The 72,089-nt window shown below is 35.2% G+C and overlaps 1 long non-coding RNA gene across 4 annotated transcripts; it reads right to left on the bottom strand.

The window, feature by feature from the left end:
- Positions 1–32,606: 32,606 nt before the first annotated feature.
- On the bottom strand, positions 32,607–69,019 carry LINC01673 (long intergenic non-protein coding RNA 1673). 4 transcript variants are annotated; one of them, NR_183538.1, is made up of 5 exons: positions 68,714–69,019; positions 58,872–58,972; positions 38,107–38,285; positions 35,491–35,647; positions 32,607–32,929 (listed from the first exon to the last, which is right to left on the bottom strand). It is a non-coding gene; the product is annotated as a long intergenic non-protein coding RNA 1673 (long non-coding RNA). The 4 variants fall into 4 exon arrangements; NR_183539.1 differs by lacking the exon at positions 38,107–38,285; NR_183537.1 differs by lacking the exons at positions 32,607–32,929; positions 35,491–35,647; positions 38,107–38,285 and adding exons at positions 53,638–54,281; positions 54,415–54,518.
- Between the last annotated feature and the right edge of the window lie 3,070 nt (positions 69,020–72,089).

The following is a 72,089-nucleotide window of genomic DNA, read 5'->3' as shown; positions in this document are numbered from 1 at the left end:
AAAATTTATGGAACCGCAAAAGACCCAGAATAGCCAAAGACAGTCTAAGCAAAAAGAACAAAACTGTAGGAATCACGTTACCTGTCTTTTAATTCTACTACAGAGCTATAATAACCAAAACAACATGGCACTGGCATAAAAACAGACACATAGACCTATATGGAACAGATTAGAGAACCCAGAAACAAATCCGCACACCTACAGGGAACTCATTTTTGACAAGTTCCCAAGAGCATGTACTGGAGAAAGGACAGCTTCTTCAATAAATTGTGCAGGGAAAACTGAATATCCATATGCAGATGAATGAAACTTGATCCCTATCTCTCACCATATACCATAATCCAATTAAAATGGATTAAAAACTTAAGTCTAAGACCTCAAACCATGAAATTGTTATAAGAAAACATTGAGGCAAATACAAGGGCAGAGACACAATAATCAAAGAAAACTTTAGGCCTATATCCCTGATGAACATCAATGCAAATATCCTCAATAAAATACTGGCAAACCGAATCCAGCATCATATCAAAAAGTTTATCCACCACAATCAAGTTGGCTTCATCCCTGGAATGCAAGGCTGATTCAACATATGCAAATCAATAAACATAATTCATCACATAAACAGAATCAATGACAAAAACCATATGATTATCTCAATAGATGCAGCTAAGGCCTTTGATTAAATTCAACATCGTTTCATGTTAAAAATTATCCAAATCAATGTGCAAAAATCTCAAGCATTCTTATACACAAACAATAGACAAGCAGAGAGCAAAGTAATGAATAAAATCTCATTCACAATTGCTACATAGAGACCAAAATACCTAGGAATACAGCTAACAAGGGATGTGAAGGACCTTTTCAAGGAGAACTACAAACCACTGCATCACACTACCTGACTTTATACTATACTACAAGGCTACAGTAACCAAAGCAGCATGATACTGGTACCAAAACAAACATATAGACAAATGGAACAGAACAGAGACCTCAGAAATAACACCACTCATCTACAACCATCTGATCTTTGACAAACCTGACAAAAACCAGCAATGAGGAAAGGATTCCCTATTTAATAAATGGTCCTGGGAAAAGTGGCTAGCTATATGCAGAAAACTGAAACTGGACCCCTTCCTTAAATGTTATACAAAAATTAACTCAAGATGGATTAAAGACTTAAATGTAAAACCCCAAACCCTAAAAACCCTAGAAGAAATCTTAGGCAATACCATTCAGGACATAGGCAAGGGCAAAGATTTCATGATGAAAATGCCAAAAGCAATTGCAACAAAAGCCAAAATTGACAAATGGGATCTAACCAAAGAGCTTCTTCACAGCAAAAGAAACTCTTAGAATGAACAGGTAACCTACAGAATGGGAGAAAAATTTTGCAATCTACCCATCTGACAAAGGTCTAATATCCATAAACTACAAGGAACTTAAACAAATTTACAACAAAAAACAAACAAACCCATCAAAAAGTGGACAAAGGATATGAACAGACACTTCTCAAAAGAAGACATTTATGCAGCCAACAAACATATTTTAAAAAGCTCAACATAATTTATCATTAGAGAAATGCCAAGGAAAACCTCAAGATACCATCCCACGCCAGTCAGAATGGTGATTTTTAAAAGTCAAGAAACAATAGACGCTGGTGAGGCTGTGGAGAAATTGGAACACTTTTCTACTGTTGATGGAAATGTAAATTAGTTCAACCATTGTGGAAGACAGCATGGTGATTCCTTAAGAATCTAGAGCCAGAAATACCATTTGACCCAGCAATCCCATTGCTGGGTATATACCCAAAGGAATGTAAATCATTCTACTATAAGGACACATGCACACATAAGTTTATTCCAGCACTATTTACAATAGCAAAGACTTGGAACCAAACCAAATGCCCATCAATGATAGACAGAATAAAGAAAACGTGGCACATATACACTATGGAATACTATGCAGCCATAAAAAGGAATGAGATCCTGTCCTCTGTGGGGACATGGATGAAGCTGGAAGCCATCAGCCTCAGCAAACTAACACAGAAACAGAAAACCAATTGCATGTTCTCACTCATAAGTGGGAGTTGAACAATAAGAACATAATGCACACAGGGAGAAGAACAACACACACCAGGGCCAGTCAGAGGTGGGGAGAGGGGAGGGAGAGCATTAGGACATATAGCTAATGCATGTGGGGCTTAAAACCTAGATGAAGCCATGAGGAAAAATGTACAAGAAGACATGAAGAAATGTACAAGGCATGAAGAAAAAAGTACAAGAAGGCATGAAGATAAATGAAGTACTCAAAGAATGGTGGAGATGTGTTATAAAGGCACAGAGCCCAGCTTGAAGGGGCTCCCACTGGCCAAATCTGGGGAAATTCATGGTATCTTAATTACACCCTCTTGAATGAAATAGGAATCTACAATACACTCTGAAATAAATAAATGTATAAATGGGAGCTTTCCATTCCTTTTCGAGGATGAATAATATTCCACTCTCTGTGGAGGGGCGGGTGGCGCGGGGGATGTGTTTTCAATTCTTTGAGGCGTATACTTAGAAGTAGAATTGCTGGATCATATGGTAATTCTCTGTTTAACTGACTGAGAGAGCATCATACTGTTTCCTACAGTGGTTGCATCATTTTACATTCCCATCACCAACGAACGAGGGTTCCGATTTCTCTATGTTCTTGCCAACACATTTTTTTTTGTTTCTTTCTTGTCTGAAATAGCCACACTTACTTGTTGAATCTTTTATAATCCCTAAAATTTTATGGAACATTTTTATGGAACAAGATAAATTAAATAGCCTATTTTGTCTGTGATTACTACCTTCTCTTGTTAATCATTTAGCAAGTTATTGAACTCATGCCATGAGCCAAGCACTTCTCTCTATCAGCTAAGAATATAACTAACAGTTTGTTGGCCTGGAGTCCATGAGAATCTGAGCCATCACCAATGCCTTTTTTACCAGGACCTACATATCTGTGTCAAATATTCACATCTGAATAATAAAAGATAAAACTCCATTTTAATGTATTCAGTAAGTATTTCTTGAGTGTGAGACCTCCTGTTTACTGTTTGGTCACAATGATGTATAAGAAGAAAATAGTCTCTACCTTCATGGTACTTACAGACTAATGGAGACACTGATCAAACAAATAAACATGTAACTAAAGCTATAATAGGTGCTAGGAAGAGTAGTTACCCAATAGTTTATAACTCTGTCTGATGAGTCTAACAAAGCTTTCCTAAAAATGTGACATTAGAATGAGAACTAAAGTAGGAATTTACCTTGGAGAAAAGAGAATGGGAGATAAAGAAAAGAGGTTTTTAGCACATGGGAACAGATAGCAGAGTTCTTCTGAATGAAAGAAATATGGTAAAAGAAAGCTAATTTAAGTGGGGCATGGAGTAATCCTAGGGCATAGTAAGTCCTCTGAGGTTAGGGCCCCAAATTATGCACGGCCTTGCAGGCCATATGGAAAGGTTCTGTTCCTTAACCATAAAACAATGTGACTCTATTAACGGATTTTCCGTGAAAGATAGCTATTAAAAGTGGAGATGTCAACTGAGCAGTTTGAGTAACATGCCTGGTGCTCGGAGGAGAGGTCTGAGAGGTGGATGTGAACTTGGAAATTACTAGTATGTGGTTTGTAATAAAAGCCATGTGTACAATTGAGCTTGCCAGACAGAGAACTTAGAAGAAGAAGAAAAGGGAGCCCAGGGCCAAGCCTTGAAAAACCTAGCTGTTAATGTTCTATGTTAGAAGGAGAATGAGATGGAAAATGAGTAGCCAGTAAGACAAATAACAAACAAACCAACAAAACAACAGCAAAAAACAAAGACAAACCCGCAAAAAGACAGAGAGGCTGAAAGTAAAAGGATGAGTGCTTTGAAAGGGCACAGCTAATAGTCCAATAATGTTGGATATTGATGGTATGAGAAGGGAGTGAACAACTGAAACCCTTCTTCCGGATTCAGTAGGTCACCAGTCATTGGTGAGCTCTAGGGAGAAGCCATGCGGAAGGGTACATATTTTATTATAATGAGGCAGGTAGGAGGTGAAACCATCAAGACTAGCACGTGGGACTTTTTTTTCAAGATACTTGGCAGCAAAGAGGTCAGGAAGGTAGGGCAGTGCCTGGAAGAGAGTGTGTGTGTGTTGGACAGAGAGACCATTTCATTTTCGTTTTAGATACAGAGACTTGGATATATTCAAATGCTGATGGAAAAGAATCTTGTACAAGGTAAAGGAGGGGGAAAAATCAAGACACGTACGACCTAGAGAAAGGATAGGTTCAGTGTACAGATAGAGGAAGGAGATGAGAACAGAATGGGTGCAGATGAAGGAGGGTTTACATCTGAATATTCATTTCATTTTTCTCTGTGTCTGTCTACATGACTGGAAATTGGCCACATTTTGAGGGCCTATTTCTTTATATGTAAATTAAAGAATGAGGGCTGAAAAATGTGTATTCCTTTTAATCCTAACATTCATTGAATTGCTTCTTATTTTCAATGCTGTCAATGTCAAAATCCATTTATATCCTACATACCGCTTGATTTTACATAAACTGTTGGTTTAGTCTCTTTTTTTAGCATAATGTGTAGTTTATAAAGATCCTGTGTGTGAACTGTAGTAACAAATAAGATATTTTGTTGATCTCACTAATAAAGGTCCTGGGTATAAGCAGTAGTTATATGGCATTTTAATTTTTTTTTTAAGACAGGTCTCACTCTGGTGGCCCAGGCTGGAGTGCAGTGGTTCGATCTCGGCTCACTGCAGCCTTGACCTCCCAGGCTCAAGTGATCCTCCGACCTCAGCCTCCCGAGTAGTTGGGAACACAGACGTGCACTACTGCACCTAGCTAACTTTTTTTCTACTTTTTGTAGAGACAAGATTTCACCATGTTCCCCAGGCTAGTCTCAAACTCCTGGGCTCAAGTGATTCGCCCACCTTGACCTGCCAAAGTGTGGCATTTCCACAACGACAAGTGCTAAAATTCTCAAGACAATGAAGGAAAAATTTCATGGAGGTTTTCTCATGATTCTAATTCTGGTTTTCTGATGTTCTAACTTCAGATCTTGCTTCTCCAAATTTTTGATATATTATGAACACCCAGGCCTTTCATTAAAGACTTTTAAGAGTCCCAAATCAAATCTTAATGATTAACTGTCTCACCTGACCTCAAGTTTCCTATGGCATATTTTTTTTAAAGTAATAGTAATAGTGGTTGAAGAACTTTGTAACGCAATTTAAGACTCTGGTTTCCATGTCTAAGAAAAAGATAAAATTATATCAAGAATGTTGACATTCATACATACATTTAAAGCCACTGTAAAAGACAGAAGTGATGTCAATGTGGACCAGTTATTGTTTCTTTCGTCCCCTTAGGGTGGTGGTGGTGTTTTTGAGTCCAATTTTGAACCACCTAAATGGAGACCCTGGAAGCATCACATTTTACCAAATGGCCTTATGGCTTCATTATGATGCCAGGATCAGTACTGCCTTTTATAGAGGGAGAAAAGTGCAGTCTTGTTTTAACAAAATAACAGGTAGCATTGGTGACTGTACTTTCCCCAAAGAAAAGGACTGATGACTGTGTCACTGCTTTCTGGCAAAGCAGCTCTTACTCTTGAAGCTCTCTTCGTGTTTCCTCTTTGAATTCCCCTTCTAATTATTCTTTCTCTCAGAATTAGAGACAAAAAAGTGTAGATTCATATTAGAAATAGACTGATACTTTATATATTTCACTTAGTGTTCATGATCCGTTAGACTTTAACATGGATGCTTAAATACAATTTTCTCAGCACCTGGTGAATAAATTTCATCAGATTATTTCCTATTAGAGATCCTCCTTCAAATTTGCCACATCTGTGTTATTTTTTTCCCTTTAGGAAAGAGCAGAAGAATGTGTTGAGAATTAACCCTGTCGTTTCAGTTTGTACATTCCTGTTATACCTCGAGATATTACTTTTTAATTTTAATTTTTATTTCCATGGTTTTGTGGGGTAAGGTGGTTTTTGGTTACATGGATAAGTTATTTAGTGGTGATTTCTGAGATTTTGGTGCACCTGTTACCCAAGCAGTGTACACTGTACCCAATGTGCAGTCTTTTATCCCTCACCCCCCTCCCACTCTTGTTCCCTGAGTCTGCAAAGACCATTACATCATTCTTATGCTTCTCCATCAGTGTCTGTCTCAACATCACGGTGTGCACGTCAAGACAGTACGAAAATGACTTTTTTATTTTATAACTTTTTAATGCTATCTTTCCCGCACTTGATGATGTTGAGACACTGATGGAGATGCCTGGGGCATTACAGGGAAATGTACCTCCAGTAATGCCACGTTTTCTTTTCGAGGTTACTTCTGAACAGCTTTAAAGAGGGCGCTGCCTGCCTCATAGTCTGCAGCCTCGTGGTGACCAGTTGGTCACCAGGGGGCAGGCTTGGATCACAAAAGTGTGTCACCGCTCATTTTTCTTCAAGAGAAAGAAGCGTATTGCTCTCGCTATAAAACTGTGGTGCAATTCATTTTTTACAAACCGGATGGTCGATAAAAATAAGTCATTTTGTATTATAACCATGAACTCAAGATATATCATTCATTTAAAAACTACGTTCTATATTTTTGTAAAATAAAAAAATACATTTTATCAATTCCAATTTTGTTTAATTTTACTCATTAAACATTGATACAGGTGAAGAAAATTTTTTTACAGATAGTTTTTGCCCTCTAATATTAACTGTACAAAGCAAAGTATTGTTGTAACAGTAGAAGAATAAACAGAAACTACTGACTAGCATATGGCAAAATTTGGGATCTCAGATCTTTTAAAAATTATTTTATCATTACAAAAGTAATATCTACTTTATTGTTGAAAACAGAAATTACTGAGCTACAAAAAGGAAAAAAATACTAAGCAGGCTTCATTCCAATATTCGAAGGGAACTATTCTAAGATGTTGGTGCATTTTGTTAAGATGTATTTTAGATCAAGATGCCTCTATTTATCAGTTTGTCTTTCTCAAACTTAGAATCAGGCATTGTGTAACCTGCTTCTACTTTTCACTTAATAGCTTATTGTTGACAAGTTTCCTGTCATTTAATACAATTCTACATTATAACCTGTAGCAGCTTTGCATGATATTGTATCAATGTGCATTATTTACATATTCAATACCTTATTTTAAGCTATTTAAAAAGTTATTTCTAATGTTTTGAGTAGCTCCTTTTAAGTGAAAATGAAACAACTTTTCCAAGACTTATGAAACATAATGCATACAGAGTTAACATTTTTCTTTTTAGACGGAGTCTCGCTCTGTCGCCAGGCTGGAGTTCGATGGCATGATCTCGGCTCACTGCAACCTCTGCCTCCTGGGTTCAAGTGATTCTCCTGCCTCAACCTCCCAAGTAGCTGGGACTGCAGGCACATGCCACCACGCCCAGCTTATTTTTGTATTTTTAGTAGAGACGGGGTTTCCCCATGTTGGCCAGGAAACTCTCCAACTCTTGACCTCTTGATCCACCCGCCTCGGCCTCCCAAAGTGCTGGGATTACAGGTGTAAGCCACCGTGCCTGGCCTAGAGTTAACATTTTTCATATTTAGAACCCTTTTTATACATTAAGGAGAACAATGCAGTTTACCTTCAAAGTAAAGATTAATATTATTTTGGTTACATGGATAAGTTATTTAGTGGTGATTTCTGAGATTTTGGTGCACCTGTTACCCAAGCAGCTGTTATCCAATCTTCAAAGTAAAGATTAATATTAGATAAGGATTCCACACTAATTTAATTTATAGCCTTTTGAAGAAAGATGAATTACAATTTAGAAATCATTTTCACACTTATTTTTGCTATTAATCCTATAACTCTCTTTCTTATGTCATTATGTAAAACCGCATTAAATAATCACTTACCAAAAGAAGTCATTTGAAATATGGTTCCTCACTATGACTAAGAATATAATACATTTATCTTATTCCCATTATTTAAGTCATCCTTATTTAATAGCACTTAGCAATACCTTAGTAGAATGCTTTTCCACATTTTTCACTTGCGTGGGCCAATTAAAACCATAATTCTTAGAATAACTCCTAAACACAAACAATTAAAGCTATTGAGGACTATTCAGGTCTTATAAACTGCAACCCTGCTTTCAAGGTGATGTTTGTGCTGATTTGCATTGTACAAATGATTGTAGAATTAACCAGTGCTTACAATCAGTGTGACATTGGGCAAATTGTTCAAAACATCTTAAACCCCATATTCCTTTTCTATAAAGCAGGATTAGACATATCTATCTTTGCAAAGTTACTGTAAATATTTGAAGTGTTTATTTATTACAAACCTGTGTTGCCTGGCCCGCATTAATGGGCTTTGAAAGTAGGGTAGGCATCTGCTGTGTTACAATGGGCTGCTCTGAAGTCTCATCCTCATTCATAGGAGACAAGATGAGCTCTTGCACTTGATATCAGCCCTCTTCCTCCCTGTAAGGATCAAAAGTAAACTCAGGCATTGCGGTGAAGATCATGCCTAGGTTGTCAATTTCAGTGATCATGAGGGGAGCCACAATATGAGTTAAGACATGGCTTTCTGGGCATTTTTGCCTTCATTAGCAGGGGTCAGGGAGGAGTGAGTGCTGGACCTTCATACATTGCTGGTGGGAATGTAAAATGAGTGGTCACATTGGAGTGCAGATTGGCAGTTCTGCAGAATGTTTAACACAGAGTTACCACATGACCCAGCAATTCCAGTCCTAGATATATGCCCCCTCACACACAAAATTAAAAACTTAAATCCACAAGAAAATCTGTGCACAAATGTCCATTTCACCATGGTTCATAATAGTGCAAAGGGCTATTCAGGAAACAACTTTGACCTATCAATGGAAAATGAAAGTATATTACATCCATAAAACTGATTATTATTTGGTAATTAGAAAATGAACTTCTGATACATGCTACAAACCTTGAAAACATGCTAAGTGAATGAAACCAATACAAATTACTAATGCTGTGTGATTCCATTTAATAAGATGTGTGCAGAAAGGGCAAATCTATAGGAACAAAAGATAGATTAGGGTTGGAAATGGGGAGATGGGGAAGGGCAATGGGAAGTGACTGTAAATAGGTTGAGGGTTTCTTTTTTGGGTGATTAAAATGTTCAAAAATTAGGTTGTGGTAATGGTTGCACAATTTTGTGAATATACAAAAACCCATTGAATTGTACACTTTAAATGGATGAATTGTACCATATATAAATTATACCTTGGTAAAGCTGTTTAAGAAAAAGAAGTGTGAGTTGGCCATGCCTTCCTATGCCCAACCCCACACTGAGGGTTTCACCAAAACCCTCCGGTACTGTTTTCAAGACTCAATCTTGTGTTTTCCTTAGGCCTCCCAATTCCCAAGCCACCCTTTACCTTCACACTGTAAGCATTATAACGCTCTGCATGTGTCCTGTTCCCTTCTCTTCCCTCACTCCTCTCCTGCTAATAATCTCTTTACCTTTTGAGGTGCAGGAAGCCTGTTCCCACCTTAGCATTTTCCCTACAGCCCTCAACTTGTGGCTTCTTCCTCTTCCACAGACCTAGTCGGTCTGGAGTTGATGTAGGTGTTCTCTGCTCCTCAATTCTATGTCCAGACCTCTCCCTTTTTGTTCCCTAAAGACTCTCAACCTTGACTCTTATGTCACCAGATGACATGAGTTCAGTACCTCTTCCGTCATTGTCATCCATCAAGGTTGTTCTTTTGGGTTTCTCAGTGATTTAGTTTGTGGCTTGTCTCTCTCCATCACTCTTAATTATTAGTGATCTGAGTAGCTACAAAAATGATCATTTCAACAAGTTTGCCTTCAAATTCTGTTTGTTTTTTTCTTGCAGTAACAACAACAAGCTCAACCATCCATTTTCATGATCATATCCAGACCTCACTGTTCAGTATATTAGCCATTTTTAGCTACATTTGCCTATTGTTCACTTTAAATGTGGCAATCAGAACTGAGACGTGCTGTAAGTATAAAATACACACTGGCTTCCAAAATAATAATGAATAATCATAATGATAATAATAATAATAGGAAATACCTTATTAAGTTTATTCTGATTGCAAATTGTAGTAGTAATATTTTATCTATCCTGAATTAAGTAAAATATGTTAATAAACAAAATTTAGTGTTTCTTTTTATTTTTTTTTAAAGATAGATACTAAAACAGTTTGAATACATGTGTGTCTGACATTATATTTCTATTGGACGGTGCTGCCCCAGGCCTTGGCACCAAGATACCAATAACTACAACTTCATCATTATCCTAGTTTTATGTATCTGGCTCTCTTCTGTATTTTTCAGACATTCCCTCTCATGACTCAACTTTAAGAGTTTTTCAACCCTACTATTATCTGTGATCTATTGATTCTACAATCTTTTCACCTTCACTTATTGCCTCAGTATCCCTTTTTTCTCTTTGCTTCCAGCCTAAACTCCATGGACAATTGTTATAATAAATTCTTTGTGTTATCCTTGTTCTTCTCTCCCATTATCGAACTTACTTGCAAAGTCACAACATTCATTTAACTCAGCTCTTATTTACTATAAGATGTCTAAGTACAGCTGAATATGACTGGATACAACGAATAACCATGTTGATGTCCTCATGCTATTCCTGGAACGTGCAAGGAACACCATGGTCACTCTGCCAGGAATATACTTCTAGATGTCTCCCTGCCTAACTCCTTCATCTTCTTCATGCTTTTGTCCAGATTTACATTTCTTAGTGAAACTTACTCTGATGGCTCTATTTAAAGTTATAATCTTCAATAGCAAAGGCATGGAATCAACCTAACTGCCCATCAATGATAGACTAGATAAAGAAAATGTTGCACATATACACCATGGAATACTATGCAGCCATAAGAAAGAATGAGATTATGTCCTTTGCAGGAACATGGATGGAGCTGGAAACCATTATCCTCAGCAAACTAATGCAGAAACAGAAAACCAAATACTGCATGTTCTCACTTATAAGTGACAGCTGAATGATGAGAACACATGGACATGTAAGAGTCAACAACACACACTGGGCCTATCAGAGGGTCAGGGTGAGTGGAAGAAGAGTATCAGGAAAAATAGTTAATGGATGCTGGGCTTAACATCTAGGTGATGGGATAATCTGCACGGCAAAGCCATGGCACATGTCCACCTATGTAACACACCTGCACATGTACCCCAAACTTAAAATAAAAGTTGGAAATAAAAAATAAATTCATTAAAATTAAAATTAAAAATCAATAAGAAGTTGTGTTCCTCACTTCTCTACAATCTCCTCAATTCTCCTTAACCTTCTCTGATTTCTTTTCTCTCCTCTCCTCTGCCTTGCTTTACAATATTTTCCCTTCAGCAAGGCAAAATATACTCATTTATAACTGTCTTAAATGTAACTTTCTGCTTTAATGTAATCTCCAGAAGGGCATGAATCTTGTTTTGTTCACTTAAGTAACAAAATTTCTGGAACTACCGGAGTATAGGCTCTTCAGAAATATTAATAGAATAAATGAGTTAATTAATAAAATTTTTTAATGTAAAATTAATGTTCATTTCATCAAACTTCATATATATTTAAAATAATATATACCTATTTCAACACAGTTTCTCCACTTTTTAACTATTTGCATTAGGATGATAAGCAAAAAATTGTACACTAAAAAAATTCTTCTTGAACTCACAGGTAAGCACATTGGCTGGGGGATTTGGGAACACTGGCAAAACCACACATAAACAAAAACAAAATTACACACCACACATGAATTATAAAGTATTTCTATATGGTTAAGCAATAATAGGCCAAAGATATATTTTCAATGTGTTAATATATATTCAATAAATTGATTAGAAAGAAAAATGCTTTATGGCTTTCAAAACTAAGTAGCTAAAAAAAATACAAGATTTTCAGTTGGAAATTTTAAGGTGTCTACAATCACAATTGTAACTTTGGGGAAGAAGAGAAAGAGAGAGAAAGCAAAGAAAGAAAGAACAGGAAAGGAAGAGCGAGAGAAGGAGAGGAGAAGGAGAGAAAGAGAAGAAAGGAAAAAGAAAGGGAAAGAAAGAAAAGAAAGAAAGAAAGAGGGAGAGAGGAAGGCAGGCAAGAAAGAAAGACAAGAAAGCAAGAAGGAAAGAAGGAAGGAAAAGAGAAAGAAAGAAAGAAAAAAAAGAGAGAGGAAGGGAGGGAGGGAGAGAGGAAGGGAGGGAGGGAGGAAGGAAGGAAGGAAGGAGAGAAAGACAAGAAAGCAAGAAAGCAAGAAGGAAGGAAGGAAGGAAAAGAGAAAGAAAGAAAAGGAAAGGAAAGAGAGAGGAAGGAAGGGAGGGAGGGAGGAAGGAAGGAAGGAAGGAAGGACGGACGAGAGCTTCATAAAAATTTTCTGGTTTTAAAGTTATTTTATTTTTCTTAAAAATTTCTTTAAATAAATAGTCTGTTAGAGGTATTAATGTGTGTCACTCTTGCTTGGAATGAGGTTTATAAAGGGCACATGTTATTGTGTTTCTCTTCTGGGTAAAATTCTCTGATGATTCTCAGTTTCTGCAGGATAGAATCTTTGCCTGACACCGGGGTCCTTAGGTCGGATCCCTGCCTAGGTCTACAGCCTCATCTCCATTCACATTCCACTCCTCTTAGGCAGTGCATGTTTTATCTCTAAGTTCTTCCCAGCATCATCCTGGGAACTTTGAGTTTCACCAATTTTCCCTGGTGGAGAAACACCGTAAATGGGAATGCCGTGCAGACCTGAGATTATGTGACTCTACCATCAAGACTCAAAGGAGCTTTATTTGAAATAAAGGAGCTAGTGGTTGTGTGGGTGTAAATTAGATGATGTAATCTGTCAGCTCAGTTATTTTTATTCACCACTCTCTTAACACATTTCAGTTTTAAGGGGGGGAGTGGGTTCAACTATGTAAAGTCATTGCTTTTATTTTAGCCAATTCAGAATAGTAGACTTCTAAATCGGGAAAGATCTCAGAAGACTTTTTTTCTTTATAATTGAGATATTTGCTATTTGTGTTCTTTGGGTGGAAAAAATGATTTAATGACGCATTTTTATTTAAAAAAGTGCCATTTTATCTGTATAAGAGGAAGATGTGATTGAAGTGTTATTTTAACACTCCTTCTATTAAAATTATAAAAACATTATATAATATGCTTTTAAAAAGTAGTGAATAAATGTGGTTGTTATATGAACACAAATATGTAGGCAATCAGCATGTCATGAGAATTATTAAATAAATTAAAATATTTGCAATATAATTTACATAATTCAGCAGTTGTATGTTAATCACGTAGTTGTCAGAAATAACTTCATTTTTTAACTTTTGTTTGATGTTTAAGCTTTTGTTAGTCTAATTATTTTCACACTTTTCTTTCAATATTTCTAACTTCATAAATATTGATAAGTAAATTAAAATCAAATCCTCACATCTAGAAACTGCTGATAATTCAAACAAAATTATTTTTTTCACAAAAAAGTGTTTTAAAATGTCATTAACTCAGTTAAAAAATAGAACTACCAAGTTAGTTTATAAAATATGAATTAATATAATTATAAAAGTATAGTCTATGTCTTTATTTTTATTTTAGAGACTAATACCTTTTGTGTTATTAAATATAATTTCTGTTTTTTGCAATATCTCTGAACTCTCATGTCCCCCAGCAGCATACCCATCCCCCAACACCTACAAACAATGACAATAACCCTTTCCTGTACTCCAGTGAATTCGATGCCTTCGTAACACTAACTGATATCAAAGGAACAGGATTCCTCAAGTTGATCATGGTAGAAAAAAATTAGTTGAAAATTTAGGCACAAAAAATTCAAAACAGTTTCATCAGAATGTTTTTGTTTTCACTTCTTCGGGTACATAAGTGTCCCCTGTTCATTTTCAGTAATATCCACCAAACCAACGGCATCTCCTCTAAGTGAGGTCACCGCAGAAATCAAAAAACACACTACTAGCTTGTGAGGACTTGTCTGGATGGTTTTATTAGCAGGATGTGTCACTACCAACCCTTGGTCTGATGTGAAATTGAGTTTCGAAATGACACATATTTCCTGGATTCTCCAGTTAACCAGAGATTTCTTTCGGGCTTTCCCTTTTTTTTTCTCCCTTAGGCATCTGTAGAAGAAAGAAAAAAGCAAAGTACTCCAAAAGACTTAAAGAAGCAGAATCAATTGTCTAATTTTATTCGAAAGGTTTTCTCTCTGCTGTTCTCACTATCTCCAATAAGGTCTGCCCAGTTCTCCTAGTAAGGAAAACTGGCTGACAAATAGTGGGCCAGGGAAGAGCATTGGAAGGCCACCAAATGTTAGTTATTGCTCCAGGCGAGAAAGGCTAGCAGCGGTCTCAGCTGTAGCGGTATAAAGGAACAAGTGATGGGGATGGTTGGATGGTAACAGACCTATGGGACAATGGAAATATTAAACTGCTGGTAGACAATGATAAAATAAAACATTGTTATCTCTCTATGGTCAGAGAAAGAAGAGCTAAAAGGTTAATTACGGTCTCTTTGAGGGATGAATATGTATATGAAAATTACATAACTGTGGTCTATTGTCATATTTTTATGATTTTGTGACTTTTACTTATCTAAAAGGGGAATAGTTTGAAGCCAGACTTCTAAACGGTGAGTTCCTGATTTTTGCACTTTGAAGGAAATCAAAGTAGGCACCTGTTCACAAGGTAGCCATATGAATCCTTCCTTTCCCATTAGGATACTTTCTTTATCAGCATTACTTCTGCAGTAGGTCTTACTGCTACATTTACAAGTTTCTGGAATGAGGGTGGTATTCATGTAATTGAGCCAGTCTAATCCTTTTGGATTGATTTTTAAAAGCAATAAGCTTTTAAAGTCATGAAGGATTTATGAATCCTTCCTTTCTCATTAGGATACCTTATTTCTATTGAAACGTTATTTCAGAATAGCATGCCTCTCCTCATTTTCCCCAGCATCATCATACACACTCACATGCAAAGTGCTGCAACTTTAGTGGAGCAATAGAATAGAGAGCTACATGTGTGCTAAACTGCTTAGACAGAAGAGAAATTATTTGTACAGACAAGAGGCAGAGAGAAAGCCAACATCAGGACCATTTTCTGCCTCGGTAATCTACTCAGGTTACTTTATGCCTAAAGACAACGCCCAGGAGAGCAAACTGAAGCTCCAGCATGGATTCACTGGAGCCCCTGGTGACATGGACATGAAAGAAAAATGTAATTACTCAATCAGAAATTATATACTGGAAAATTCTGAAAAAAAACTGGCAAGTAAAAACAATGAAAAGCTGTTTATTTTACAGCTTTTTCTATATGCCCAATTAATGTGCTCGTAAAGGTAAGTGACACCTCTGCGTGATTGTCCAAAATGTATATTAAATTACTAGGTCATAGATTACACCTGTAGTGAGTCTTATTGCTAACCCTACAAGTTGCTGGAATGAAGGTGGTATTCATATAATTGAGCCAGTCTAATCTTTTTGGATTGATTTTTAAAAGCAATAGGAAATTAAAACATAATTATTTGTTGAAAAATTTTGAAAAAATTACAATGGCTAGAAATAAAGGAGAAGCATCACGTTTTTAGTCTTACTACCTTTGTAGGTGGGATATAACAAAATTTAAATAATATTTATCCACTTCATTAAGTTATTTATTGGTAACAAATTAGCACTGATGAGAAAGTTTTATGAACTCTTTATTCCTTAATAAGAGGTGACTCACTAGGTGTAAAAACAAATAATTAATTAACACCCACATACTACCACCCAGTTATAGTGAAAATTACAACGGTCCCTCTCATTTTTTCAAATTTTTCCCTACACTGGAAGGAAATTCCATGCATTGACTTGAAGATGAGTGTTATTCTAAAGAAAATTCTCAAGACAAATGCCAAGGAATCCTTTTGCAATTACTCTTTTCTTTTTCAATTTGCTTTTCAAGGGAACATCTGCCCTTACACCTCCCTCCACTTGTGATTCTAGAAATTAAGGATATATGATCAAACAATGTTTTGGAAAATAAGATAATTCTCAGGAGTCTATGATTACATAGTATGATAAGCTGTCTAGTAAATCTATCAGGATGAATTTCTTTGGAAATTTCCATGAAAACCTAAAATATGAAGTAATGGCATTAGCATACCCTTTAAATAAGTATTTCCTCACTTGTTAATTTCATTAAATGTTATATTCTCTGTGTGTTGAATTTATCTACTTTCTAACAGATTTGATATGTACTACAGTTAGGATTCTAAGTCCTGTGTCTGGGAAGACACCAAATGGTTAAGGGGGCTTGAATTTTTGTGAATCACTAGTACAAGGCTAGGATTCATCTTTCAGATGAAAAATGCATCGTTGTGTGTTTCACACATCATCTAACACAGTGTTTGAGATTGTATCACAGGCTTTGTATCAGCTATCTGACATCAATGACTTATTTCTTCTTTAATTAAAAGTAAGCACATATTGCAAGTATTAAAGTGCTAAAACTTGAATATTTCTTCAATGTACATATTGTGAAGGTCATTTGCTGAAAAGCAGTCACTTGGTACTTAATAGCATTGCTTTAGTAATTACATACACTCATTAAAGGACATTTTGCCATTTTCATAACTTTGAGTTAGGAGTTCTGGGCAGGGCTGTTCTTGCAAGCTACAGGTCACAAAGATCCCACAGATAAACAGGATGCTTTAAAGAAGCCAGCCAAAACCCACCAAAACAAAGATGACAAGAAAAGTGACCACTGATTGTCCTACCTGCTTGTTATACGCTAATTATAATGTAATAGCACGCTAAAAGGCACTTCCACCAGTACCATGACTGTTTACAAATGCCTTGGAAGTGTTCAAAAGTTATTCCATATGGTCTGAAAGGAGGAGGAACCCTCTGTTCTGGCCACTAGCCCCTTTCCTGGAAAACCAATGAATAATCCACTCCTTGTTTAGTGTATAATGAAGAAATAACCATAAAATAGACAACTAGCAGCCTTTGGGGCTGCTTGATCTATGGAACAGCCAACGTTTTATTGCTTTACTTTCATAATAAACTTGATTTCACTTTATTGTTGGCTCCCTCTTGAATTCCTTCCTGTGCCAAAAACCCACGTGATCTTCCAGGCTGAGCCCCAATTTTGAGCTTCACCCTGTGACAACTTGATGTGTTTATATTTTCTGGAATATTTGCTCAGTGTATAGATACGTTTTTCAAGGGTGTCTTAGGGAATGGGCATTGTAAACGATCGCAAAAAGAAATTATGAAAAGCTAAAGCAACAGAAAAGTGCCACAAACTATTGTACTTACTGCTATAAAAATAATATTGTTTGTATTCCAAAATTCTTATACATAATTACATAAATAACGTGATGTTTACAACATGATGTTTTGAAGCAAAGTCCTTTGAGCATTACACATATTTTATTCACATTTAGTATTTCTATTGCCTCCAGTAAAAGTTTGCAGCTCAAAATGATGAGATATATGTATATACATATATGTATCTCATTATTTAGATGGCTGTTTAGGATGCTGTGTAAAATCTCATGTCAAATTATAATCCCCAATGTTGGAGGTGTAATCAAGTGAGAGGTGACTGAATCATGGGAGTGGATATCCGCCTACTGCTGCTCTCATGATAGTGAATGAGTGCTTATGAGATTTGATTGTTTAAAAGTGTGTGGCACCACCCCCTGTCTCTCTTCTTCTTGCTCTGGTCATGTAAGACAGGACTGCTTACCCTTCACCTTCTGTCATGACTAGGTTCTCAGGGAGGCTTCCCGAGGCCTCCCCAGCCTTGCTTCCTGTACAGCCTGTGAACCCATGAGTCAATTGAACCTTATTTCTTTATAAATTACTCAGTCTGAGGCATTCCTTTATAGCAATGTGAGAACTGACTTATAGAACAATACAGAGTGAAACTTTTCGAATTGTGGAGTTAGAAACTCCAAAAATATAATCGTCTACACAAACAGTGAGGGAACATTGGCCAAAATGGCCAAAATCAACTGTTTTAGAACACTTAACTAGAGGCTTATACTAGCTGAGGAATATTCATTCAAGCAAAATGGTTAAAATTTGGTAAGAACAATTTTGTTTGTTTGTTTGTTTGTTTTTTAACATGCTTTATTTCCATTCTCCACTCACCAGCTTTGTTGTTGTCTTAAAAACCAACAGCTTTTAAATCATGGTAGTTGTGAAGAACTGCAACTTAACAGCTATGAGGGTAGGTATAGTAGGAATGGAGTTTGTCAAAAAGCCCCATCATCAGGTAATTGTCACTATTTTACCTGGCAACTCCCCGAAGAGTTCCATTCACAGGGTTTGTGATTATTTCACTTAGTGATGACAAGAGCTCATTCAATATTAAAAGAACTCATTCAGTAGAAATAGGGGGAAAAAAAGCTCATTCAATGGAGTTCATCCAATAAGAAAATCCCTGTCCCTGGGTGATTGCTGAAAACAATTAGCAGCAATTGTTTAACAATATAGATGCCTGGGGAATAATACCAGATGGGAATAAAAAGGTTGACCAAAAACCTTGAAAGAAAAGGATGACTACAGGAAGCTTTAAAAATCTATTTATTTAATCTATTTATTTAAAGAATCTATTTATTTAATCTATTTATTTAAAGAATCTATTTATTAAATTTAAAATATTAATCTAAATTATTAAATCTATTAAAAATCCTGTTTATTTAAAGAACTAAAAAATACAGAATCTCTCTGAGAGAGATATATAGAGAAGCCCAAGGTCAAAAGGGGGAATTTGAAGTCATTGGAACTAATACATATAACAAATAATAAACACAAACTAACTTCTAGCCAGATTAACATGACTCTCACAATAAAGGCCTAGTTACCTCATTTAGTATTATCCAATACAGCATGTATGACTTTCAACCTCATAACAGCCACAACCACAACAAGAAAAAAACACAAGGCATACTGAAAGGCAAAACCAAACAAATATTTTTTAAAAACCACAATAAACAGGGAAAATAGACAAAAGAATCACTAGACCCAGATTCAGATATTGGCATTATCAGTTTCCAGGCAGGGATTTTTAAGTTACTATCATAATTTTCTTAAGACTCTAATGGAAAAAATAGACAACCAACAAGCACAAATGCATAATATAAGCAGAGAGAGAGAGAGAGAGGGAGAAAAACTCAAAAGAGTAATAAAAAAATAAAAGCAGGGAATAAAAAATAGTTTCAATTCATGATAGATCAAACTTGATGGTAGGTTCAAAAAAACAAAAGAAAAAACAACAACAACAACAAAAAAACTTCCCAAACTAAAAGGGAAACAGGAAATAGGAAATGGAAAAGAATGAATTAAAACAGAAAAATAAGAGCTCCAAAGAGTACACTAATATCAAAAGACATATATACACAACTGGAATACCAGGGAATACCAGAATAATTATTTGAAGTATTAATGCCTGACAACTTTCCAAAATTAATAATAGACACAAAAAATAGTTCTTGGAAGCTTTAAGAATATTAAGCAAGATTAATAACCACAAAAATTATTCCTACACATTTCTTATTCAAAGAAGAAAATAAGAAACTCTTGAAAGAAACACAGAGAGAAGAGGTGCAGAGAAATCCAACTTACATATGAAGAAATAAGGATAAAAATTACAGCACATTTTTTGTCATAAACCATGCAAAGAACCAAACACAGAAAAATATATCTACCAAAATTATTTTCCAAAAGCGAGAATAAGTAAAGACTATTCTAGGGAAATAAAAATGGAGGAAATCTTTTTCAGCAGACCTGTCCTCAGGAAACATTTGAAGTTCTTCAGGCAGAAAAAAAATTAATTTATGTCAGAAACTTAGATCTACATAAAAAAAGGTGTTGGAAGGGTAAATGAAAGTAGAATAAAAACCGTATTTTTTTTTTTTTTGAGACAGAGTCTTGCTCTGTCGCCCAGGCTGGAGTGCAGTGGCGTGATCTCGGCTCACTGCAAGCTCCGCCTCCCGGGTTCACGTCATTCTCCTGCCTCAGCCCCCCGAGTAACTGGGACTACAGGCAGCCGCCACCGAGCATGGCTAATTTTTCTTGTATTTTTAGTAGAGACAGGGTTTCACCGTGGTCTCGATCTCCTGATCTCGTGACCCGCCCGCCTCGGCCTCCCAAAAACCGTATTTTTTCTTAATTTTAATTGATCTAAAAGACAGGTATTTTAAGCAATAATAGTAACAATGTTTTGTGTGACTATGCCAAGTAAAATTCAATAAATGACAGAAATGTCATAAAGGTTACATTTCCATGAAGTGTAGTTATGTGTAATGTTAAAAATAAATATCATAGGTTCTTGAAAAGCACACAATTATTAAACAATGAAATATAATTGATATACTAAGAATAAAAAAATCAGAAGAATTGAATTATAGAAAATATTCAATTAAAAGTAGAGAAGGCAGATAAACAAGGAAAAGAGAAACATAGAACAAATACAATGGAATAGAAAAAAATATAAACATATTAGCATACAGACATGTTATCTGTTAATCCTTCTATATCAATAAGCACCTTAAATATGAATAAATGCGCCAATTAAACAACAGAGATTGTGAGAGTGGATTAAAATAACAACTCAAGACCCAATGAACTATATGTTGTTAATGAGAAACCCCATTTTAAAAATAAACATTCAACCAGATTAAGAGTAAAGTATAAACAAAGATATCCTGTGTTAAAAATAATCAGTAGAAAGCTGCAGTAGATAGCTGCATATCGGACAGCTGACTTCAGAACAGGAAAAACTATCAGCAATAAGGAGAGACATTACATAATTGCAAAAATGTCCATTTTTCAAAAAGACAACAATCTTAAATACGTATACCTCTAAAAAGAGTGTCAACATACACGAAACAATGCGGATAGAATTGAAAGGTAAAAAAGGCAAAACAATTATTGCACATGAAGAATTCAACATGACGTGTTATAATTAATAGGATCAAGTAGGCAAAACACAAGTAAAAATATAGTTGACCTGAGTAACGCTATCAGTAAGCTGACCCGATTGACATTTAAAGACTATTCTACCCAACATTAAAATAAACATTCTTTTCCATTTCACATGGAACATTTACCAAGATAGACAATATGTAGGGTAATAAAACACACCTTCTGAAATTTAAAATATAAGAAATTATACAAAGTATGTTTTCAGATTACATGGAATTCAGCAAGGAAGCAATCACAGACCTGAAAATTCTCAAATATTTTGATGTTAAAAAATAGAACTGCTAAATAAATCTTGAGCCAAGAAAAGATCTCAAAAGAAATAAAAAATAGTTAAAACTAAATGAAACTAAAAATATAACATCAAAATTTATAAAATATAATGAAAAATAAGTGATGGTTATTGGAAAATTTCTAGCATGAAATAAATATGCTAAAAAAGAAAGATCTAAAATAAATAACCTATGTTTAAACTTTTAAAAACTGTAAAAAGAGGAAAAGACTAACCCTGATGCAAGAAAATACACGATATAATAAGAATTACAGAAGAAAAATATATAATTGAAACAGGATAACAATAGAGAAAATTAATGAAACAAAATCTGATTCATGGAAAAGATCAAGAAAATTTGTAAATATCTAGCCAGGCTAACCAAGAAAAAAAGAAAGATACAACTTACCAATATCAGAAATGAGGGCATGGTCATCACTACTGATCCATGGAAAGTAATACAAAAATAAAGCAATACTACTGATAGGTGTTCACCCACCAATTTCATAACTTTGATGGAATGGACCTATTCCTTGAAGGACAAAAACTATAAGAAAGAGAAATAAATACTCTAAATTGTCCTATAAATATAAAAAGGGTTAAATATATAATTAATAACCTTTGAAAAAAGAAAGCACCAGGCCTGTTGGTTCACTGGTTAATTCTATCAAACATGTAACAATGCAATCATACCAATTTTCTACAATCTTCCAGAAAATAGGAGGAATAACATTTCCTATTTATTCTATGAAACCACAATTAACCTAATACCAAAAAACAAATAGATAATTGTAAGCAAAGAAAAATACTGATCAATACTTTTCATGAATGTAGAGGTCAAAATTCTCAATAATATACTATCAGACTAAATCCAACAAATGTATAAAAATAATTTTGCATCAAAATCAAATATGATTTATTTCAGGTGTGGAAGGCTAGTTCAACTTTTGAAAATCGATCAATATGATCTACCTTATCAACAAGCTAACAAAGAAAAATTATATGAGCCTCTCATTTGAGGCAGAAATGTAAATTAACAAATTTCAATACCCATTCATTATGAAAGAAAAAAAGTTACAGAACTGTAAATGGAACATATAGAAAGGTACAAAACTATACATATAAAATATATTTTGTAGAACATACACAAATAAATGTATATGCACAGAAAAACTAACTGGCAGTGTTGTTTTTGGTTGCCTTGAGTATCCTTAAACCTTGGGTTTGTACTTTCTTGTGTTTTTCTGGGTAAATGGGTCATTAGCTTTCATCCTAGACTAAGAAATTTTCACAATCCAAAAAGGTTAATGATCATGAAAACTACTCCTCTCTTTACAAAAAGGCTTGAGATGTTATGAGTACTTTATCAAGGTCAAAAAATAATCCAGAAAATCTTCAGGTCTGAAGCCAAGCTTCCTAATTCCAAGTCTAGAGTCTTCAGCCAATTCCTATTGCTTCTCAGTGATTTACAAGTGTGTGATAAATTTATCTGAGTAATTAGATTCAATTACTAAGAATCTATTTCGCTACTGATTTCTTCCTAGAAAGTGTGCCCCAAATATTACTCATGATAACCTGCATAATCACACTGTTTGGTTTTGATTTGCTCTTTAAATTTTATTCTTGGCCAGGCGCAGTGGCTCATGTCTGTAATCCTAGCACTTTGGGAGGCCGAGGGGGGCAGATCATTTGAGGTCAGAAGTTCGACACCAGCCTGGCCAGCATAGTGAAACCCTGTCTTTACTAAAAATAAAAAATTAGAGCCAGGCACTGGTGGAGTATGCCTGTAATCCCAGCTACTCGGGAGGCTGAGACATGAGAATCGCTTTAGCCCGGGAGGTAGAAGTTGCAGTGAGCCGAGATTGTGCCATTGCACTCCAGTCTGGGTGACAGAGTGAGACTCTGTCTCAAAAATTAAATAAGTAAATAAATAAATACATTTCATCCTTAAGATCACATTACAGTTGATATTTTCTGGAAGACTTAAGCATCTTGAATTTGATCACAACTAAAATTTTTACTTGAGCAAATGGATTTTCTATTATATATGGATAGAATAAATACAGATATCTTACCCCTGAAATTTTGTTTGCGCTATTAATTGGGTAGTCTGTTTTTCTTTTTAAGACAGGGTCTCACTGTGTTGCCCAGGCTAGAGTGCAGGGGTATGATCAATCATGGCTCACTAGATTCTCAACCCTCTGGGCTCAAAGGATTCTCTTGCCTCAACCCTCAGAGTAGCTCAGACTACAAGTGTGCACCACCGTGCCCCGCTAATTAAAAAAAATTTTTTTTGTAGAGATAAATTCTCATCCTAGCTCTTATCTAGATAATACTAATTATGAGTAAGTTAGCTCTAAAAAATGGGTTTTATTGTATATCTAAAAATGTAACCTGATTTCCACCACCTACAGCCTCATGTTGGGTTAGAAATTAATGGAATAGAATAGTCTGTCACCATGAATTGGCTTGGTCATGAAGATAACTGCCACATAACCAGATTGTGACCCCTACTTTTTTCAGGGGGAAAGGAGAGCATTTGGATCAATGGCTACACAGTTGAGATGTGCTGGATGCTTAACTTCTTACAGCCTGACTGCTGATGCCAATCATGAAAATACTTGTTAACAGTACTTTTCACGTAAAAAAGTGAAGTAAAGCACAAGGATTAGAGAGAATATCAACTTTCCACATTCTCTTTCCAAATACTATGATGTAATGTGAAATTTCCTTATGAATAAAATGCCAGGTGTAGTCATTCTTGACAACCTGTTTTTAGCGGAGGTGAAGTTGTTGATAAAACAAAAGGGAATTTTTAAGTGAATGGCAAAAAGCAACATGCACTGACTGGCAGCAGGGTGTATTAAATGACTGGAATTGCACCTTCCATTCATTGAGACATTTCCCAGCCCACATGTGTCATTAAAGAAAGCGCCATGTGCCATATGAAGAATGGGAAATGACTGTGCACCAAATGTAGCATATAATTTTTAAAAAATACAACAACACACAATCTATTCTGAAGTAATCACCTTGAAATTTAATCAGTCATAAAAACACAATTGTGTATTGTCCTTAGATATTTAGGATGATTAATAGGTGTCAATATCAATGAGCTCCTCAAATACTTATTATTCTCTATGTATTTCTCTTTTGATATAGTTTAGTTTTAACAAGGAATTTAATTCTTAGTATTTAGGAAAGGCAAAAATAGAGAAAAACTTCTATTTCATTTCCTTAGGTAATTTCTTATAAAGGAATGAAATATTGATGTATGTACAAGCTAAACTATCCCTTGCCCTATTTCTTTTTTCTTTCCCTTCCTAGTCATTCTTCCACTGTCTCCACGTACTCTTGCCACTGAAGATGTTGACAACATGACATCTTTGGGACAAGGTAGAGTAGGCTTAAAACCAACTCTAACTTCCCTGTGCACTTCTCGCCCAAATTCCAGAAAAGTTGGACTAACGTTGCCTTTTAGGGTGTGGCATGGGTGTTAGCCAATCAGAACAGAGATCAGCCAAAAATAACTACCCCCTTACACCACGCTCTTTCTTGCAATATTCTATTTTATTGTATTAGGTGACATTTGACACAGGCGATTTCTCCTGTCTTTTTAAAATACAACTTTCCTTTGGTTTTCAGTATACCACATTCTTTTGATTATATTTCCACATCAATAGGTGTTTCTTTTTCAGTTTCCTCCTGATTCCTCCTTCTCTCCTTGACCTCTAACTTCTAAAGTGCCTCAAAATACAGTCCTGTGTCCCCTTCTCTTGTCTTTTGGCCCTCCTTAAAATTTTTATCTAGCCCTATTCCTTTACATACCATCTGTAATCAGAGGACGCCTGCAGTGATCACCAAAGGCCTTCTTAAGTTCAACTAGGTATCCAGAGTCAAAATACTATCATGAAGTACACTTGGTATCAATCTACTCAGAAGATTATTAGGCAGTTTTGAGCTCATCAGTAAGCATGACAATTTAACACAGTGAATTCCCTCAAAGGTCATATCACTATAGGGCAGGACTGAAGCCTCTAGGTAGTAAGCATTGAATTATTTCATATTCACTTATCTCATCCAACAGCTACTTAACATGGGCATTTTAAGGCCCAACTCTCCTTTTTGCATGGCTTTCCTGAAGTTAAGTTGATTTTTGATAACTTTGGTAGGCCATCTTCAAAAGAGCTCCTGATATCTCAGGTCCATTGTCTGTTTCTCCTGAAGGGTTTCAATATCTCAGCTCATTTTTAGTAAATTTATTTTTCACATTTCTGTCTTAGCATTCCAGAAGAATGACTCACAGTACTGTGCCTTCTGATAATCTATTGGCAACTCGGATATTGCTATGAATTGCTAGAAGTTACTATGGGTAACTTGTAGTAGGATTTGTGGCCAGAAAACCACCATTAGGACAGAGGTAAATTTGTTTCTGCTTTCAGGGTATCAACGTTTGTCTTTAGAGGAGTGTATACCTTTATTTTGAGAGAAGAGTTGCTTAATATCATCCACATATAAGGTAGAACATACTAAAATAGGAACCCACATAGAGGCTTTATAAGACAATGTTAAGTATTCTGTTCACCAATAAAAGTTGAGTGAAATAACTTGATTATAAACTATTATTGAACATAAACCATAACTTGATCAACTTTAAACCATTTTTTAAAAATAATATAATTGTTTTTAAAAAATTGTCTGAAAAAAAGAGTTCCCAAATAGAGATTTAAAGTACTATAAAGATCAAAAATGGATTTTTAGCAATATATTTTTAGTCCTATTTGTTTGTTTGTCTTAGTCTCTGCATTTACTCAAAGTAGACAGTAGAAGAAAACCAGATCTTAGCAACAAGGACTTTTATGTCTAATTTTACTTTTATTTAACTTTAGGAGAAATATCATGTAAAGGAGATGCCCCATTCTGGTTATCAAAAATCTAGGCCAACTGAGGGTGAGATACCTATAGTGTCATTAAGATAATAAACACAAACTTGGCATAATGTACTTTCAACTACTATGTTTGTTTACTGTGCCTTGGATACAGCCAATTTTCTGTTGGGAGAGATTCTCCAAGGAAATTGTTTTATTATTAATCATGAATTATGTATATCTTGAGAAGAAAATGGGATGGGACTTGAACTTGGACAAGTAATAAAATCTTTTATCATTAAAGAAGAGCAGGGAGTTTCAGGAATGCATTCCTGTTGGTCAGGCTGAGTTGGCCACTACTACATAGAAAACTACCAGGTTCTAATCAGGGATGATGAGGTACACCCTAGAACTCTGGATTTTAAGAGTACATAATAATAGTGATAAGCTACTTTTTCTTTTAATTTCTTTTTTTTTCTTGGTTTTGTCAAATCTTCTTAGAAAGCACAGCCCTGTCCCTGGTGTGTTTTTAGGGATTCAGGACAATAATGGTTCCCTTTTGCAACAGAGGTCACTGTGAGAGTGTAAGAGGTGGTCCCTATGACAACATTGAACATAGTGCTATGCCATTGATACGAGAAGACCAGAGGAGAGAAACTTGAGTTTATTCTATTTGTTTTCTAGACAAAAATCAGGCTTTTCAGGAAGTTAGCAGAAATAGCTGTGAAGCCAGTTTTTAGAATCCATGTTGATATGGACTTGAATAAAATAAATTGATATAAAACAGATATACAAATTTTAAACACATAGGTGAGTGGAGCTTAAGGACAAACAAATACCACTATGCAGAACCTATTTTATTACCTGCAGGGTTGACTTATAGACATTTCTTTTGTAACTCCACAGCATTTACTCTGCCCACTGTTCCCTCAGATGCTTCTTCTTGTACTTTCTGTGGCTGAAGGCATGATCTGTAATCCTTCTGTTGGCTTGGAGTGTATATTAATTTCTATAAAGTCTGTTTCATATTGTTTCCCCTTGAGTCATTTTTTTCCTTCAGGAGAATATATTTGAGAATATTCATGAGACTTGGCAACAGCTCTTGCACTTCATGAATATGTTTTCCTGTTGATAGAGGCAGGAGGCATGGAAATTCTTGGCAGACAGGGGAGGGTCCCCAGTGAAACCCCACCTTTAAGCTGAAAAGCCTGAAACCTGCTGCCCAAAGTTAGAACTTCTATCCCTGTTTTCCCACTCTCTCCTGATTGCTTCTTTCTGAATAATGTACTTTTACCAATAGAATATTGCCTTTTCCAAAACTACCTATGGCTCACCCTGCCCCACATCCTGTGCCTATAAAGACCCCAGACTCAGTCAGTAGAAGAGAGAAAAGTGGCTTGACTGTAGAGAGGCAACTTGACTTTAGAGGGATGGCTGGATTTTGGAAGAGAGACAGCTTGACTTCAGGGAAAGATTACCTGCTCATCCCATCCCCTGTCCAGCTCCCATCTCTGCTGAGAGACATTTCCATTGCTAAATAAAATTCTCCACTTCCACTATCCTTCAAGTGTCTGTGTGACCTCATTCTTCTTGGACTCTGGACAAGAGCTTGGGACCCACCCAAGGCAGGTACCCCCCAAAGGTTTTCACACTGGCCCTTTTCCCTCACTGGTGGAGGGCAGCCTCCCCATGTGATGAAGCAAGGGGCCCACTGAGCTGATAACACACCACTGTCCATGGACAGTGGAGCTAAGAGAGCATTGTAACATGTCTGGGGCTTCAGGTGTCACAGGCACCCCCACCTGGGTGCTGCCTCAGGGCTCCCATGGAGCTTGCTTCTGCCAATGCCCAAAGCAGTCCCCTGGATCCCATAGTGGCTCACTCATGTGCTCCCTCCCGCAAGTGGTTGAGCAAGGTGGGCCAAGTAAATGAGGCACCCCCATTGCAAGTCTGACAAAGAAGTCTAGAAAAATCTTGCATCCCTATAGGGCATTCAAAATCACATGCAAATTCTGTCTTGGGTAGAGTGATACAAACAACAGATTATCCAAAGATAAAAGCTCTAAACAAAGATTCCATTTCATAGTAACATAAACATAATTTCAGTACATAAAATGTATTAAGATGGCTTTTAAAAATTAATTTTAAAATTTTAATTCAGAATTATACATGAACCATTTTTAAAAATTTAATTTAGCTAGTTGTAGTGTTCAAGTCATTCTATAAAAAAGTTGTATGTAAGACTGCATGTTCCATTAGTGTATAAATGTGCAAATGTGAGAATTTGTCAAAACTCAGTTCTTGGAAATACATATTAAGGTAAGAATAAAGATCAGATTAATAAGCTCACCACAAATTGCTTTCTTTTGTATTTTCTGTTTTATTGAAAATATAATGATGATAAATGCATTTTGTCATATTAAAAAATACTCCAATGCTTAGTGGCAAAAACAATCATCACATATTTGTCTTTGATTCTGTAGTTCAGCTGGGTAATGGTCCCAGTCTGCGCTCATGTAACTAATCTTTATATCCAACTGGTGGAATGGCTAAGAGGAAATGGGGGGACAGGTGGGCCCCCTCTCTGAGTGTCCTCTCACCCTCCAAGAGTCTTGCCTGGGCTTGTTCACATGGTTTGGGACACGTTCTCAGTAGCAAAAGAAGTTAGGCCCTGCATGCAAGCACTTTTCATTTATTATTGTCCCATTCAAAAGAGAATGTCACATGGCAATGAAAAAGTCAGTGCAGGATTGGGCGATTATCCAAAAGCATATGTACAAGGAAGTACATTTTGGGCACTAATTTGCAAACAATCTCTTTCAGTAGACATGTTTTATGTGGGTGAGATTCTAATAAATACATAGAGAAACAGATAAAAAGGCAGAAGTTATTTTAGTATAAACAGACTTCATGGTAGGAAGTCTTTCCTTCAAGCTCTGAAGGGCAATACTTCTATCTTCATATTATTTTCTTTTCATATTTACATCTAAATTTTTTTCAATGTGATAAAATCTATAGATTTAGTTTTGGCTGACATTATCCTTAACCACATCAAAATAAAATTAATTCCTTTATCAAATGACAAAAAGACTGATCATTAACATGTATATTTATATTTTCTTTGCTTTCTTATGAATCTTAAAGTAATTAATATTGATATGAAATAATCAAAATTAGTATACAACTTTTAGTTGTTATTTAGGCAATCACTATTCCTGAACATACTGATCTACCTAATTTGTTTATCTTTGAATCTATTTTTGAGCCAAACAAATCTAAGCAAAAGAAGAGGCTAACAAATCTATCATTTGAATTGGATATAACCACCACCAATGAACATTCTATTGTTCTGGAGAAAATCCTGGGTTTCTTTTCAGTCATATTTATTGTTGATGCTGCTGCTAATCCTTGCTTAAGGATACAGTATTATGAAATATATAAATTCCATAAATGCAACTACAAGTGCCAGAAAAAATGAAGTAATGAAAGAAGGTAAGTTTGGGGTATGTGGCCCATTTCCATTTGTAACCACCTCAAAATTTCAAAGACACAGCTGCCAGGCCAACAGTAATAAATATCATGGCCTACTCTACAAATAATGTGGATGATATGGCGCCATATGAGTTGATTGCTGGGATCCAATCAGAATCTCTTAATTAATGTGAGAAAGTTTTTGCTTGGGTGATGTGTACAGCATTGTTTTTCAAGTTGAGCTTAGTTGAGGCTTGAGGGCTGGCATATAGAGTGAATGTAAAATTCCATTCCAAAGTATTCAATTATTTGAGGAAAATATTCGAGCAATGTATGAGGTATAATCCTGGCTGAAAGCCTGCAGTATTAAAACAAGATTACATTCTTAACTAACTAGTGTTAAATCCATAATTTCATCTATAACCTCTCTTGGGAAACTTCTAATTTTAAGATATGTAGTTCAAAAAAATAAATAATATTTAGCTTCAAAATAGATTTAACATAAATTTAATGGACTCACTAGAAGTTTCCTCTGGGACTTCTAAATGATAACATTGTTTTGTCTCATTTCCACATCATATATTACAGGAATATAAAAATATTAAGGCTTACAAAGTACTTTTTCATTTGCTTTTCACATAACTGTGTGATCTATAGGAGCTGAGAAAACTAATTGTGGCTGAAAGAAGTTAGATTACTTTCCAAATTTATTCAGATAAATATTAACTTAATAAAGTTTAGAATTAAACCCCGATATTTTCCAAAATATCAATATTATATTTTATGGTAGCTTGCACAAAAGTAATTTTAAAAGACTTTATAAAAACAAATCCAGATACTTGCCGTAAAAATATAACACTTTAAAGGGCGTTAGATATTTATTTTATTCTTCCTCTTAAGTTAACTCTTGATGTCTTTCTGTGCACATTGAAGTCCAGAATGGAGTGTAGAGAGATCTGAAATTTTCTCTTTCATTTTGTTCATAAAAAGTGAAATAATGGTTTACCATCATTTTATTTTATAGAATGTTTATATGAGGAAAAAGACTCTAAACTGCCTTAATTTAGAACTTACCTGTGTATGCATATTAGAACACTAATAAAAATGTTTTGAATCTCAAGAAATTTGGACACAAATGCAGTCAAACTTTCGATTTTTAATTTTTTAAGATAAAGAGTAAACATTTTCACAAGAATGTTGTATAAATTACATTTCTGAAAGTTCGGTACAAGTTTATATACTAGTAATTGAACAAACCAGGTGAAATTAAGCGGGTAAGAAGATCAAATATTCTTACATGAAAAACAAACAGAATAAATAAACCTAGATTTTTCTGTTGCCTCTGTCTGAATGCTTTAAAAACATTTCCTAAGAGTTAGAATACAACAGATATAAAAAGCTGTGCCTTTTTACCAGGTCTCATCAGTTTTCCTACTAAAGCTATAGCACATTCACTCAGTTTCAAAGAAGGACTAGGTTCGATTACCGCACAATTCACAATGTATATTTTCGAATATGCCAGTGACCTACAAGTATTCTATATTCCAATAAAATTACCATATTAGTAAATTTTTTACCTCAAAGTAAAATTACTTGTAATTTCATTTTGAATTTATTCTCTTAATAATCTCAAAACAAAAAATAACATGAAAAGTTTAAACACGGGATTCATATTTATTATCACCATTTATTTACTATTTTAGGTACTTTAAGAGTTTTCCTGTTCATTTTACATTCCCTGCCAATTTTGACATTTGTAATGTGAATTCAAGATCTATACAAAAAAATGCAAAGTTATGAAACATTTTTAAGTGAAATCAGGAGAAAATTTTATGCCTTTGTTCTATTAAAAGGGTTAATTTTATTTTATTTTATTTTTTTTTTTGAGACAAAGTCTCATTTGTCGCCCAGGCTGGAGTGCGGTAGCGCAATCTCGGCTCACTGCAAGCTCCGCCTCCCGGGTTCACGCCATTCTCCTGCCTCAGCCTCCCGAGTAGCTGGGACTACAGGCACCCGCCACCATGCCCAGCTAACTTTTTGTATTTTTAGTAGAGACGGGGTTTCACCGTGTTAGCCAGGATGGTCTCGATCTCCTGACCTCGTGATCTGCCCGCCTCAGCCTCCCAAAGTGCTGGGATTACAGGCGTGAGCCACCGCGCCCGGCCCAAAGGGTTAATTTTTAAAGGGTCAAAAAATAAATGAGAAAAAAGTTAATAATTTCTGTGTAGCAATAAATACAAAAAATGCAAAGAGAAACAATGCAGACTGGTTCAACAAATGTGTAATGAACAAAGGATTACTCTCCAGAACATATGAAAACCTCCCACAAATTAGTAAGAAAAAGATAAATAACTCAGCATACTAATTGGCAATATGCACAAACGGGCATTTTGATGAATAGCTCTTAATTCTGTAAAAGGAGTTTAACCGCTTTTGTAATCAGGGAAATTCCAATTAAAGCCACAATGAGATACCATTTTACACCCACCAGATTGGCAAAAATTAACAAGTCCCAAAACATGAAGCTTTGGCAAGGATGTAGAATAACGGGAACTCATACAAACCCGATAGACTCTACACTAGTGGGAATATTTTGAAAAGCAATTTGGCATTATCTAATGAAGCTGAGAATGTGAAGACCCAACAAGACAGAAATCTCCTGAGAGAATATATATGGAAACATTGACCTATGTTTGCCAGTAGTTACATAACAAATATTGAATGCTTATAACAGTGGCACTGTGTATACTGGCAAAACAAATGAGACAAACGAACGAACAAAAGTACCGAAAAAAGAATCATAATAATTACAGGGAGAAAAATAAATTAACATATTGTGTTACATTCTCATAATACAAAACTTTTCTGTAGTAAAAAAGGGTGAACTGTAGCTACTAGAGAAGTTACATAAATTAAATCTGAAAATCCTTGTGTTAGTTAATATAAAAGCAAGTTGCAAATGGAGTAAAGAAATGAAGACCAAAATTTCAGTTTTATTACCAATGTATACTTTGGGAAAGAGACAAACAGCAGAAAAGAGAAGATGAATTTGAAGAGAAACTCAGAAATATTGCTGATGTTTTAGTTACCAGGGTTGTTGATAAGCATTAGAGTATTTGTTGTAATTTTTAACAGCTTACACATATAAATATTGACATTCATTTATGCTTTTAGAACTTAAGAAAAATTAAGACTGCCTTTAAATAGGTGTTCTAATAGTTTCTCGACACACTGTAATGATTTATCTTGACCGATCCACTTGTTGGTACACTCTGGTGGGAGATCACCTACTATAAAAGAGTAAAAGGACGCTTCATTATTAGCAATAGTAAAACGGAAGTCACATTTTTAATTTCAGTGTCTTTTCTCTATCACCTGAGCATATCAGTTTGGATTCAGTCTGGAAAGCAGAAGGCATTCTGTGTATTTTGAGTAGGAAGAGATATAATACAGTGAAGTAAAGGCACTCACAAGTGTTGGAAGTACTGGGGAAGTGAAGGCGATCTGTCACCAAACATCATATTTATGAGTAGCTACAAAGTGGATGATTCTCAGGAATATTCTCAGAAAGCATTGGCAGAGGCCCAGAAAGAATAAAACATGAATATTACCGGGCTACACTAGCAAACATTTTGTACATTCTGCGATGATTCTCAAGTTTTCCAGATGGTTCTGATGCAGGATATTTGAAGTTAAATCTTAAAAAACTCTGTGGTAGATTATTGTAACCACAGAACCAGCCTAATCTGACTCAACTTTGTGTAATAAAATGGTGAGTTTTCAGTTGCCATGGATTCCCTAGGTTGCAAGTTATGCAACCTGAGCATGTCCAGATTATCTAAGCCTGCAAGCATGGGTGGAACCTAAGTGCTCAGACCAAGAAATGGGGGACTGAATTAATAAGTGGACACCTCATGTCTTGATATACGATCCAATCAGATCAAGCCCTGGCATCATTTCATGGCACAATCCAGTCCGATCATGCCTCACAGCATTTCTCATTGCCAGATCCAATCATATCATTACCCTCTGCCTATAAAATTTGCCCCAGCCCCCAGCACTGGGAGACATATTTGTGTTGCCTCTTGTCTCCTTGCCAATCACTTGCAATAAAGCTTTTATTTTCTCAAAAGCTGGTGCCATGGTATTGATTTCTATGCTCATCAGGCAGTGAGCCCATTGCTTGCCTGGTAACATGAATATTTGATTACCCTCTTGATCCCTTCTTAGATATAAAACAATAATCACATAAATATTAATGCATTGCCTTCAACAGTAGCACTCATTAGGAATATCTCAGTGGAAACAAATGTTTGTGGTCAGCTGACAATGCCTCAATTATAAGCAGCTGCCTTTATATAAAGTCTCCCATTATTCTTACCATCCCCCACTATGGTTGACAATCAAAGATTAAGCAGAATTATTTCTGCTTCCTGACTTAACAGATTTTCCACAGAACGGCCCTAGCCTAGACCCTTCTAGGCCTATATGCAACTCAATTTAGCTACTGGATTTAAGAATTGTTCAAACACATGTTCATAAATAATTTAAGCTATTAAGAAAACAAAATGTTAAGACTTGGCTCTAGAGACCCAATATTTATTGCTGTGTGGCGACTTCCCCAGATACTCTGGTTCTAATTATTACCTTTTAGGAATACAGAAACTTGCTAACTTGAGATTTTAGAACAAGCTGCATGTAAAGCTGTACTGAAGGCACATGGACTAATGTGTCTGTGAATCCACAGAATATCCACGTGATTCCCAGGCTAATAGTGTCTTTCTTATATTGAAGAATGCCAGTCACATTTCAGTTAATTTACCCTTCTACCTCATTAGGTAATAGCTTTAGCTCAGTTAATTGATTAACATATTCCACTTATTAAAAAATAAACTGTTAAGATTCATTGTAACTAATAGACGGAGAGAATTCTGTGGGACACTGACACCTAATTTTTCTCTAAGCCTATCAACATAGTTAATTTTTTCTAGCTTGAATTCTTATAAAAATGTGAGGAGAGGAATATGAATATTTATATGTGTTTTGGCTTATCAAAATAAAGTTTACAAATTTCTAAAAAAGCTGTGTTCAACTTATATTTCAAAAGGTGTTTGTTACTTAATTGATCCATATAAAACAGACCCTCTTAATAACCCTAGCTTACAAATGGTCATGAACTTTCTTAAGTTCTCATAGCTTTTAAGGAGCAGAGCTTTCTATTTTCACCTCTAGACATACAACAGAATACCTGGGACGCTTCATTAGTGATAACTTCTCTGCCATCTCTCTCCCATTTATCCCTGCCCCATTCTGGGGATATGAGCAGTCTCTCTGTCCATGAAAGCTTCTCAAACCAAGAGATCTTTGCTTAGAAATCATATAGTGATACCCCCATAATGCAGCTGTGTAAAATCCCAAGCCAGACCCAGAAACTTCTGTTTTCCACAGTCCTGTGCAAATTCATGCCCACCTTCTTAATTTTGGCAGCTTAAAAACGGAACCATGCATCTGATGATTTCTTACTTGGATGGGATTATTTCCTGTACTCCCTTCCCTGGTATCACCTCTATGATCCATGCCCTAACCTGTAAACCTTGACCGCACATCACCCCTTACTCCCTCTGCCCCTGTGAACACACACTCCAACCTCCCTAAACTCTGCCCCTGAACATTCCTTTGTCTATTTCTTGGCTGGCCACCAGTTTGGTCTGATCTCCAGGGCTGAGTTTCTTAGCTTGATTTGCCTGGTGGTTGTATTAAATCTACTATTGATATGGTAGAGAGCAGTATTCTGAGAAATTTCATTTACTGTTTGACACCTAATACATTGACATTACTTTTTAGAGCATACATTATGCGTGCTTCTGAAGAGGCAGTGTGGTTGACTGATTAAACACAGAGAAAGAACCTCGAGTTAGACTGTCGAAGTTCAAACTCCAACTCTTTTGCTTTCTGGCTGTGTATCCTTGAGCAAGCTTCTTTATCTCTCTATATAGCCGTTTCTTCATCTGTGAAAATAAAATGGTAGAAATCACACAATTGTTAAGCTGATTAACAGTAGTTAATATATATAAAACATTTTGAACTCTTGTTGGCACAGGATAAGTGCTAAATATTTTACTATGATTCAAAACACTAGGTTGGTGCACTGATTTCACCACATATTTTATTCATTACTTACAACTGCAATATATTCTTTTGCAGATGATATCAAGTATGTTTCTTCATAGCAATAGCTAAATTCAGTTATCCCAAGAAATACCCATATACATTCTCTGGCAAGTGTACACATATAATGTGTGACTTATGGAGAATTTTAGAAGACTTTAACATGTCCACTTTGGACATAGAGAAAAATCTGCATAATAGCAACAACTTAAGGTTGTGTTTTCAACAAAGAAAGAAGTGCACAGAGTAGCACTTTGCCTTTGGCAGTGGTGAGGAAATCAGGCTACTTGAGGTGTTCAAGATGAGAAATGGCTGGAGATGGGAGAGGTTTGCATGATAGTCTAGATTTAATCTTATGTAAAGGAAAAGGGCAGGAGGATTGTACTATGCATAATTATGCACAGTCCTATAATTGAGCCTGGTTTGCATTGTAGGAATATTTATCAGACAGCAGTGTGAGGATAGCCAGTGTCCTTGGGACCGTGTCAGAAGCAATGGTGGCCAGAAATCTGGCAGGGCAGGAGACTGAGAGGAGGAATAATAAAGAAGTGCAATTCATATGCTTAGTGACTGTTTGAATGGAGAAAAGGAGAAGGCTATACCAGAAGTTTCACAAGGGTTACTAAATACATTATGTTGCCTTTTATTATAATGGATAATGTAGGAGAAAAAAATCAGTTTTACTGCAAAGTAGTTGATTATAGATTTAGACAGGCTGAGTAGGAATTGGTTGTGATAGTCCTTGTTTTAGAAATCCAAGAGTTTTTAAACTATTCTTGTACTAAGCAGAAAATTATTAGATGGCAAAGCAGAGAGAGCTGATCGCACTTATAGAAGGGGTTCTGGGCAGTATTGAAGTGCCAGTCCAGAGCTGGAGTTTGGGAATTTGCGGCGTTGTCAATTGTCACCATTTTCTGATGTTCTAAACCAGTTCTGAGTAGCCTAGGTCTTGGAACAAAAAGGTGGAATAGTTGGCTTTACCCAACCATAGAGGATTTAAAAACAGATTAGTCGGACCCACAGAGGGAAAGCAGTCAGGATTAGTGGTGGCAGCGTCATTATAGTATAAAGTCATAAGATGTAGCCAAGAGGCACATAGTAGGAAGCAAGGCTGAAAGAGGATTGGCAATTTATTCTGTGAATGTGGGGGGAACAGAAACAAGCATCTAGTTAAGCGCAAGAAGGGGATGTAATGAAAATAAGAATGTGGAAGAAGAAGATGTATTCCAACATTGGTATGTTGAGGATTAAGATTTTAGAAGTGGAGCAGTTTCAGATTTTAGGTGATATGCAGGCCCACAGAGTAACCATAAGGATGCATCATTACAGTGAAGAGGAAGAGAAGGTCCTTGTCACTGAAGAGTAAATAGCTCTGCAGGGCTACTGCTCTGAGCTGTGCTCTAGAAGATTTGCTGGAAGAAGAAATCTGAACTGCTGAAGGCTGAGATACTTTGTAGCTGTTTGAAGACCTGAGAGGGAAAGGGGACTACATAACACATGGGCAGTTTCTGTGTGGGCCTTAGAGGTAGCAGATAAGGAGTAAGCCAGGCCTAGACCTATCAGGCATTCTTTTAATATACAAGCTATAGCAGATAGCTAAGTTGAGACCTAGCAGGTGTGTAGGAAGAGAGACATACAGACTCCTTGATACATTGAGAAAATGCCAGCTAGCTATATAGGTCTAAACCAATCACTGGAATTGTCATCTAATCCAGATCACAACTGAAAATAAAGGAGGCAGGTGAGGCCACGTCAGATTGAGGCAAACAAAAAAGCCTTGAGCTGGTATTTCCAGAGATCACAGTTGCATAGACGGCTTTTTGCAACCACTGGTGGCCTTTGATGGTGTTGCGTGCCTTTTCTACAGTAGTTTCCTTCTCCCGCACTTTTGTTGTGACAAACGCACTTGGAGTCAGGAGAGAAATTCTATTCCACCTGAGCCCCAAAGAATTCACTATTTCAGTTCCAAATTCTTTGAGATTTTCTTAGCAAACAGCGCTATAGCCATCAGATCTACTTGGAATGAAAGCCTAAATATAGAATTGATCGTCTGATTCTGATAATTATTTCCTCACACTAATTATGGCATCCCAGCAATGCGATGACTGACTACAAGGGTGCCTTAGAAGCACGATCAATGTAGTCACTGGGTGTCAAAGATGCTGGACAACTCTTCCAAGGAAGCTGTGCCAGGGGATGTGGGGCTTAGGAACAACCTAGGAGGAGCCACTGCCAGGGTCCCTGAAAGAGAAAGGAAATTAGTTGAGGAGGTAGCACGATATGGGCAGTATGATGGTACCTATGTCATCATGTCCATGAGAAGATGGACTCAGTGTATCTGAAAATGATGCTTTGATAGTGTGTTGTAATGCATCTTCCTTTTCCATAGTGTTTCAGGTCATCTTTTAGAGATAAAGAGTTCCAGTCCTCATTATCTATTGGTGATATTGGTGGTATTGGTGAGAATTGATCATATACCTTTTAATAAGAAATAACAGCATTATCTTTCTTATCTTTTAAAGTCTCTCTGTTGGGAAAAATAAAATCTCTTTCAGCTTTCCTTCAATTTTTGAAAATTTTCCTCAAACAATCCACTAGCTTTTGATGATGCATTTGATGATTCTAAATGCATGATTTAAGGTTTCTAGTATTATTTTGAGGCTATTTCACATATTGGTTAAAAGCAAGGGCTCTGGTCTCAGATTGTCTGGAATTAAACATGTCAGCTCTATCACTTCTAGTTACACAATGGGTCACTTACTTGGACTTATTTGGGTTTCAGCTACCTCTGAAATAGAGTTTGTAATAATATCTAATATGTAGGATTATTGTTAAGACCAAATGTGAAACATTAAGAATAGTACTTGATAATGGTAAACAGTCAACAAATGTTTCCTATTACCATTTAGAAAGATATTTCCATACATGAAGCATATGCATTATCACAAAAATGATTTCCAAGTGGCCATGCTTTCTATTGCTGCTATTTTACATCAGATTAAATGGAGTGCTAACATTATATCAATAAATGTATTATTATAGAAATTCTCTCAATTTGTGATTTAAAAATTTTTACAATTACTGTTTATCTAAATTCTCCATTTATATTTTCTAAAAAAAGTTAAGATTTGAAGCTAAATCCCTTTGAAACGGAGTTAGGCAGGAAGTTGGAATTAACTTTAAATAGGGTGAATATACTTCTCAATCTTCATAAACCAAGATTTTCTCTGCTCTTTATTAAAAACCACAGGAAAACATTTCTCCTTAAGGGTATCAGAGCTTTTGGCCAGCAAAGGGCTCAATGATTATTGTGAAAACAAAAGACACAATAAAAACTGTTGAAATCCAGAGCAAAGTTTAATGTCTGGTAGTTACACATAAATAAATATCTCTGCTTATTCATAAATCCTCTCACAGAAATGGGAAGATTAATTTTTATGAGTTAGAAATAAATTTGAGGGTATTTTTTGAAAGATTGAAAGGGGATTTCCAGATCCCAATGTAATTTCAGGAGATAACTATTAAGAGGGTGCATGAATGGAAAAGCATCAAAGAAATTGATGTTATGCAAAGCAACAACTAGATAAGACAATCCCAAGGGATGGATTTATAAATAAGACACTAAAGCCAACAAAGTTAGCCCATCTGACAGAAATGCATTCTGGAGTTAGGCGATTATTAGGATTATTAGCCATTACATTTATTATAAATCAATTTATTTTTATAAAAAGCTTTTGTTTCAGATTATAACTTCCTTTACTAATAGATATTCTTGCTCTATCATCACTGGGTGCAACATTTTAAATTTTGCAAATTTGTATTGTCAAAGAAAGTAGGGATGTGGCTGTAGGCAGGACAGTGATGCTTGTTTATTCATTCAACCAACATTTATTAAACACCTAAAACATACCAGGTGTGCTCCTGGCACATTATTTGTTTGCATATATTTAAATTTTTAATAGACATATGGAGAAGACAAAGATGATAAAATGACTTACACATTTTCATGATAATTTGCTCATTAAGTAATTTGACCTAAAAACTAAACATCAAAATATTTTAATCAAAAGTTGAGGGAGTAGATAAATATATGAAGGATATGTTCATACTCTAATAGGCAACTGTGGCATGGATGAAGATATTGAATTCTATTTCTTATTTTTATAATTAATCATGTGACCAAGAAGAGATCAAAAGAAAGATAATACGACAACAATAGTAAAAACCCTAGGTGTATTATTTCTTCTTTAAATCAACTTGATTGAGGTATGAATAAGATAAAAAGAAATATACCTATTTCAAATGGATAGTGTGATGAGATTAAAGAAATGCATACACCTGTGGTCTCACAAGTATAATCAAGACATAGAACACAATCATCACCTCCGAAAGGTTTGTTTGGCACCTTTTTAGTCAATCACTTCTCAGAACACTTTGCTGTAGATAAACACTAATCTGCTTTCTGTCCCTAAAGATTAAACCTGCCTTTCATAGAATTGATAATTACTTCTTGCATGTGTACAGTAATTAACAAAAGATAAGACATTATAAAATTGAAGTATGTTGATGTGGTTAGGCTTCATGTCCCCACCCAAATCCCATCTTGAAATGCAATCCACATGCATCGAGGGAGAGATGGAATTGATTAATGAGAGCAGTTTCCCCCATGTTGTTCTCATGATAGTGAATTCTCAGGAGATCTGATGGTTTTATAAATGGTAGCTTTTCCTGCGCTGTCACACACTTCTCTCTCCTTCTGCCTTGTGAAGAGCTGCCATCCGTCATGATTTTAAGTTTCCTGAGACTTCTCCAGCCATGCAGAACTGTGAGTCAATTAAACTTCTTTCCTTTATAAATTACCCAATTTGGGGTATTTCTTTATAGCAGTGTGAAAATGAACTAATACACATATTATTTTGAAAATGTGATCAAGAATTCCAAGCTCATTACAAAATGGTTTCATCATAGATGCAGCACTACAATCATGAAGGGTGGTCAGTGGCTTCCTTTAGGGTATCAGATCTACTGGAAAGGCCCATGTCATTCCTCTCTATGTGATTGGTCCAAGTTTAGCCATGCAAAATAAAGAGTGAGAGAATCATAGAATAATAAAACAAGAGGCATGTAAGCCAACAGATTCAAAGTGTAGACAAAGAAGCTGAAGTCTATATTGCTAAAGACTTTATCCAGGATCACTCAGCTAGTGAGAAGAAAAAGTTAAAGAGGAGACTGGCTTCAGTAAAAGATCATAACTGACTTAACAGGAGTATATGAACTGATAATTCATATCATGGAGAGTCAATTAAACATTTGTTTTAGTCAACTCCAGGAAAGTGGTTTTTATATATTTCTAATATTATCCTTTTCAAAAATGTGTCCTTTCTAATCTCATTGTAGCCATTTAAGTAAAATTAAAATGTTTTTGCCTGCTTAGCTGACATAATGGTAATAATCACAACAATGCTGTCATTATAGTTGGATCCTTTAATCTTCCACACAGCTTGTAAATAACCTAAGTCTGGCTAGGGTTTATTGATTATCATATTGCCATTATAAAACTAGGAGCAGGAGCCAACTTTGATTGATTTCAATAAACATTTGATAATAACACTAACCCCAACCTCGGAGCATTTGAAACAAGAAAGCACGTCCACGTGCGTTATTTCAAAATATTACCTCTTTTTTCCCAAGGTGAGAAAATTAATGCCAGAAATTGATGATTGCTTTTCCTGAAATCACAGAGGTAACGTGAAGTAAGAGGAGACTAGAACCTTATTGCTACTTTTGGTCTAGGACTTGGATCAAGGTTACTGTAGAAGATTTTTCATTACCCAGCGCCCATCACTGTCAGCAGTATCTCTCTGTGTCTCTTCCAACTATTTCCCTACCCATTAGCCACCCAGCTTTCTCTTCTCACAAACCTGTGTGGTGATGATTAAGTTAAATAGATTTAAATAATAAGAATTCATGAGGCCAGGCACAGTGGCTCACACTCATAATTCCTGCACTTTGGGAGGCCAAGATGGGAGGATCATTTGATGCCAGGAGTTTGAAGCTGCAGTGAACTATGATTGCAATGCTGTACTCCAGCCTGGGAGACACAGCAAGATCCTGTCTCAACAAATATACACAAAACAAAATAAAAAAAAAAATACAAGAGTTTATGACTATCAGACCAATTTTCTGATCACAAAAATGTGTTCTTTGTATTTCTGTTGACAGGCCTTTGAGACTAATTCTTAACGAAATATGGCATTTATGTATGTTTTTTAAAGGTCACACTGATATCTGTGGGCAAGCATCGTCCAAGCTAGATATTAGGAGAATGGGCAGATTGGACTAAGATCAGGGAAAGAACAACCCAGCATGGATTATCAGTTGCCACTTCTGCAGGGGTTAGGGATAGGCCTCCACTCATACTTTCTTGGGGTCTCTTGAGTCCTAAGCATAAATTTATTCAAGTAGCAAAGAGGAATTTCCCTTTGGTCCTATCCAGAGACTATTTGGAGATCCCAGCTTTTTGTTTGGCTCTGAAATACCTCTTTAAGTCACTTGTATGTGATCTGAATGCTTTTTGTTTGTTTTATCTAGATTTCTTACATATATTCATCTCTTTGCCTGTTCTTTTTAAAGTATCTGAGTGCCCTACAAAAAAATATCTTGGACTAACTGTAAGTAAAACTCTGAATTTAATAAAGACAGTTTTCAACAGCAATGCCTCTTGTTATGATCATTGCTACCAATATATTTAAAAACAGCATTTTCTTATTAAGGTGTAAACACACCTAACAGGATTTCTTCCTGCAAATATGTAAAGTCATCCCTAATGTTCATAATTTTCAAAATATTTCCCAGTTATTATTCTTAATCTCTCAAATAATTTTTAAATATATTTATGTTATGCTCAAAATTTATAATTTTTGTACTTTTATTTACCACCTGTATTGGTTTTTTTTTTTTTTGAGACAGGATTTTACTGTTGTCCAGGCTCCAGTGCAGTGGTGTGATTACATCTTACCAGAGCCTCAACCATCCAGGCTCAAGCAATCCTCCCACCTCAGCCTGTCTAGTAGCTGGGACCACAGGCACTCACCACCATACCCAGCTGCTTTTTTATTTTTTGTAGAGCTGGGGTCTCATTATGTTGCCAGGGTGTTCTTGACTCTTGAGTCCTGGACTCAAGAAATCCTCCCGCCTCAGTCTCCCAAAGTGCTGGGATTACAGGCATAAGCCACTGTGCCCATCCTTACTACCTACATCTTACCGTATATTTGTTTATTCTTATAGCTTTTAAAATTTACTCCTTGGTATTAATCCATTCTTAATTAAATCACTACAAAAATATTTTCTTTAGGTTTAGAATATTTTCAGAGTGGCTATTGTTTTCATGCATGAAAAATATTTATATAGGTTTACTTTAATAACGTTTATTACTTTTTAATATGTTAATTTTCATTCATTTTCTTTTTTGTTTATGATTATTATTATTATTTGAAATAGAGTCTCACTCTGTTGCCCAGGCTGGAGTGCAGTGGTGTGATCCCCGGCTCACTGCAACCTCTGCCTCTTGGGTTCAAGTAATTGTCGTGCCCCAGCCTCCTGAGTAGCTGGGACTACAGACGTGTGCCACCACACCCAGCTAATTTTTGTATTTATAGTAGAGATGGGGTTTCACCATGTTAGCCGGGCTGATCTCGAACTCCTGGCCTCACGTGATCCACCCTCCTTGGCCTTCCAAAGTGCTGGCATCACAGGCATGAGCCACGGCACCTGGCCTGTTTTTATTATTATTTTAAATTGACTCATAATAATTGTACTTTTTGCGGAAACAGTGTGTTAGTTTGATGCACATATACATGATCAAATTAGGGTAATAAGCATAACCATCATATCAAACATTTATAATTTCTTTGTGTTGGGAACATTCGATATCTGTTCTTCTAGATATTTGAAAATATTCAACAAATTATTGTTAATTATACTCATCCTACAGTGCTATAGAAAACTAGAACTTATCCCACCTTTAAAGCTGTAATTTTGTGTATGTTAACCAATCTCTCACTATCTCTCCTTCCCACACTCTTTCCAGCCTCTAGTAATCACTGTTTTGCTCTTTACTTCTATATCAACACTGTAGCTTCCACATATGGGTAAAACAGAGGTGTGTTTATCTTTCTGTGCTTGGCTTATTTTATTTAACATACTGTTCTCCTTCGCCCACTTTTTGATGGGTTTGTTTGTTTTTTTCTTGTATATTTGTTTGAGTTCTGTATAGATTCTGGGTATTAGCCCTTTGTCAGATGAGTAGATTGCAAAAATTTTCTCCCATTCTGTAGGTTGCCTGTTCTCTCTGATGGTAGTTTCTTTTGCTGTGCAGAAGCTCTTTAGTTTAATTAGATCCCATTAGTCAATTTTGGCTTTTGTTGCCATTACTTTTGGTGTTTTAGACATGAAGTCCTTGCTCATGCCTATGTCCTGAATGGTATTGCCTAGGTTTTCTTCTAGGGTTTTTATGGTTTCAGGTCTAACATTTAAGTCTTTAATCCATCTTGAATTAATTTTTGTATAAGGTGTAAGGAAGGGATCCCGTTTCAGCTTCCTACATATGGCTAGCCAGTTTTCCCAGCACCATTTTTTAAATAGGGAATCCTTTCCCCATTTCTTATTTTTTGTCAGGTTTGTCAAAGATCAGACAGTTGTAGATGTGTGGTATTATTTCTGAGGGCTCTGTTCTGTTCCATTGATCTATATCTCTGTTTTGGTACCAGTACCATGCTATTTTGGTTACTGTAGCCTGGTAGCATAGTTTGAAGTCAGGTAGTGTGATGCCTCCTGCTTTGTTCTTTTGGCTTAGGATTGACTTGGCAATGCAGGCGCTTTTTTGGTTCCATATGAACTTTAAAGTAGTTTTTTCCAATTCTGTGAAGAAAGTGATTGGTAGCTTGACGGGGATGGCATTACATCTATAAATTACCTTGGGCAGTATGGCCATTTTCATGATGTTGATTCTTCCTATCCATAAGCTTGGAATGTTCTTCCATTTGTTTGTGTCCTCTTTTATTTTGTTGAGCAGTGGTTTGTAGTTCTCCTTGAAGAGGTCCTTCACATCCCTTGTAAGCTGGATTCCCAGGTATTTTATTCTCTTTGAAGCAATTGTGAGTGGGAGTTCACTCATGATTTGGCTCTCTGTTTGTCTGTTATTGGTGTATAAGAATGCTTGTGATTTTTGCACATTGATTTTGTATCCTGAGACTTTGCTGAAGTTGCTTATCAGCTTAAGGAGATTCTGGGCTGAGATGATGGGGTTTTCTAGATATACAATCATGCATCTGCAAACAGGGACAATTTGACTTCCTCTTTTCCTAATTGAATGCCCTTTATTTCTTTCTCCTGCCTGATTGCCCTGGCCAGAACTTCCAACACTATGTTGAATAGGAGTGGTGAGAGAGGGCATCACTGTCTTGTGCCAGTTTTCAAAGGGAATGCTTCCAAGTTTTGCCCATTCAGTAAGTCATTGGCTGTGGGTTTGTCATAAATAGCTCTTATTATTTAGAGATACATTCCATCAATACCTAATTTATTGAGAGTTTTTAGCATGAAGGGCTGTTGAATTTTGTCGAAGGCCTTTTCTGCATCTATTGAGATAATCATGTGGTTTTTGTCGTTGGTTCTGTTTATATGCTGGATTACGTTTATTGATTTTTGTATGTTGAACCAGCCTTGCATCCCAGGGATGAAGCCCACTTGATCATGGTGGATAAGCTTTTTGATGTGCTGCTGGATTCGTTTTGCCAGTATTTTATTGAGGATTTTTGCATCGATGTTCATCAGGGATATTGGTCTAAAATTCTCTTTTTTTTGTTGTGTCTCTGCCCGGCTTTGGTATCAGGATGATGCTGGCCTCATAAAATGAGTTAGGGAGGATTCCCTCTTTTTCTATTAATTGGAATAGTTTCAGAAGGAATGGTACCAGCTCCTCCTTGTACCTCTGATAGAAGTCGGCTGTGAATCCGTCTGGTCCTGGACTTTTTTTGGTTGGTAGGCTATTATTTATTGCCTCAATTTCAGAGCCTATTATTGGTCTATTCAGAGATTCAACTTCTTCCTGGTTTAGTCTTGGGAGGGTGTATATGTCGAAGAATGTATCCATTTCTTCTAGATTTTCTAGTTTATTTGCATAGAGGTGTTTACAGTATTCTCTGATGGTAGTTAGCATTTCTGTGGGATTGGTGGTGATATCCCCTTTATCATTTTTTATTGTGTCTATTTGATTCTTCTCTCCTTTCTTATTTGTCTTGCTAGCAGTCTGTCAATTTTGTTGATCTTTTCAAAAAACCAGCTCCTGGATTCATTGATTTTTTGAAGGGTTTTTTGTGTCTCTATTTCCTTCAGTTCTGCTCTGATCTTAGTTATTTCTTGCCTTCTGCTAGCTTTTGAATGTGTTTGCTCTTGTTTCTCTAGTTCTTTTAATTGTGATATTAGAGTGTCAATTTTAGATCTTTCCTGCTTTCTCTTGTGGGCATTTAGTGCTATAAATTTCCCTCTACACACTGCTTTAAATGTGTCCCAGAGATACTGGTATGTTGTGTGTTTGTTCTCGTTGGTTTCAAAGAACATCTTTATTTCTGCCTTCATTTCGTTATGTACCCAGTAGTCATTCAGGATCATGGTGGATGATCTTTTTAACATGCTGCTGGATTCAACTTACTAGTATTTTTTGAGAATTTGTTGCATCTGTATTCATCAGTAATATTGGCCTATAGTTTCCTTTTTTGTTATGTTCTGGGGTTTGTGATTCTCTGGGCAGCATAGGCATTGTTTCTTGGGATGCCAGTCATTGCTTCAGCTCCAGCACAATGTCGCAGGGTACAGCAGCAAATGGGTGAGGTGGATGAAACAGCTCTGCCAAAGCACAGGAGGAAATGCACAGCTTTAGCTCAGATCTGAGGGCCTGGAATGCAGCTCTGACTGGTAGGAGTTGGTGGAGCAGTTCGACTCTGCTTGGCTCCATGGCGCAATGTGTAACAGTGGCTCACAGCTTGGCTTGGGAATGTAGAGTCACCAGGAAGGGTGGTTTGGCGGCAGCTTCGCCTCAGGGATGAAAGGGTGCCATGGCCACTAGCCCCCCAGAACAAAATAGTTCCAGTTCCAAGACGGCACAGTGCGGTAGACACACAGGTCACAGGATCAGCTCCTTCTCTGGGGGAAGCACAGTTATGTGGACTTCAAGCAGTTCTTTCAGCTAAGCTTAGTGTCTGTGAGGACTGCAGATATCCCCAGTGATGAGGATTGGAGGCTCCCCAGGTGTTGATGGGGGCTGCTGGGATTCTCTTTGCTTACCTTTTCCCCACATTTCCCCAAGAGAGGTTTCTCCTGGTTCCCAGCTGATCCAGGCTGGGGAATGGTGTGGTGCAGTCCAAGTGTTTTCTTCCATTCTCCATGTGGCCATACTGATTTCCTATGCCCACCAGGGTTTTTGTTACTCGTTTTATGTACTGTAAGCTTTCCTTTAGTTATTTTCATCAGCATGTACTTTTGCATTTATTGTTTTGGCTGTCTTTGTGGGGGGCAACAAGTGCTCAGGGTTTCTACAAAATATATTAATTTTTAACTGTCCCGGTTAGTGAATATGCACTCTTTCTTAAAAGTTTTCATTTAATTGCCTTATTTCCAGGCATGCAAATCAAGTGTTTGCAAAAATGCTAGTAGGTCTTTATTTCAAGTATTCACATTTAAACATTTATTTTGTTTTGTGAAAATTACACTAACTAGCAGATTCAGGCCAATATTAATGGTTAATAGGTGAAAACACATGTAGTACTGCCTTTAGCATACCTGCTACTAGTAGTATATAATTAAGAATACATTTTACAATGGTGTTTGTATATAAATACACACACAGATACACACAAATTGGTAAGAAAATATAGAGATAGAAGATATATATAAATATATACACACACATACATAAAAAGCTTTTTATTTCTCACACAAATCCGCTTTAAAAAGTCTGGTTTTCTTCACCTTTTATGTCATATTAGAATAGAACCCTTACCTCTTTCAAGGGAGGTATGGGAGTGTAATATCTTGGCTAATTACACGTAAGTAAATGACAAGTGAGTATAATAATTTTATTGCTAGAACTCTCTAGTGCTCTCTTTCTCTAAAATGGCAATAGGTAAACTACATATTAATATGCAGTTTCTATAAGATTGAAGCAATGTCAAAGGCTAAGTCAACCCATGAAGAAAAGTTTCCCTGCAGAATGGCTTGAACAAACACTTTATATAAGTGAAAAAAATAATAGAACTACAATACTGAGATTTGGAAGTCATTTGTTACTGAAACTTAATGTAGCCTGTTCTAACATTCCATTTTAATATAATTTTTAAAAACATTTGTAAGTGTCCAATTAAAAATACTGTTGCATATTATGACAACTTTTTCCTTTCTACCACATTATAATTCATCCTAATACATTTTCTAACATAAGATGTCAGATAAAATTAATACTGCTTTGAATAATTTGAATTGTCTACTTATGAAAATATGATTTTTTTTTTGCCAGTTGAAGATGTTGTCATATAAAAGGCCATCTGATTTTGGACTAAAATGTTAAAAAAATGAAAAAAGAGAATGTAAGGAAAGGTTTATTCTAAAATTTGAAACTAAGTTTAAAAACTTTTCATGGACTTTAAGGCACCAATAAGTATTGTTCAGCAAAGGCATCTCGATGCTGAACCCAAGAACATAGAACATATTTATAAAAAAGTAATTTTCTTAGCATTAAATAACGTGCAAATCCAATCTTTTCATTTTGCTTTAAATATGATTCACTTCATTAGTTTTAGGATTCATTTATATTTTTTAAAAGGGAATATATTTTTATTATCATAATTTAGGGTAGAAATCTCTTGTTTTATCCCATGCATCCTCTCCTTTGGTATCAGAGAAAACCTTTCCTGTGAACATCCTTTCTATGTGCCTTTGGTGGGGTTGAACCTGTCCAGTATCTCACTCCTTCTATAAGGGTTAAGCTCATGACCGAAGCCTTGGCAGGGTATGATGAGACCAGGGTCACAATAAATGTTAGAAGATTAGGCAGGTAACAGAAGCAAGTTTAAATAGAGTTTTTCATGAATTTTCCAATGACAGATGAAAGACTTGCCAAGATCATAGACCAGTTATTTTGTAAGTCTGGAGATGGGTACTGATACCTTCCCTATGCTGAATGAAACTTGAAGAAAAAAGGAAAAACAAATATATTGAACTCATGGTAGTTTTAGTACAAAAATAAAATTTAACAAAAAAAATTTTTTTTTTAAATGGAGAGCTGAGTAGGGATTTTCTGATATCAGTTGAGTTATTAGAAAGAGCTATAACTGAAATTGACTCTCTGATCCTCTAAGTTAATGAAATCAATCAACTGCTTCCCCAACAAACACAAACAAAACTTTTTGGTGATGGGGTATTAATTTAGTCAAGATGAATCTTAATTATTTGCTGTAGAAGAAGCCTGACTTATATATTATTATAATAATGATTATCATAATTTATCTTTATTTTGTACTAATGGGAAAATGTTCTTTATTGCATTGTAGACCAGAAATCAAAGAAGGAAAGTAGGGAATCCTTAAAAGTTGAGTGAAATAAAGAAAATAAAAGTAAAACTCAATGATGTAAAGAAAAATAAAATTTTGTAGAAAATAATTAGAAACTTCTATTGTACAACATGGTGACTGTAGTTCATAATAATGTATTATATTCTTGAAAATTGCTGAAAGAATAGATTTTAAATATTTTCACCACAAAAATGTGTGTGAGGTAATTCATTTATTAATTAGCTAAATTTAGCCATTTCACTATATATATATATTTCAAAACAACATGTTGTACATAATAAATGTATGTTTTATTAGTCAATTTAATATTTTTTTAAAAAGAAAAGAAAAGAAGAAGAATTGGGAACTAGATTGACAGAATAGCCTTTCCTGTCTACAATGATTTTGTCTTTTCATCTTTATGGCTCTCATTTTTGTTTTTGAGCTATGATTGTGTTATTGTACGTATGGTTATACTGTGTTATTTTTGCTGTCTTAACTGAAATCGTGGACAAGTTCACTTTAGAATCCCACTCCTTCTAAATACTGTATTTCAAATATATTTTGAACCTCTCAGAATTCTGCATAATCAGATACTGCATACATATCTGAGATATCCTTCTGTGATCAATGTGCAGCAGCTTTAACCTATGACAATTCTACGAAGGCTACACAGAAGTGTTGTGGCTTACTTCTAGGTTGAGGAAAATGAGATCACTTATCAGGTAAAATGCTGTTTGTACGCACTGTTCTGTATAGACACAAGGATGTGTATGTATGTTTTCATGCATTATTCCAGAACATTACCAGTTTATCTAACGTAAGACCAAAAATGTTTTTACACAATCAAATCACAATATTATTTTTATTATTAAGGTATTTTGATAGTTAAAATCCTTCAATTTAACAATAAGTATATATCAACCTAATCTTAACGTCACTGTTTTCTAAGAAACACATGAAATATTGCTATACTTTATCTGTTGCTAATGTCTAATATGTATGTGAGGTTTCATTATGTGAACATCACTTAAGTACTTACATAAACACTTTTCTACCTTTTCTAGTTACAATTCTGTACCTTTCCATAATACTATGATAGCAGTAAAATTAGTTCAGTAGTCCCATGATGGCATTAAAAATATCTATGGAACACTCCCCTAAGTTCCTTTTTAATTAAGATTCTTTACAAATTAGATAATTGAGCATACACTCATAACATGGCCACTTTCCAAGAGTTAACAATACTTATGTTAGTGAACTATGTTACCTAGTAACAAAAGTACCATAGCATTTCCATAATATTTTACTAATACATTCAAGTTGCCCTAAGTTATGATAGCCAAATATATGGCAAAAATATCCATGAATATTACATAACCACCTTTGTAAAAATGCATTTTGTTTTTTCTCTCAAAGTTCCTTTTGTAAATATTTCTGGTTTTCTGCTTCATCCTGGAAATTGGTTCTGTGGCACAATAGGTATGCCAAATGGGGAAAAATAAACAATAAAAAGGAATTAATTAGTTTTTCTAGAACTAAAAATCAAATTTCTAAAGTAAAGGAATTTTCCTAGATTGGAATTGATAACTGAATAAGCATGACAGAGTAAAGTAAGATAAATCAACTAAAATTATATAAGATGTAAAACAGTAAGAAAAAAATTTAAAAAGATGAACAGAGACTTAGGGGCTTGTTTGATTATCTTGATCTCAGTGCAACAAATGTGTAATTATAATAGTAGAAAAAAGAAAATTGAGAAAAAATTATTTAAGAAACTTTTATATTTTCCAAGTTTGATGATAGATATACATTTGCAGATATAATATGCTTGATGGATATCAAGTAGAAAAAAAAAAAGAAAATAAGCTCGAAGTTAGGTGCATTGCTGTCAAATATTTGAAAGCCAAAGATAAAGTATATATCCTGAAAGTGACAAGATAAAATCAACATGTTACATATAGGAGACAAGATTCCAATTAATAGCTAATTTCTTACCCGAATTTGTGAAGAGAAGATAGAAACAATGTATTACAGTGTAGAAAAGCTATATATATTTGAACTTCTCAGAATTCTGCATAATCAGATATTGCATACACAAGGATGTGTATGTATGTTTTTATGCATTACTCCAGAACATTACGAACAGAAGACAGAAACAACGTCTTACAGTGTTGAAAAGCTATATATATATATATATATATATATATATATATATATATATACATATACTTAATTTCAAATACATTTTGAACTATATATACATATAGCTTTTCAATGCTGTAAGACATTTTTATCTTCTAATATATATAATATGTATATATATACAAGCTACATATATATATGTATATATATACACACACACAAATTATCAACCCAGAATTCTATACTCAGCAAAACATCTTTCAATAATGAAGGTGAAATATAAATATTGTCAGATAAAAGAATTAAGGGTACATTATCACCAGCATATTTGCACTACAAGAAATGTTAAGGGAATTTCTGTAGGCTGAAAGAAAATGATAGCACAGAAAAGATGTATTCTCAAAATAGAGGAAAAAAAATCTGAATCGGTAACTATCTGAGTAGATGAAAAGGATGTTTTTCTGGCCAGGCGTGGTGGCTTACACCTGTAATCCCAGCACCTTGGGAGGCCGAGGCGGGCGGATCACGAGGTCAGGAATTTGAGACCAGCCTGGCCAACATGGTGAAACCCCGTCTGTACTAAAGATACAAAAAATTAGCCGGACATGGTGGCATGTGCCTGTAATCCCAGCTACTCGGGAGGCTGAGGCAGGAGAATCACTTGAACCCGGGATGTGAAGGTTGCTGTGAGCCGAGATCTTGCCATTGCACTCCAGCCTAGGAGACAGAGCAAAACTCCATCAAAAAAAAAAAAGAAGAAGAAAAGAAAAGAAAAAAGAAAAAAGAACCAAGTTAAGACAGAGAAAAAAGCAGAAAACGTAGGAAACCACCCACAACATAACCATATCAGTAGTTACATTAATTGTTAATGAATTAATCCAAGTAAAATTCGTATTTTCAGAACGAATTGAAAAACAACACCAAGTTTTCTGCTATCTAAAAATAGTATGTTTTATTTTAAAGAAAAATGTAGGTTGAAAGTAAGTGAATAGAAAAATATTTTTAATGCAAGCTTTAAGCATAAGAATATCGGAGTAGTTACATTTTAAAGAAACATTTCAAGAAATTAGTTATTACCAAAAATAAAAAGGGAAATTTCACAATGATATCAGTTTACTCATCAGGAAGGCATAGCACCATGAACATCTATGAATTCAATATATCAGAGCTTTCAGTGGCATGAAGGAAAAATGGACAGAATTAAAAGTAGAGATAGTTTGATAATTATAATTGAAGACATTAGTACCTCTTTCTCAACAATGGATAAAACAACTAAAGAAAAATCACCAACATTTTAAAGGTCTAAATGATACATTAAATATCATCAACTATTTTGATTTCATTGATGTTTATACAGTACCTCAGTCAACAAGGGCAGAGTATATATTATTCCAAGGTGCAAGTAACGGATTTACCAGGGTAGACTCTATAAAGACACATAAAGGTTCAATAAATTTTAAGACATCGAAATTATACAGAGTATTTTACTGGTACTAATAATATTTAAACATGATGGGATTGAATCAAAAATAAATAAAACAATACAATCAGAAAAGTCTCACATATTTGGACATTAAACAACACCCTTTTAATTAACACATTTATCAAAAAAGAAATCATGAGGGGAATTGAAAATGAATATTAATAGAAACATGACATAAAATTTGTGAGACACAGCTAATAAAGCATTTAGATGGAATTAATAGCTCTATAATTCTTTTGTATATATACATTATTTAAATATTAAATATTATTTTATACATCAACTTATTATATATATAATCACTCTTATAATACTATAGAAGTAGAATTGCTGAAAGCAAATAATTGAATCTTCCTGATTCACAGCTTAGGAAAACAGAAGAAATCAAACCAAAAGGCATAGGAAAGAATACTAAAAGAATACATAAATAAAAAAGAAAATGGAGATATAATTTAAGAAATTAACAAAGTAAAAAGTGAATTATATGAAAAGGTTGACAAAACTATCTCTTGCAAACTTGGATCAAGAAAAATATGATGAGAAGACACATTGCCAATATCAGGCGTGCAAGAGAAGAAATAGAAATTCTTAGTTTGTTTTGTTGCTTCAACTTTTATTTTAGATTTGGGGGTGCATGTGAAGGTTTGTTATATAGGTAAACTTGTTTCATGGAGGTTTGTTGTACAGATTATGTCAAAACCCAGGTATTAAGGCTCATATCCAATAGTTATTTTTTTCTGCTCCTCTCTCTCCTACCACCCTCCAAGTTCTAAAAGAATATCATTAACAATTTTATGCTGATGAATGTGGCAACTTAGATGAAATGAAAAATTCATTCAGCAACTATTGCTGCTGAAGTTAGCTTCATCCAGGTGTACCATCATCACCAACACCTTGTCTCAGCTTGCTTCCTGCCTCAGGGCTTTTTGGATGCTTTCGTTCCCATACTTCTGCAAACTTGAAAGTGCAAGTGTCTTAATATCCCGTAGGACAACTCTTGACCAATGCAAGATGAAGAGAAGGTTCAATAGATAAATATTCTCTTTTCTGTGATTTTCAGGTTCACAATTCTGCAGTCAAATTCTCAGATACTTCAAAGGAGCTCAGTGGAATCAAGTCCCAATTATTCACAGCTCGTAACATACTCTCCTCCTGGCTTCTCTTCCTTCTCTCACTCTTCCCAGTCCTCTATTCCATTTCCTGGCATCATATACAATCCATAAGCAAATTCTCAGGCTCAGGTTTCTGGAAAAAAAATATAACATCAGCAGGACAAGAAAACTTGAGAAATATCTGGAAAACAGCAGCTGGGGTTGGAAATGACAGAAAATGAACAGAGAAATCATTTGCCCATGATGTCCAAGTAACTGGCTCATACCAAGAAAAGTGCAACTCTCCAAATCACTTTCCATGTTCATCACAACTCAGGTATAGTTCTAATCTTCATCATCTCCACTCAAGAACACAGATAGAGTACTCTCTCTGGAACAATGGCAGGTGTCAATTCACAGGAATAAGGCGAGCTTGTCATTTCCATTCACACTTTATTGTATAAAGCTAGCTTGCCATTTGAGTTCAACTGCATGAACACTATAATGCTCTAGCAGGAAAGGATTACACATATTTATGAAAAACGATAAAGACAGTCATTTTAATAAAACCCAAGGAAAAAAAATAGTGAAACAGTAGCAATATTTAACTAGACGTTTGGGCACAAGGTTACTTGTAAATATAATACATTCTGGAAGCATATGAGAAATTTTAATGAACTTTAAATAAAGATGCCTGAACTTCAAAAGTAAAGCATCTTTCCCTTATATTACTATTTTACTGTGTTGGAAGTAAATTATAATCAAGTTATTTGTACCAGAAAAATAGATTTGGTACTGTAATTTTTTCTTATTTTTTTAATAGTCCAGATTTTTATCACATGGTTGTTCTTATCCATATTTTACTTTCCTAAACTCATAATCTTCAGAGAGTAAATGTTATCATAGAAGATATATTTTTATATAAATTAATCTAAACTTTTAAACAAATATATTACAATATTTGCAAACTCCATAAATATTAGTTGAAATGCTGAAAAAACTTGGGATTTAAAATTGTTACTTATTTCACTGATGTTGCTCGTGGCCTATAACATTGTTTTTTGTATAAATTTATGAGGTACAAGTATAATTTTAATTTATGGATTATTGCATAGTGGTAAAATCAGGGCTTTAATGCATCCATTACCTGAATAACATACATTGTACCCCTTAGGTAATTTCTTATCATTCACTCTCCTCTCACTCCACCCTTCCTAGTCTCCATTTAACACCTATGTAGGATTTATACATTCTTATAAATTAACTGGGTTTCTGAGTAGGTCTGATATGAGTTCACTTTTATAAAGGAATATCTTTGATGTTTCAGTAACAATTTTCATCCCCAAATTTATCGTATTCAATTGGAAACTCCACATCAAATAATGCAAGAAGTTCATTAGCCCAGGTCGACCTGAAAATGTCAACATACCCTCATTGTATGAGATTAATTTTGTGCTATATATCCGGCAGTGATTTTGGTCAAACTATTATGGAATTATAGATGTCATTAGACTGTTTGAAGACATGCAATTTCATGTTCTCAGCTTACTCCTTAAAGTAGTAACTGTGCAGAAGTCAAATTGAGGCAGCTTCAAACACTTACATAAAATGATCTGCTGTATTCAATTAGTTTCTTCTCATTTTAATAGTCTTATATTTCAACTAGGAAAACTGAGAATCTGTGTAAAAATAGTCTAAGGTTTGTGGCTGCCATAAGATAATGTGAACTGAGGCAAGCAACACATTTTCATTGAATCGTTCCCAGAGGCTTAAGGGAACATAATACATGTTAAAGATAGGTAGAAGTGAGTGCTATAGCACAGACTCAGAGCTTCTTTTGAGCCAGCTTAGGAGGATAATACATGTCACTGCAAACCATTCATTTGAGCATTGCACTTAATTACACTCCTCAGGGTAAAAGTGGGCATAGTCTCATAATGCTTACTATAGCATAGTATTCCAAGCACACATTTTTATGTAATGGATTCAAAATGCCTTGCAGATACTGCATAACTATTACTGTCTTTCTTACAATGGTGGGCCGGTCTGAATTTAATGATAGCTACTGTTGGACTCGCCTGTGCTGAGCTAATAATTTAAGTTGAGCTTGTTGAATCTTATTTTTTTGTTTTATAACCAAAGTCTATTTTTAATTTGCATATATGTGTGCCATCTGCTTTCACAAAAAAAAGGAGGTATCTCAGGAAAGGTTCTAAGGCCAAGCTGCAGTGTTGAAAGGTTTATAAATCTATTTTGATTCACATAAGCATTAACTCTTTACACAAAATCTGGCATCAGTAACAATGATTTATTATTTTTTTATTTCCAACACGAAGGAATGGAAAAGTTAGAAATCATATTTTATTTTTCTTGCTTGCAGTGCAGTCCTACTTGTCATCATATTTTTCTAAGTTTAAGCCCTTGTTCAGAGGGAATGTGGCTGGTTAATGTAGGTATTTTAACTGAAGATGGTACCTGTTGTAGGAGGGACCCAGTAGGAGGTAATTGAATCATGGGGAGGTTTTTCCCATGCTGTTCTTGTGATAGTGATTAAGTCTCATGAGATCTGATGATTTTATAAAGGGAAATTCCCTTGCACATGCTCTCTTTGCTGCCATGTAAGATGTGCCTTTGCTCCTCCTTCATTTTCCGCCATGATTGAGGCCACCTCAGCCATGTGAAACTGTGAGTCCATTAAACCTCTTTTTCTTTATAAATTTCCCATTCTCAATTATATCTTTATTAGCAGCATGAGAACAGTCCCTAACTAGGTACACTCCCTAACTAGGTACTTCATGGAACACCAGTGTCTGAGTGATTTCCAGGGACAAAGAATAAAAGAAAAGCTACCCCCGGTTAGTCAGGAAAGTATGCTATTGGCATTTTGCACTTCATAGTAGGTAGAAATAAAATCTGTGTAAATACTCTACTTAAAATGATTTATGTGCCTTTCAACTCTAAAATCAAACTGTAAGTTATAGTAAAAACTATAAAATGTGCAGATTACATGTAATGATAGTGCTATAAAGTTTAAGAATTAGCAGAGGACATAATACGAAAAAGAGAAGATGAGCATAACGCACTATTATTTTTCTATTGGTTCTTCTAGATTAGGATTCTCACCATCTCTTTGGTGAGTAGTGAGTGGACTATATTATATTATCTTTGTTGTACTGTTTCCATATTAGATGTACATAAGAATTGTATATTGGAATATGTTTAGTTTTATCATATAGAGAAGAGTATTTATATACATTTCTTATGTTTATTATATCCCCATTTCACACCCCTTATATACACTTATACATGAACTATGTGACTCAACCAATACTTGCAACTAAGAACATACATGTTCAAATCAGAAAAACTTCAGGTAAGTAACGTGCCTTTTAGAGAATATTTACATTTAAAGAATCTTATTTCCCACTGGATAGACTACATTTTACAGCTGCTGTATGTGCATAATTACACATACACTGTATGTGCAGTGTGTTCCTGTTTCCTTAGATCTGCTATGTTTATTCCCTACTCATCCAACTCGTGAAACATCATCCAACTCATCAGCTCATCCGAGTCATGAAACATTGTCCCCACTCATGTGCAAAAAACCTCCCCTGTCTTTCCAAGTTTGTCCAGTGGGTTTGTTTTCTCCTGACCAGTATCCATATCAGGTTCATGTATTTTGAACTTATTCTTCCCTTTCTAAATAATATATTGAAATACTTTTCTCCCTGAAGTGCCTTGAACACATTGGTGATGAATGAGGGAAAGTTTTACTGAAAATCTGGGTGACAAAGGTAGGTTATGTAAAAGCACGGTTGATATGGTTTGGATTTATGTCCCTGCCCAAATTCTTCCTCCATGTGGAATTGGAGGAGGGGTCTGGTGGGAGGTGCTGATTATGGTGATTATTCCCTCTTGCTGTTCTCATGATAGTGAGTGAGTCACATATCGTTCCTTCCTGAATGGACTCCTGTGACTTGTAGAATGTTATGTGTTGAATCAGTCACTGGCATGAGGCATGACGTTACTTTAAGATAAATCACAGCATACAAATAAAGCTGGCAGGAGCTAGATTTCCCTAAAGTGCATGAATTTTCCAGACATATAATTACAGTTGATTTCTAAACTCCATCTTATACGTCAGTTTTTGATCTAGCTTGCCTTCCAAGACATGCTTATTGTTGTATGTGGAATAGCATATTGCTATGTTTTATAACTCTGCTCCTCTGGTAAATATAAATGTAATTTTTTTCCAAGAAATATAAGGACCCAATAAAAGTAGTGTGTGCACACTTGTGCTCACATGTGACTGTTTACACAACTAACATGCTAATCAACTTCAATTGTGGTATCTCATTTGTTTTTTATTTAATTTCATTTGAGGTAGGTACTATTATTCACTGATGTACACAGATATCAAGCTTACTATATAGACAGAGATATAAATATTGACATGGATGTGACTACCTGTAACTGTCTAGATTAAATCCTTTTCTTGTAATAATTTCTTTTTCAAAGCAACCTGAGTTGCGGAAAGTAACTTGTTTCTAATTTATTATACTTCTCTTGCTCTGGCAAAACTTTCTGGATACTGCTGAATTTAGAAGATCTGTTGAATCTAAAATATTTCTTTAGAACCTTAAGATGTTATTTGGCCTGATTTTATTTCATGTTAGTTCCATCACTATCTAAACAGCCTGTGTGTGATGAGAGTTTGGTTACTGGGGCCCCCATGACTCACTGTGTCTAGCTGTTGGCAACGGCATTATGGAAACTTCTGAGTCTGAATCTGGTGACATCCCATATGTTGTTGACCAGGTTTCCTGTGGTCTAGACAGTGGCCTGAGAGAGGATAATTTTTGTTAATATCTATTCCCTGAGCCATAATATGTAAATATTGCTTATTTAGGTATTTTCAAAATTATCTCAAAACTCTTCAATGTTTTTGTGTACAAGCTATCATCTTAAGTTACAACAGTGAATATTTAGTGTGTGTGCTTATTGTCTAGTCAGGCATGTTCTGGAAAGAATTTCATGAACTACAATACTTGTCACTTTATAATCTTTAGTTTTAATGTTCATATAATTATGTTTGAAAAATTTATAATATGGTAAAATCTGCTAATATTCACTGTGGGGAACTTTATTTGAAATACTGTGCTGTTTAATGATAACTACCTGTCTATCGTCTATCTAATCAAATTGTTTTACTACCAGAAAACCTAAGACACAAAACGAAATATTGTTTTAAAACCATCATATGAGACCTGAATTATTTACTTATAGAATATAACTTGTTTTAAATTTCTCTTTAATAAATAATTTACTGTAATTTCATTTAAGCAATTCCTTTTCAGAAACATCTTAGTTGCCTAAACCAGAGTACATTCCAATGCCATTAATGTTTCCGGGGGGAAAACAAACTAATAAAAAACAAATCAGTTTCTGTTCTCTGGTATTATAAAGTTTACATAGATAGATAGATAGATAGATAGATAGATAGATAGATAGATAGATAGATAACATATAAGTAGATATATTCAAGTTATTTATGTACTGATTTTTTAAACTTGATTACTACTAGGTCCTATGAACCATATAATATGTCTCTTTTTAAAATTGGTAAATTATTATATTCCCCTTAATTATCTCTACTCTTGAATGACTGTTAGAAGTTTCTGATTTCCCTGCACTTCTGAGGAAATGCAGTGGAAATTCCTGTACACTGTCAGGGAATCCCCTCTCTTACCTCCTTTTGCCAGGGCAATACCCGGAAGAAAATTCTACTTAATTTTTAGGAGCACACTGTTTTCTCCAGGAATTTCTGTCCATTCTTTGGAGACCGTGTTATTAGAATCATCAAGGGAGCAGGTGAGTACACCAGTGAAATATACACCAAGCCAAATCAGATAGTTGTACTCAAGTCAGATGTTGTAAGTACAGCAATGGAGTAATGTAAAATGTTGGAAATGGGCCAGAGTTTAAACATACTGGTATTATCAAATGGAGTCTGATATTGTAACTTTAAATATTAGAATAAAAATTTATTGACTTCAAGATAGTAGAACTGGAACAGATGGGATTTGTTTAATTCAAACACCGGACTTGAGTCAATAGAGGATTCTCACAGACTCCAGGCCATGAAGTTTTGTCTTCCTTGTATTTTAATTTCTGTATAGTTCAAGTACTTATACAATCTGACTAGAAAAAAATCTTGATTGACTTAATCCACATAATCACCCTATTTCTATTGTTATTATTTCTGGAACTAAAGAACAATAAAAAGCATTTCTTTATTTCCTGCTCAGAATTGCAATATTTTGCCATTGTGTCATTGATTTCCAGATTAGAATGTTTTCTACCAAAGGCTTTGTGTCGTAGCATATACCTACTAATATTTTTATCCTTCCATGATCACTGCATAGTATTATTTTCTTTACCTTGGGATACATTGTGATTATTATAATATTTAAGATCAAAGGAATTGGCTCTTAGTTTGTGAAGTAAAGTATCTGAGATTGGTAGTTTTATTTTTTTCCTATTTTTGTGAAACAACCTGGCATCTGCAATTGCCAATATCCTGTGGCAATTAGTCATTGCCCCTTTTATTTCCCAGAAGACACAATTCAAGCTTCAGCAAGTTTTCCCTTCCACACATGTCTTATATTGTTAAGCTATTGGCAATATTTTTAAAACTGTTTGATCATCTAGCTTTTGTCTTCATCTTTTTGTTTCTGGGAAATTGAATACAGTTTTAAAATATCTTCCTTTGCCACTTTGAAATAATGACATCTTATTGATAATGTGCCAATGCTGATGATGAGTAGATATCTGTAAGTATGAAATACTTAAAATTACATTTCAAAATTGGTCATATTAAAATATAATCATTGGAATTTGCATATGGCAGAAATAACTGAATAACTTTACATTAAATGCAATTATTCTGATAGGTCTTTTCTTTTACATTGTCCTTGATTCTCTCACCATTGTACGCTGGGTGTGAGGAGAGGAAGATACTTCATTTTTTTTGTGCATCAAGAGCAATTATACCTGGGAAGTATTATGGACACCTGGACTTGATTGAGATTGAGATTTTGAACCTTGAGTCTGAACCTGATGATACTGGAATGAAATGAGACTTTAGGAGGGAGGGTTTCGGAAAGAAGTGAATTTGCATGTGGAGGAAATGCAAATCATTTGTGAACAGAAGGCCGACTCTAGTGATTTTAAAACATGGCCACAAATTCTTTGATAATCTTCCAGCAAGACATAGGGATGTATCCTTCTCCTTTGAATTGACTGTCATAACCAATAAAATATAGCAGAAGATACTATTTGACTTCCTAAGCTATGTCATAAAATGCCATGAAACTTCTGCTGTATTCATTGAAACATTTCATTCAGAAGCCTGTCTTAGTCCATTCAGGCTTCTATAACAAAATAACATAAACTGGGCAGCTTATAAACAACAGAAATGTATTCCTCATGTTTATAGAGGCTGGAAAGTCCAAAATCAAGATGCCAACAGATTTTGTCTGTTGAGGGCCTGTTTCTTTTTTCATAGATGGTGCCCTGTTGCTATATCCTTACATGGGGGAAGGGGAAAAGAGGCACAAATCCCATTTATGAGGGCTCCTCTTTCATGACCTCATCAGTTTCCCAAAGGCCCACATCCTAACCATCACCTTGAAGGTGAGAATTTCAGCATATGAATTATGAGGGGGTACAAACATTCTGATCACAGTAGAGCCTTAAGCTTCCATATAGAAAGACCAACTATTGTAATGTGACATGCTTCAGTGAGGTTCACATCACATGGAATTGTGACAGGAGCCAGGGTAGATCCTCAGTTGACAGCCCCACCTGAGCCTGGTCTTTGAATCCTCCCAATCTGGTTTTGTCAGACATGTATATGAAAAAGTATCCAGATGATTCTAGGTTGCAGTTACTCCTAGCAATTGAAATCTTGCCTGTTAAGTCACCAGATACCATGAATCAGAAACAAGCCATTCCTGCTGGCACACTGAATTCTTGACCTACAGAATCTGGGTACACAATAAAGTAGTCATTCTTTACAGCACTAAGTTTGCTTTTATTTGTCATGCAATAGTTGGCAACTGGGACATGTACTCAGCATAAATCAACATAATGAATTTCAGCACCTATTTACCTATTTCAGCTTTAAAACTATGATTTGAAATTTCAGGCATAAAATTAATTGAAGAATTAAAAAAAAATCCTGCACATAAATTTACAACATAGTGTATATTTCTACATAAACACAGACATTAAATATTTACTTAATTATAAAAGGATAGCTGTGTGTTTTGTTTCAATAACAAGTACTTAATGTTAATCAATGGTTTTATTTGAGTTTCTCAGGGCTTATTTACTTTGAACACCTAATATGGTTTGGCTCTGTGTCCCCATCCAAATCTCACATTGAATGGTAATAATCTCCACATGTCAAGGGTGGGGCCAGGTGGAGATAATTGAATCATGGGGGAGTCTCCCCCATACTGTTCTCCTGATAGTGAATAAGTCTCACAAGATCTGATGGTTTTATACATGGGAGTTCACCTGCGCAAGCTCTCTTGCCTGCGGCTGTGTAAGACATGACTTTGCTCTTCATTCGCTTTCCACCATGATTGTGAGGTCTCCCCAGCCATGTGGAACTATGAGTCAATTAAACCTCTTTCCTTTATAAATTACCCAGTCTTGGGTATGTTTTTAATAGCAGGGTGAGAACAGACTAAAACAGGATGCAAACAATAGAAGTAATTTGTAAGGTACTTAGTATTCAATTGCTTATTTATAAAGAGAGAACATGAGCTGAATGAACATGTTGTCCTCTACTCTCCCTGTTTTTTTTTTCTGACTTCCAACCCATATCTCTAACATAAAGGATAATTACCTAGCATGCTCAATGTAAGTATTCTGAAGTCTTCAATCCCAGAATCTGAACTAAAAACTAAATAATACAAATTTTTTTGTAAAAGGTAAGTGTCAAAGAACCTCATGATTCAAATATACACGCACACACACACACACTAGCTTTCAAATAATTTTTACATAGTTACACGCATATTTGCTTTACCTCTAACTTTAGACTTGAAGATTGTCAAATTTGGAAGAGTTTTCCAAATTATTGAAGACAATCCCATATGAAATTAAATATCAATAAACTTTGAATGATATTAACTAGTGATATAAAGTAATGTTATCTGAATATTTAAATAAACATAATAATTTAAATTTACTCAGACATAACTTTTCCTTATTAGTATGACATGGATGTTTTCATTGAGGAAATCTCAAAGCCATATCACTCTTAGGGGACAAATACATGAAGCAGACAGATTAATTTTTACCTTTCTTTTGCTTTTGGTAAACAATCCGTGGCATCTCTTTCAACATGACCTTCAGATTTGACTTTTTGATTATGTGGTTGTATTAGTTCATTCTCACACCAGAGACTAGGTAATTTATAAAGGAGGGAAGTTTAATTGACTCACAGCTCCACATAGCTGGGGAGGCTGCAGGAAACTCGCAATTATGGCAGAAGGCAAAGGGAAGCAAGGACCTCCTTCATATGGCAGCAGGAGATAGAATTGTAAGAGGGGAATGCAAGAAACTGATAAAACCATCAGATCTCCTGAGACCTCACACACTATCATGAGAGCAGCATGGGGGAAACTGCCCCGGTGATTTAATCAACACCCTCCCTCCACACATGGGGATTACATGTCCCTCCCTCAACGCATGGTGATTACAATTCAAGATGAGATTTGGGTAGGGACACAGAGCCAAACCATCACTGGTCAATATGCATCTTCCAATATAAGAATTGCTATAGGGCTCATGAAAAACATATAACTGTTTTTAGTTAGTGGAGTATGAGTATATTCAAATCCTCCATTTGGAAATTTGCAAATTTCCTGCACATGGAAAAAATGTTATTTATGCAAAGAGTAGGAAAGAATTGATATTGCACAATGTTGCTGAGCTTTCTTCAGAATCTGAGTGTTGGCATAAGTAAAAAGTCAAATTATTTTGTAATAATCAGTTGTAATAACTCTATTTTAAATATTATAAATTAATTTCCCTTTACCAAAGCCAAATCCATCTTCACAAATATCTGTCTATATCACACAATCAACAAATCTCATTGCCCGAAGTACATTTCACTTACATGTTTGTTGAAACATTGTGTTTCAAAAACCACTAATGTTTTTCTTCACTTTTTACCATTGAAGATAGTCCTACATTTTTCACTGAAAAAAAAAATACTAAGGAATGTGCTCAACTTCACTCCAAATAAATTGGATAAACACATACATACCTGCCTACCTCCATAAATATATAACGTATTTTCTCCAAAATATACTTTATGTTAGGGCAACATAGGTATAAAGAAACATCACATATTTAAATGACAAATAGAAATAGCATAAAATGAAAATAAACCTTAAAGTAAGCATCTTACGCTTTTAAATACAAATTTTCAAAATGTTCATGTTTTTGTAATAAAAACAATATGTTATAGGGAAATAGAATAGGCCAGAAAAAAAAAAAAAGTGAAACCTAGTTTTGTTACATGTTTAACTGTAGAAACTTAGAGTAGTTTCCCAATATCTGAATGTCCCTTTCACTACAAAATCTTCTCTCAGGGTTGTTGTGTGAATTTATGAAGGACAAGGACATAGCAGAGGGCCACATACAGGTAGCTTCTAAATGAATGTCAGCTTTTTTCTGTTTTTCTTCTTCCTTAGAGCAGGACCAAAGTATTGATCATCCTTAGATATGCTAGTGTCTTGAAAACAGTGACATAAAATACATGGCTGTACTTTATACTGATTTATTATCCAACTTCTATGAATTTTTATTAAAATTTTAGTAAGATATTTTAAGTAATTTTCATTTATGTTATAAAACAAACAAGCTTATCAGTTTATAGTATAGGGAATACTTCAGATTTTAGTGCTGAGTTGAATTTATTCTATGAATTAAACTAAATTGATATGAAGATTGTTGTAATTTAGAGTAGTAAATACATGTGAAAAAAGTAAATACATGTGAAAAAGTCAATAAATAAAGCAGAGGCATATCTAATTAATTTTAAAAGCCTCCTTCCTTTACCTTCACCCTTAGTCACACATATTAAAAAAATACCAAACTATGCAGACTAACACTATGATTAATCAAGTTCTACATTTGAAAGGAAGCCTGTTAAGTTTCAGTATAAATTATTCTGCTATTTGCTATCCTAACATTGATATAATTATACCTTCCTTTTTAAATTTACCAATTTTATGCAATATTTATTAAGTCCTTTTTATATAAGATGAGGAATTTAGTGTACTTATAATTTCAGGACTCTTTCTTCAACTTCTGAAGTTTTGGTAGTTATACAATTTTTGTTTTTATTCATTAATTAATTAATTCATTCATTAGAAAATATTTAGTGAGGCCAGGCATGATGGCTCATGCCTGTAATCCCATCCCAGCACTTTGGGAGGCCGAGGTGGACCGATCACCTGAGGTCAGGAGTTTGAGACCAGTCTGACCAACATGGAGAAACCGCATCTCTACTAAAAGTACAAAATTAGCTGAGGCATGGTGGCACATGCTTGTAATCCCAGCTACTCGGGAGGCTGACACAGGAGAATCAGCTACTCGGGAGGCTGACATCTAAGCCGAGGTGGCGCCATTGCACTCCAGCCTGGGCAACAAGAGCAAAACTCCATCTCAAAAAAAAAAAAGAAAAAAATTTAGTGAGCACACTAGGTGCCAGTCACTAATCTAGCTTCTAGGACTATAACAGGGAACAGCACAGACTTGGTGCCTACTGACTCGGAGCTTGAATTTCAAGGGAAAAGACAGATAATAAAAATAAACAAATGAATGAAACCACTACACAGTGATATAGCAGCCACATCTTCTAGCCTTTATAGAGAATGTTGATGGTGCCATTTTGAGTGATAGTTGAGCAAAATCTCTCTTGAGTTAGTATTTAAACTGAGTCCTGAAGTTTGAGAAGGAAACAGCTAGGCAAAGACCAAGATCACAGAGCATTCCTGGTAAAGAGAAATCCAACTACATGGCAACATCTCAAAGGTGACAAAAATGTGATAATGTGAGGAAGACATTAGAAGATGAGGTTCAAATTGTTTTGTAACAATTTTGTCTTTGTCCCTCTACACTGGGCCCTGTGTCTCTATATGTGTCCTCGTATGTGTGTGTGCATGCATGTGCCCTTTAAAATCCATGCTTATATTATTTTCACCTTGTCCACCCCAGTAATGTTTTCTTTTTTTTAAATATCTTTTGCAAAAACCACTTATTTGTCTCTCATTGATCAGAACTGATTCATGTGATTGACTAAATCTGGAACATAGGTTGATGCTTGGAGCAGAAAAGAAATCAACCTAATTTGAACAACATGGGAAGATTGGAAAACTACTGATTCTCTGAAGGGTGATTGATGAATTGTTACTACAAAATGGGTGAATGAACCCTGACCAATGAGTAGTCACTACAGAAGCCCTGAAACATCAAAGTAGGCATGTCAGTAGGCAATCAGACTTCAAATCTAGCTATGAGTTGGAAACTTGAAAAATGGAAGTCTTCAAGAGATAGATGATACTTAAGCAATACAGAAAGTTTAAATCAAGTTGGAGAGATGATAGAGAATAATAAACAGCACATTACCTAGCACTGTGGAACTCTAATATAAAGCTTGGGTATATGGGAAGAGGTCAGTAAAGCAGTTGACAAAAGAATATCTCACTCATCTGTATAGCCGGTGATCAGGACGGGGAGTTACATTAGGCTAAATTCTTCTATAGACTTTATGGAAGCCTTTATAGAACCTTCTATAGGTTCTGCCTTTAAATGTCCCTAGGATCATTCCCTGTTCTTTGTGAATGTTGACTTAGAGTTTAGTTTCTCTAAAGTAGAGATGGGAAGGATGACTCTCTCCAATACAATGATCTTGCATTTGTTTTGGGTTATACTGTTCCTACTCTGTTGCTCCTTTAATCCAATATCAGTGTTATGCTCTGGAAAGTCCTCAAAATTAGTGCAATGAATTAATAGCACTCTTTCTTGCTTTCCAGAACTATGTTTTGGATTTACACACCTTAAAATGAGTTTTTCTTCATTTCCACAGGATATTGGGAGGGAAGGAGGTAAATTCCTATCCTCAACCTGCCACCTTCCACTAGTAGTCGAAACGTTACTTCTATAAAATAATTTCCTGAAACTTCTGTATGGTTAAAAAAAATCCTGCTGTGTAAACCAAGTAATAATTTCCCCCTGGAAATTGAAATTAAGGATAAACAATTGAGTGAAATTAACACTTAACTAATGTGTTTTCTTTCTAATTTATTAAATATTTTAGAGCTTTGGAAGCAAAAGCAGCAGCTCTTTTATAACTTTCCAGAACACCTTTATTATAATCAACCTATTTCACGTAACACTCTGGTGTTCTTAGTTTTACTTGTAATTAGACTTTTGCCTCTCTAATTGCACCAAAATAGTAATAAATGTTTTTAAAAAGATTTTGTCTCTTTGAAAAGAGAATGAATGTATCCATTAGCTTATTGGCATCCATCATCTTATAGAGGTCAGTTCGCTTAAATATTTTGGATGGAATACATCTTCCTAACTCAGTTTTCTCTTAAAATGTTAGGAAAAAAGCCCTCAAGACAACTACCACAGAAGTCAGGATACTTGCTTCAAATGATGCTATAGCATTGTTGTTAGTCCTAGTATTATAAAATAAATGAAAGGTATCATAGAAACAAGTACATAATAGACACCCAGTCCATATTTGCTTACTCTTTTAAATAAAAGCAATATCACAAATAAGTTAATTGATCTCTAGCTAGAATGTTGTCCTTATTAGATAGTTTCACATTCAAACTGAAAAAACATTTCAGAATTTGATATGAAACCCATGCACATGGTTTACATTCATTTAAAGCCATATATTTTGCTCAATTGTTTTTTCATTTCTTTTCTGGCACTGCCTAAAACCAGATGATATTACACTAAAAAAGTGAATTGGTTACTAAGCCTTTCCAGCTGTGAAAAAGGAAATAAAATCCCATACTTCTTAGGCACTATGTATAAGAAAAACATTTTTCATGGCAAGTAAATATATGCTCTGGCTCTTTACCTCCAGGTGAGTGGTCTTATTTTAAATTTTTAAAATGATTGTGACACTAATGAGATTTCAGCTAGGCATATGGGGATATTTGATTTTGTGGCTAATTCTGTCTTTTCCTTATTCTTTAAGTAAAACTGGATTTTTTTTTCCTGTGTGATAAGAGTTGGTGGTTTCTAGTATGAAGCTGGCACAATAGCCCTAAATTATAAATAGAAATACATCAATTCTCATTGAATTTCTTTTTTCAATAATATAATGACATTGGCATGTTATGTCACTTTTCTAAATCTAGTTTCCTTATCTATACATGTGATTAATAACCAAATGATATCAAACCCATTTTGTGTGTGTGTGTGTGCGTATGTGTGTGTTAAAGAATTTAACTCATTGATAGAGAGCAGACTCACTGCAAATGTTGTTGCTGTTCTTATTCTTGTTCTTCTTATTTTTATTGTTCTATAAAACAGATGTACAAAATGTCAGCCTTCATAGGATCTCTTCCTGGTTTTAACTTTGTCAGAATTCCATATATTGGTGTTCAGATGTTCTAGTTGGAAACGTATAGCCATAAACTTTTAGTGGACAAATAAGTAGACTTTGATAAAGCTGCAGCATCCTGTTGTTTTGTAATAAGCCAAAAGAAATGGTAGCCTACAAGAATGAGAAATTCATCTGTCTCCTGTGTTGTACATTTGGTTGCTGGGATACCATGTCTTCTTTGGAACTATACTCTGTTTGGAAGACACGTCCTTCAAGATCCTCCTAGAAAAAGAGTACATAAAATGAATTTTGGGATCTAGCTATATCTGAGGGTAATTTTATGTTGCTTTCACCCTTGATTAATAGTATGGATGATATATTAGCACCCTACTGCTATTGTAAAATATTACCACAAAGTTGATGATTTAAAACAATACAAATTTCTTTGTATTGGCCTGGAGACTTTTGCTTTGAGAAAGCCTCCTCTTCAAGTATTTTCCAGAAGGATACCTGTGTCTGGATCTCCTACTGTGACTTTTAGCCAGACTGGTAAACCCGACAGCATTACTTAACCTTCTACTTACATGGCGGTTCCTTACATTGCAGAATGGGACATAGAGCCCCCGAACGACACTCACCAGTTTAATACACTGCCGTGTGGTCCAGTGTCCACCCTGTTTACATCTATCCTATGAAGGAAAGACACCAATGGGGCCCCAATCTAAGAACTCTGATAAACCCCTCTATTGAATTGTTTCAAGTTTCTGAAAACTCCATAAAACACATCTTTCATATTGCATTACAATTTCTGGTTTCTGTTTATTTTTCCTCTATTCCTTCTACCCTAAGGTAGGAGAATGGGAGAGGGACAAGGTGGCTGTGGTAGTACGGGTGGAGTTAGGAAGGGGAAGCCACAACTTAACGTCTTAAAATAATACAAATGCATTATCATGCAGTTCTGGAGGTTAGAAGTCTAAAATTGATCAATAGAACTGCATTCCTTTTAAAGGTTTTACAGAAAAATTTGTTTCCTTGCCTTTTCTAGCTTCTAGATACTTTCTGCATCCTTGACTTGTAGAAGTGGCCTATCTTATATCTTCAAAGCCAACAGCAAATATCTGCTAATCACTCTCTCTCTTTCAGTTCCAATCTTCAATCACATGGTCTTTTCTGATTCTTACACCCCTGCCTCCCTTTTGTAGGACCTTCATGATTACATTGGGTCTACCCAAATAATCCAGAATAATCTCTCCATCTCCAGATCCTTAACTTAATATCCCCAGAGTCTCGTACTTTACACACAACATATTCACAGGTTCCAGAAATTAGGATATAGGTCTCATTATCATGGAAGGCCCAAATCTTGTAATCTAATTTATCTAAATTAGTCATGGTTAGGGCGTTCACTATTATCCACTCTGGGGCAAAATTATTCTCCGTTGGGAGATCTGTGAAACTATAAAACATGATATTGCCTCCTAAAATACTATGGTGAGATAGGGATCAGATAACACTAATAGATATCCAGTTCACAAAAGGAATCACCAGAGGTGAGCAATTTCAAAATCTGTTTTTGCATTCAACATTAGGTTTCAAAGCTTGAGAATCATTCTCTGTGTTTCCTGGCTCTGCTGCTATTGTAGAGACTCTACATGTTTGCAGCTGAGTAGTTTTATCAATTTGTTTTCTACATGTAGAATTTGGAGAATTCAATAGCCTTCCCTCCTTTTGTTCTGTCTCCCTTTTAGTTCAAGCTGACATTGAGTATGTCTGTTGGCACAACATTCTTAAGAATCTTGCAAATATTCCCTGTATGTTTCAGGGATTCTCTCCACTAGACAAGAGGCTCATCCACAAATCTTTTTTTTATAATACCATCTCTATTCCTGGCTTCTGCTTGGAGGGCTGAGGGGAACCATGATTCACTGCTCTAATCCTTTCAAAAGGCCATGTGTGTAATTGAATACTCTGATCCTTTGATCCTTCCAAAGTACTAGCAAAAGGTTGTCCAGCCACACCTTGGCTTTCTGTCCAGAACAGGCTTTCTTGATTATGAATCTCCTAATTTTAGTGCCTTTGCAATCTGGATTGGCTGAGAATTTCCCAAGTCATCAGGTCCTGTTTCCCTTTTTCCTAACACCGCTTCCGTCAATCTCTCTCTTTTCTCACATTTCACTGTAAGCAATGGGAAGAAACAAGGCTCTACCTTCAGCACATTGCTTGGAAATCCCCTCAGCTAGATATTAAAGTTCATTTCCTATAGGTTCTGCTTTCCACATAACTAACTGTAGGACACAATTCCGCCAAGCTTTCTGCTACTACATAATAACGATTACTTTTCCTCCACTTTCTAATAAGCATTTTCCTCATTTCTTTATGAACCCTCACTAGGCATGCCTTTAATGCTCGTATTTCTACCAATATTCCATTTATGATGCTGTATTTTCTAAGATGTATGAGTATAGGATGGGTGAAAAATATTTTTACTCAGACTCTGTAGTTAGTGCTTCCTGTGAGAATTACCATGCCATTCTAATTCCCAGTTTTTTTTTATGTGACCTGCTTTCCATCTGAAGGCTGTTATCATAGTTTATTAAAATCTGGTTGAGATTTTATGACCCCTTGAACTAGAAACCGATGCACTAAAATTATACTTTTTATATTAACATGTCTATAATTTTTTTTCATAATTTTTCTGAAATCTGTTATTCAGTTATTGAAACTCCATCTCTTCTGATGGGATCCTGATAAATACATTGCCAAAAACATGAAAATAAATTAAGTACATATCAAGTGATGAATACCTAAAAATACTTGTATTTCCATAAGATGAAATATTTATCAGTGATAAAAAGAAACACACTTCTGATAGATTTAATTATGTGGATAAATCCCAAGACAGTATTCTTGTGAAAGAAGCTATACAAGAAAAGACTCTCTACTGTCTCATTGCATTGATATGACATTCTGAAAAAATAATGGGACAGAAACGAGATCAGTGATTGTGAGGAGAACCATACAAATCCACATGAACAAATTTTTTGAGATGAAATGAACATTCCATATCTTATTTGTGGTATTGGTTCCAGAACTGTATACATTTATCAACCTCATAGCACTGTACATCTAAAAAAGGTGAATCTTAAGATATGTAAATTATTATTTAACCGATCTGAACCAGAAAGAGAAAATTTGACTTTTTTAAAAAGAATATTATTGTTGGCCAGGCGCGGTGGCTTACGCCTGTAATCCCAGCACTTTGGGAGGCTGAGGCGGGCGGATCACAAGGTCAGGAGATCGAGA

This window comes from Homo sapiens, chromosome 21 (assembly GCF_000001405.40).
Source record: "Homo sapiens chromosome 21, GRCh38.p14 Primary Assembly".
NCBI classification, from domain to species: domain Eukaryota; kingdom Metazoa; phylum Chordata; class Mammalia; order Primates; family Hominidae; genus Homo; species Homo sapiens.
The sequence above is the reverse complement of the archived record's forward strand: the minus strand, read 5'-3'. Positions and strand labels throughout refer to the sequence as shown.